We start from the raw sequence: 72,089 nt of genomic DNA, 5'->3' as shown, positions 1-72,089 counted from the left end.
CCTAGGCCCTAGTGAAGTCCTCGGGGACTGGGCGCGGGGGGTGAGTAAACTTCATCCCACGTTTCCTCCGGACGTTTGAAGAGGAGCCCAGTTTCCCAAGGGCGGTGATCTCGTCAAGGAGGCGGCGGCGCCGAGACGACGAGAATGTTACTGTCTTTTGTCTTGTCTAGTGTTTCGTGTGTCCCCCCAGGTGTACCCTCTTGTGTGCTCCCCCTTGTGTTTCCCTGTAGGTGGCGAAGTGAGGCATCGCAGTTTGACAAGAGGAGGCGGTCGGGAATCTGGTCCAGGGACATCTATCCGGAACAGATATCAGCAGCAAAGTCATCACATACTCTTAAATGAATAAGGAACTCAGGCTTGTATCACATAACATTAAGGGGTTTAACAGCCCGGCCAAACGTAGAATCGCCTTCCGAGACTATAAGCGTAAAGGGGCAGAAATTCTGTTCCTGCAAGAAACACACTTTTCCCAAGACAACTACCCCAAATTCCTAGATAGGGACTACCCGACGCACTTTTTGTCTTCCGCAAAAGTAAAAAAAAAGGGGGTGGCCATACTAATTCATAGAAGAATACCGTTCGTACCTGATAGGACTTTCAAAGATAAAGAGGGAAGATTCCTCATAGTAAGAGGGGCAATCCAAGGGTTTCCAATTACTCTAGCAACAATATATGCCCCTAACGAGACGGCCCCAGGTTTTTTCTCTACCTTCTTTGGCAAACTCAACAAAGTGGCCAGAGGCAATATCATTGTCGCCAAGGACCTGAACAGGGCTCTACGGGAGGACCTTGACAGATGTCCATCCACTAAAATTACACACAGATCCGACGTACTAACAATTAAACAAGGCCTACGCGACTGCCAACTACTCGACATCTGGAGGGAACAACACCAGAGACAGAGAGAATACACCTTCTACTCACACCCACATGACACATATAGCAGGATAGATTACTTCCCTATATCCAACAGAATGGTCCCTGGGGTCTCTCACACCGAGATCCATGATATTTCATGGTCAGACCATGCATCTATAGAGCTGCGGTGCACAATAATCCCACTAGACAGACCTAGAGCGAACTGGAAACTAAACGAAATCTTGCTGAAAATCCCAGCCCTACAGGTGGAAATTGGGGAAAAGCTCACACAATACTTCGAGGAGAACGAGGGGAGTGTGGTTACGCACTCCACACTGTGGGAGGCCCATAAGGCTACCCTCAGGGGGGTCATTACGAATCTGGCCGCTAAGCGAAAAAGAGAACGGGAGGGAAAAATTCTGAAGCTAGAAGAACAGCAAGCGGAGCTTTCCTCCCTTCACAAAAAAAACAAGAATGCCCACACGTTGACTCAAATGCTAGCCACTAAAACTAGTCTTAACCTCCTCCTCTCCGCCCAGGCTGAGAAGGAATTGACCTGGTCCAAGCGGAAATTTTATGAAAAAGCTAACAAGCCTGACACACTACTTGCCAATAAGCTAAAAAACAAGCTTCCAAACTATCACATTCACGCGATTCGAAACCAAGGTGGGGACCTTACCTCCATCCCAGCGAACATAGCAGGGGAATTCAAAAAATATTATGAAATATTATACAATGGAGATAAAGTAACCCATAACCCAAAAACAAAGGAAGATTTACAAAAGGCACTTAAAAGAGGCACATTTACCCATTTTGAAGAGATGCGACAGGGAGGCACTCCAGTCGGATTTCACGATGGAGGAACTCTCTGGGGTCATCAAAGCACTATAACCGGCTAAAGCCCCAGGGCCAGATGGCTTTTCAAACTTATATTACAAGAAATATTTAAAAATTCTAGCCCCCCACATGTTAAAGTTATTCAATGAAATCTTAGCAGGGGCCTCATTCCCAGCACAAATGCTCCAAGCCTCAATATCAGTGATCCATAAACCCGGAAAGGACCCGGCAGACTGTAAGAGCTACCGGCCCATTTCACTGATTAACTCGGACCTCAAAATATACTCTAAACTTATAGCCAACAGGGTGTGTAGTGTTCTTCCCGGGTTAATACACACGGATCAAGTAGGGTTTATCGGAGGTAGACAAGCGGCAGATAACACCAGGAGAATTATTGACCTAATTGGTCTGGCCCAAAAAGAAAAAATTCACTCCATGGTGTTAAGTCTGGGTGCTGAGAAAGCCTTCGATAGAATAGATTGGCCCTACCTATCGGAAACACTGAGAGCATTTGGCTTTGAGGGACGCCTCCTGCAGGCCATCCTGGCGTTGTATAAAAACCCCACAGCAAGAGTGAGATATCAAGGTTTCCCCTCAGAACAGTTTGAAATCAAAAGCGGAACACGTCAAGGATGCCCGCTGTCGCCATTACTGTTCGCCTTATGTATTGAGCCTTTGGCGGCACACATTAGAAACAGCCCAGATATCTCTGGTATCCCGGTGGGAGACCAAATGCACCAAGCCGCTCTATATGCGGACGATGTCATTCTCACATTAACCAAACCTCTCACATCTCTTCCAAATGTATTCAACATACTGGGTAAATTCAACCAAATTTCGGGATTTAAGATCAATCAGTCTAAATCAGAAGCCCTCAATATTAATCTACCAAAAGAAGTCGAAAAACTGATTGACCTCAATTTTCAGTTCAAATGGCAACCCTCCGCTATCAAATATTTAGGGGTGTATCTCACAAGGGAGTACAAAACACTATATAAAGCAAATTTCCCCATGATCATAAAGACGCTGGGGGAGGATCTCCGAACCTGGATGAAGGGGAGCATCTCATGGATTGGGAGGATACATAGCGTGAAAATGAATCTCCTCCCAAAGATGCTATATCATTTCCAGAGTCTCCCTATCCCTTTGGTGCAGGCGGACATCCTCTCCCTCCAGTCAAAAATTATGACATTTATCTGGAATGGGAAAAACCCAAGAATCAATAAGGGAATATTAAAACGACCCACAGCAGGCGGAGGGTTAGCGGTGCCTTGCTTGCAGGCCTACTATAAAGCAGCCCAATTAGGGCAGATTTTCCAATGGCACACAGACCCAAGCCTACGGAGATGGGTGCAGTTGGAGAAAAGATGCTGTGCACCAATTGAACTCCAAAATTTAATTTGGCTACCCAAAGCAGGGGTACGCAAGATGCACAACCCGATACAGACCATGGTCAATTCATTAAAAGTTTGGGAGGCCACGAAATTCAAATATAATTTGACCACCAAAACATCGCTAATGACACCAATAGTTGGCAACACAGACTTCGCTCCGGGCCTGAATAGCAAAAATTTCCTGATGTGGACACAGAAAGGATTCTCCCGACTACTAGATCTGGAGGGCATAACGACCATACAAACATTTGATCAAATTAAATCCGCTAAGAATATCCCAAACAGCGAATTTTTTAGGTACCTCCAGATCAGAGATTTCTACAATAAAACGCCAATTCGACCGGCACGAACAAATTTTGAGCAGCTGTGTTCTAGAGCTACGGACACAAGGGGACTCACGTCTAGAATGTACAGGGAAGTGATCTGCCAGAAGTCGCCCATTGACAATAGACTGAATTACATGAGACACTGGGAATCCGACCTAGGAGAGACTTTAGAGGACGACGAATGGGACAGAATTATTCAGGCGGCGACAAAAAGCTCAATATGTACCACATTAAAGGAGAACGCATATAAAGTCCTTATGAGGTGGTATTACACTCCGACGCACTTAGCGAAATTTGTAACAGGCTACTCCCCTCTCTGCCCTAAACAGTGTGGGGAAGCAGCAGACCTCCGACATATGCTGTGGTCTTGCACTAAGATGGCCCCTATTTGGGAACAAATCAGAGACTGGATTCAGCGGATTCTCGATTTGGAGATCCCCTATGACCCGTGGCTGTTCCTTTTGGGCAGGCGGATCCAGGGTCTGTCAAATGCGTCGCATAAATTAATCGCGCATTTCGCCACTGCCACAAGATGCGAGATCGCAGCACTATGGAAACAGCAGGAGATACCAAATATCCCAAAGATCAAAAACAGAATTTGGCATGTCTGCCGGATGGAACAATTAACGAGTTTAGTTAATGACACCGGCACAAATTTTCTAAAAGTCTGGGATCCATGGTTGACCCAGGTAGACATCCCCGGTGTGGACGCCACTTCGATCTTGCACTAATTAAACTAGGTGCGGTCTCCTTTAAGGTCAGATTAGACAAAACAACGTAGCGACACACAATTAGCAGACCTTCATGTAGTCATAGATTAGGGTAATCCCAATACTAGAAAGAAACCTCAGGAGGACCTGTCCCGGCCAAATTCCTTAGATATGGCCTATCAGGTGGGCCAAGAATTAGCGAGAAAGCTACACCTAAGCCTGGCAACCTCCCACCCCCCCCCCTCCCCCTCTTCCCTCCCCTCCTCCCCTCCCCCTACCCTCTTTCCCTGTCCCCCTGTCAAGTTCGTCTTGTCCTGTTTGTAAAGTATTAAATGGATGTGTTTCCGAAGCGTTATTATACTTGTTTAACAAAACCGGAAATGTGATAACGGGCTGTGGAACAATGGCTGTATTTGTACTTTCCAATAAAAATTTAAAGTTGAAAAAAAAAAAAGCTGCAGAGAGGTCAATCAATATGAGTGTAATGACCTTTGTCTTTGACCTGTTGCCCACCAATAAGTTAAAGGAATATGCGTGGTTTCCAGAAAAATAAAGACACTGTCCTATATTCATAGTTAATCGTTTATGTGTCATTACGATATCTGTAAGTCGATTTAGGTAATCCATTATTATACCTGCTCCTAGCACCACTCTTTATAATAGAGTTACTGTCTCTTATGTCTAGAGCTCAGCAGTCTTGTGAGTTGTAAGTGTATCCTCTGTTACTGGGGTTCCTCACCCCTACCACATGCAGCACTTATCAGCTGAGATCTTACTCCAAAATACTGTTCCTGGTTCCAAGGTTCAGCAAAGTATCCGGCCGCTCATCCTTGTCTTACCGTGCACCCCAAAACTGGAACAACCTACCGGAGACTCTCACAGCCACCACCAGTCTGTTCTTTCAAAACTAAAGCTGTCTCACATTTTAATCTGGTCTGTAACTGTTACATACGCCTATAATATATATTAACTTTAACTGTGTATGCAACCTCTTGTATATAATGTGTACCCTGTTCACGTATGCAACTATGTATTTGTAACCATGAATAAAATGGAAATAGCCGTGTTAGTCCAGTTGTGCAGAATAAAAGAGTTCTTCAGTATTAGGTGATACCTTTTTTATTCGGACTAACAGTTTATGTCCTAGGACAAGGTTTCCAGAGTTTTCCTCTCTTCCTCATGTCAAGCAATACTGATATACAAAGGTTTCTATGACTTAGACAGGAATTTCTAATCTCTGCCGAATAAAAAAGGTATCACCTAATACTGAGGAACTTATTTGTAACCATGTATTATTTGTCATCATAATTCTGTGCCCAGGACATACTTGAAAAAGAGGTAACTCTCAATGTATTCCTGGTAAAACATTTTATAAATAAATGAGTGACCAGTGGGGCCCTACTCCCTTATACAGCCACCGAGGAGAAGTCAGGATGCCCTGGCCCAAATTTAACTGGTGTGCCTGCCTCTGCTGATGATTGGCAGCCAGATGAGACTGCGACTTATTGCACACACAAGACTCTTGAGACCGAGTAGGGCTGGCTGGAACAGGAATCCTTAAGAGATGGGAAGATTAGTAAAGTAAAGGTCAACACAGCAAAGACTTTTATCAGACCCATCACTAGTACAGTTCTACTCATGTCTCACGAAGACAGAGACTTAGAAACAATATAGTCAAAGTTGACATTTAAGTTGTTTATACTGTTATGTTGTTTCACGTATCTTAAAAAAAGTGATATCGTACAGATACCAGACAGGGAGTGTCCGGTATTCACAGTTAATTGTTAATGTGTCATTGTGACTTTGATTTGTTGATTTAGGTAATAACTTAGATTCTATCATTTTACCTGCTCCTAGCACAAATCTTTATAATCTAGTTGCTGTTGCTTAGGCCTAGAGCTCAGCGGGCTTGTGAGTTGTGAGCTCAGATGTCACGGGTTCTCTGTGTATCCTCTGTTATTGGGGTTCTCTGTGTATCCTCTGTTATTGGGGTTCCCTCTGTGTACTTCGTTACTGAGGTTCCCTGTTTGTCCCATGTTACTGGGGTTCCCTGTGTATCCCGTTACTGGGGTTCCCTGTGTATCCCCCATTACTGGGGTTCCCTGTGTATCCTCCGTTACTGGGGTTCCCTGTGTATCCCCCATTACTGGGGTTCCCTGAGTATCCCCCGTTACTGGGATTCCCTGTGTATCCCCTGTTACTGGGATTCCCTGTGTAACCCGTTAGTGGGGTTCCCTGTGTATCCCCCGTTACTGGGGTTCCCTGCGTATCCTCCGTTACTGGGGCTCCCTGTGTATCCTCCGTTACTGGGGCTCCCTGTGTATCCTCCGTTACTGGGGCTCCCTGTGTATCCTCCGTTACTGGGGTTCCCTGTGTATCCCCCGTTACTGGGGTTCCCTGTGTATCCCCTGTTACTGGGGTTCCCTGTGTATCCCGTTACTGGGGTTCCCTGTGTAACCCGTTACTGGGGTTCCCTGTGTATCCCCCGTTACTGGGGTTCCCTGTGTATCCCCCGTTCGTGGAGTTCCCTGTGTATCCTCCGTTACTGGGGTTCCCTGTGTATCCCCCGTTACTGGGGTTCCCTGTGTATCCCCCGTTACTGGGGTTCCCTGTGTATCCCGTTACTGGGGTTCCCTGTGTAACCCATTACTGGGGTTCCCTGTGTATCCCCCGTTACTGGGGTTCCCTGTGTATCCCCCGTTACTGGGGTTCCCTGTGTAACACCTGTTACTGGGGTTCCCTGTGTATCCCCCGTTACTGGGGTTCCCTGTGTATCCCCCGTTACTGGGGTTCCCTGTGTATCCCGTTACTGGGGTTCCCTGTGTAACCCGTTACTGGGGTTCCCTGTGTAGCCCCCGTTACTGGGGTTCCCTGTGTATCCCCCGTTACTGGGGTTCCCTGTGTATCCCGTTACTGGGGTTCCCTGTGTATCCCCCGTTACTGGGGTTCCCTGTGTATCCCCCGTTACTGGGGTTCCCTGTGTATCCCGTTACTGGGGTTCCCTGTGTAACACCTGTTACTGGGGTTCCCTGTGTATCCCGTTACTTGGGTTCCCTGTGTATCCCCCATTACTGGGGTTTCCTGTGTATCCCCTGTTAGTGGGGTACTCTGTGTATCCCCCGTTACTGGGGTTCTCTGTGTGTCCCCCTTTACTAGAGTTCCCTGTGTGTCCCCCGTTACTGGAGCAGAATGTGAGTTTGTTTTGTATCTGATAGTAACTGTTCATGGCCCAGGAAGGCATTGTCTTTTCACCCTAACTTGATTATTACATATCAACATGGCCTGTGCTGTTAATCTATGCGCTAATAAATGTTTAGGAATTAGAAGAACACCCTTTCTTTATGCAAGACGTTGAAGAGGAGTTTAGCTATCTGTATTAGGCTGCGTCCAGGGTCAGCGCTTAGGCGCTGACCCATGCTGAGGCACACTGACGCTTCTCAGTGAGCCCCTGCAGCCGCAATGAGAGCGACTTTAGCAGGGGCTCGCGCACGCTTCCGCAAGCGTGCGAAGCGTAGGTCCTTTTCAAAAGATAGATTTTCGCTCTCACGGGAGCGCAGGGCCGGTCACCACGTGAGCGGTTCGCTCTGTGACGTCACAGCCCCCCCCCCCGACACGCCCCCACACGGCTGCAGTCCTATGGCCGCAGCCTTAGTCCGTAGGGCTGTTATACAGTGGCCACGTGCGCTACGCCGTGCGCGGCACTTATGATTGGCTGAGGTTAGTCAGCCCTTCCATACAAGGGCCGCGCACGGTAATGGGCGTGCACCCGGCCGACAGCGGGGAAGACGGGGAAAATAATGTTTTCGCGCCGCTACTGGCGCTGCAATGTATGTATGCAGCGCTACGTGTGATGGGGACGGACTAGAGTACACCGTACAGGATATAACTGCTCCCCGGAGAAATGTGCACATATAAGATGCTCTCAAGACTAATATGCACTATTTTATTTTATCAAGATTGCTTCTATAAAACTGTGGTCAACATCAACATCAACATATATCAATAAATGCAAAACCCCAGTCCAGGTACTTCAATATATACCAACATACCTATGCAAGGAGATAGAGCGGAAACGCTTTATTGAGCGCAGTCATGTGCTGTTCAGTTAATTCGTAACTGTTTGAACTTTTCATAAAGAATGTTTTTAGTCTTAATATTATCATCCTAAAAATGACTAATGGGACCCCCCCCTCCCCCACCCCCGTTTGCATGTCCTACACTAAATATTTACTGTGATGAAGCCGGACTTTTTCTTTTCTTTCTACGCTAAATATTTCCCAACGTCTGCTTGCTTCTCTCAGGTGAAACCTCTCCGAGCCTTTTGCTGAATTCTCCCCCCTGCTGATCTGCAATCCCTTGTTTTTCTATTGAAAAAAATGTGCCTGTGAAAGTTTCACTCAACGGTTTCCAAGAAAGTTAAATGTCTTCTTAGCCTGCATAGTAGCAGGTGAATTTCAAAAGAACCTTGCACACGTTTTGCACACAGAGGACACACGGTTCAGATCAAATCATTAACACAACGTAGCACTGCGGGGAAGAAAAAAAAACGTACAGAGGGGCATTTGCTTGGAACAATTGACCATTCATCAATCCTTCTGTTCCATTCCCAAATCAACAATGTCCCTTACCAGCCCAACTGGCACCAGATGTGCCGTCAGCCACCAATGCAAGTCCCCCGTCTTCCGAGTGGCAGGATAGCAAACCTCAGGTGACGTTCACCTGGACGCGCTTAACCCTCAACAGCTGCAGCCCCCTCGACTATTTCACCCTCCTCGACAGCTCCTGTACCATCACCGTATCAATTGCTTGTCAATTCCGCTTAGATGTGACTTTGACGGACGGGAGTCAGGGAAGAGGGAGTGGTGTGCCGGCGAATTGGTTAAAATTAATTGCTACATAAGAAGACAAAAAAAAAAAAATGGAAAGATAATTATTCCAGCTTCCCTGCCACTGCTCGAGGGTAGATGACCTCATTAACTTGCAGCTTGTACACAATTCAATTACTAGGAGATGGAAAATACATTTTTAATTACCTCGGTGGCCTGCGTCCCATTCATCTCTATTTGCATGACGTTTTTTTTTTTTTTTTTTTAGTGATGTGTTCTGAAGAATTAGCTCGATCTTTCTATGATTGCCGTAAAGCAAAAGCCACCGTGATCATTCCAGTTTGGGAATTTGTATACTAATATGTGTGTTAACCATGCAGATCGCTACATGTATGCTTGCTTCTGGCAACACGTGTGCACCAGCGGCAAATGTATGTGTTAACCCCTTCTCTCCCAGGCGGGTCTGCAATGCATTGCTCTGCCCTCTGGCTTGGCTTCAAGTCTAGATGTTATTTATATATTATTTACGGTTGCTCTGTCTCTGCTGGAGGAATTGTTGTCCAATAAGATCATATGAAAACAGATGACCACATACTGATTTAGGGGGGCCATGGGTTAACTGCCTAAGCTGGTCATTTTGGCTTTAGAATGGTTTTAAGAAAGGATACATGCACAATCATTTATTAACACGTAGATGCGGCTAGTATATGCAACCAGGATATATGGAGTTATAATAGGAGTTCATTGACACCTATGTCATTATGTATTAATTTCAGGGGTAATATATTAATATGTTTTTTGTTTGGACCAGATTGAACATTGTGTGTGTGTGTGTGTGTGTGTGTGTGTGTGTGTGTGTGTGTGTGTGTGTGTGTGTGTGTGTGTGTGTGTGTGTGTGTGTGTGTGTGTGTGTGTGTCAAATGGAATAATATGCTCACTTGCATGTCTTAGACAGGTCTGCAATCCCGCCTTTCACCATTATCACCCAGCACACAGCGCTTCCACTGCAGCAAGGGATTTTGGGAAATTACATGCAAATGAGCACACAGTGCCACCTTTTGCTTCAAAACCATTTAACATGGTCCCCTATAAGCTTAAGCTTGCTGCATTTCACAGCTTTTAGATTTTGCTGGGGGGGGGGGGAGGGGGGGCGCAGGCGCAGGCGATTACAGAGGCCCCGTGCTCTTCCCCACGGCATTTAAATGAAATGCCCGGGGGTGGCGTGAGGCCTCTGTAACTTACTTACCTGCTGCCAGCCGGGTCTTCGACGACGCGTCGCCGTGGCGTCAAATGCGCACGCCGGAAAGGAACGTAGGGGGGCGTGTGCACTGGGGGGGTGGAGTAGGCAGGAGGGGCGCAGCGCGAATAGTTTTCGCACCCCTGGTGTAGGGATTAAGAATGAGGGTGGGTTACTAACTGGAGGACCCTCTATGCTCTTTCTGACACATTTACTTGCGTAAAACTTGATCATTTCTACGGCTGTTTAGATTTCGATTCATTTTTCTTAAACCCTTTTTTGCTTAACATTCCTGCCGCCTTCCCCTCCCCCCACCCCCCCCACCCCCCACCCCCCACAAAAACCCCACTCTGGGCAAACATATTTGATTCCTGTCAAAATATAAACACAGCAGTTTATCTATAGAAAAACAAAAAGAACGATTCCTGCGCTCCTACCAATTGGGCTAAAATAAAATAGTAATCTCATGAATAAGGGGTATTTTGTTAAACCCTTTGGCCAAAGCATTTGTAAGCCTGCACGCCACGACAAGGCATAACCGTATGCAGGTACCTACACTGAATATATGTAATAGTTGTCCCATGGACTGGTGAAAAAATGGCTAAATAAATATTTAACCCCTTCAGGGCTTTCACACATTATTTAACAAAATAACCCTTTTTCGTGAGATTTTTTATTTTATCTTAGCCTAATTGGTAGAAGCGCAGGAACCGTTCTTTTTGTTTGTCTATATCAAGCGTGTCAAACTCGCGGGCCGCGGGCCGCATGCGGCCCACAACAAACATATTTGCGGCCCAGCTCGCCAATATGTAACTCGCGCTGAGCGCGCTTTCTTCAAAGGAAAAAAAAAAAAAAACCTCACCCCTCTCCCGATTGGCTGGCGCGTGTTGGAACGCTGCCAGAATTTTTTTTTGGCCCCGAGCTTGCATAGTGACGCCCGCCTCTTCCTGCTGCCCGCCTCTTCCTGCTGCATGGAGCAAGTCAGGTGACTACTGCTCCATGCCTGCCTTCAATTGCTTCCCCCTTGCCCTCCTGCTCCGATTTCCTCCCCCGTTCCGATTTCCCGTGTCTATGTGTCTGTGTTTGTATGTCTGTCTGTGTCTGTCTGTGTGTGTGTGTCTGTCTGTGTCTGTCTGTGTGTGTGTGTCTGTGTGTGTGTGTCTGTGTGTGTGTCTGTATCTGAGTGTGTCTCTGTGTGTGTCTGTCTGAGTGTGTGTGTGTGTGTGTCTGTGTGTGTGTGTGTCTGAGTGTGTGTCTGTGTGTGTGTCTGTGTGTGTGTCTGTGTGTCTGTGTGTCTATCTGTGTGTGTGTCTGTGTGTGTGTCTGTGTGTCTGTATCTGAGTGTGTCTCTGTGTGTGTCTGTCTGAGTGTGTGTGTGTGTGTCTGTGTGTGTGTGTGTGTGTCTGAGTGTGTGTCTGTGTGTGTGTCTGTGTGTGTGTCTGTGTGTCTGTGTGTCTATCTGTGTGTGTGTCTGAGTGTGTGTGTGTGTCTGAGTGTGTGTGTGTGTGTGTGTGTCTGAGTGTGTGTCTGAGTGTGTGTGTGTGTGTCTGAGTGTGTGTCTGAGAGTGTGTCAGAGAGAGAGAGAGAGTGTCTGAGAGAGAGAGAGAGAGTGTGTCTGAGAGAGTGTGTGTCTGAGAGAGAGAGAGTGTCTGAGAGAGAGAGAGAGAGTGTGTGTCAGAGAGAGAGAGTGTGTCAGAGAGGGAGAGTGTGTCAGAGAGAGAGAGAGAGAGAGAGAGAGAGTGTCTGAGAGAGAGAGAGTGTCTGAGAGAGAGAGAGTGTCTGAGAGAGTGAGTGTGTCTGAGAGAGTGAGTGTGTCTGAGAGAGAGCGTGTGTCTGAGAGAGAGAGAGTGTGTCTGAGAGAGAGAGTGTGTCTGAGAGAGAGAGTGTCTGAGAGAGTGTCTGTGAGAGAGATAGAGAGAGAGAGAGAGTGTGTGTTTGAGAGAGAGAGAGTGTGTGTGTCTGAGAGAGAGAGCATGTCTGAGAGAGAGAGAAAGAGAGTGTGTCTGAGAGAGAGAGAGTGTGTCTGAGAGAGAGTGTGTCTGAGAGAGAGAGTGTGTCTGAGAGTGTGTCTGAGAGAGAGAGTGTGTCTGAGAGAGAGAGAGAGAGAGAGAGTGTGTGTCTGAGAGAGAGTGTGTCTGAGAGAGAGTGTGTCTGAGAGAGAGAGTGTGTCTGAGAGAGAGAGTGTGTCTGAGAGAGAGAGTGTGTCTGAGAGAGAGAGAGATGGTGTCTGAGAGAGAGTGTGTCTGAGAGAGAGTGCGTCAGAGAGAGAGAGTGTCAGAGAGGGAGAGTGTGTCAGAGAGAGAGAGTGTGTCTGAGAGAGAGAGAGAGAGAGAGAGAGAGTGTCTGTGTGAGAGAGAGAGTGTGTGTTTGAGAGAGAGAGAGAGAGCGTGTGTGTGTCTGAGAGAGTGTGTGTCTGAGAGAGAGAGAGTGTGTGTCTGAGAGAGAGAGAGAGAGTGTGTCTGAGAGAGAGCGTGTCTGAGAGAGAGAGAAGAGAGAAAGAGAGAGTGTGTCTGAGAGAGAGAGTGTGTGTGTCAGAGAGACAGAGAGAGTCTGTCTGAGAGAGAGTGTGTCTGAGAGAGTGTGTCTGAAAGTGTGTCTGAGAGAGAGAGAGTGTGTCTGAGAGAGAGAGAGTGTGTCTGAGAGAGAGAGTGTGTCTGAGAGATAGTGTGTCTGAGAGAGTGTATCTGAGAGAGTGAGTGTGTCTGAGAGAGAGAGTGTGTCTGAGAGAGAGTGTGTCTCTGAGGGAGAGAGTGTGTGTCTGAGAGAGTGTGTGTCTGAGAGAGAGAGAGTGTCTGAGAGAGAGAGAGAGAGAGAGAGTGTGTCTGAGAGAGTGTGTGTCTGAGAGAGAGAGAGTGTCTGAGAGAGAGAGAGAGAGTGTGTCAGAGAGAGAGAGTGTGTCAGAGAGGGAGAGTGTGTCAGAGAGAGAGAGAGAGAGAGTGTCTGAGAGAGAGTGTCTGAGAGAGAGAGAGTGTCTGAGAGAGTGAGTGTGTCTGAGAGAGTGAGTGTGTCTGAGAGAGAGCGTGTGTCTGAGAGAGAGAGAGTGTGTCTGAGAGAGAGAGTGTGTCTGAGAGAGAGAGTGTGTCTGAGAGAGAGAGTGTCTGAGAGAGTGTCTGTGAGAGAGAGAGAGTGTGTGTTTGAGAGAGAGAGAGAGAGTGTGTGTGTGTCTGAGAGAGAGAGCCGGTCTGAGAGAGAGAGAAAGAGAGTGTGTCTGAGAGAGAGAGTGTGTGTCTGAGAGAGAGAGTGTGTCTGAGAGAGAGTGTGTCTGAGAGAGAGAGTGTGTCTGAGAGTGTGTCTGAGAGAGAGAGTGTGTCTGAGAGAGAGAGAGAGAGTGTGTCTGAGAGAGAGTGTGTCTGAGAGAGAGTGTGTCTGAGAGAGAGAGTGTGTCTGAGAGAGAGAGTGTGTCTGAGAGAGAGAGTGTGTCTGAGAGAGAGAGAGAGGGTGTCTGAGAGAGAGAGTGTGTCTGAGAGAGAGAGAGAGGGTGTCTGAGAGAGAGTGTGTCTGAGAGAGAGTGCGTCAGAGAGAGAGAGTGTCAGAGAGGGAGAGTGTGTCAGAGAGAGAGAGAGAGAGAGAGAGAGAGAGAGAGAGTGTCTGTGTGAGAGAGAGAGTGTGTGTGTTTGAGAGAGAGAGAGTGTGTGTGTCTGAGAGAGTGTGTGTCTGAGAGAGAGAGAGTGTGTGTCTGAGAGAGAGAGAGTGTGTCTGAGAGAGAGCGTGTCTGAGAGAGAGAGAAGAGAGAAAGAGAGAGTGTGTCTGAGAGAGAGAGTGTGTGTCAGAGAGACAGAGAGAGTGTGTCTGAGAGAGTGTGTCTGAAAGTGTGTCTGAGAGAGAGAGAGTGTGTCTGAGAGAGAGAGAGTGTGTCTGAGAGAGAGAGTGTGTCTGAGAGATAGTGTGTCTGAGAGAGTGTATCTGAGAGAGTGAGTGTGTCTGAGAGAGAGAGTGTGTCTGAGAGAGAGTGTGTCTCTGAGGGAGAGAGTGTGTGTCTGAGAGAGTGTGTGTGTCTGAGAGAGTGTGTGTGTCTGAGAGAGTGTGTGTGTCTGACAGAGAGAGTGTGTGTGTGTGTCTGAGAGAGAGTGAGAGAGTGTCTGAGAGAGAGTGAGAGAGTGTGTGTGTCAGAGAGAGAGTGTGTGTCTGAGAGGGAGAGTGTGTGTGTCTGAGAGGAGCGAGAGTCACAGAGAGGGAGAGTCACAGAGAGGGAGAGTCACAGAGAGGGAGAGTCACAGAGAGGGAGAGTCACAGAGAGGGAGTGTCAGGGAGAGGGAGAGAGGGAGTGTCAGGGAGAGGGAGTGTCAGGGAGAGGGAGTGTCAGGGAGAGGGAGAGAGTGAGTGTCAGGGAGAGGGAGAGAGTGAGTGTCAGGGAGAGGGAGAGAGTGAGTGTCAGGGAGAGCGAGAGAGTGAGTGTCAGGGAGAGTGTCAGAGAGAGAGAGAGAGAGTCAGAGAGAGAGAGAGTCAGAGAGAGGGAGAGTCAGAGAGAGGGAGAGTCAGAGAGAGGGAGAGTCAGAGAGAGGGAGAGTCAGAGAGCGGGAGAATCAGGGAGAGGGAGAGTGTCAGGGAGAGGGAGAGTGTCAGGGAGAGGGAGAGAGAGAGTGTCAGGGAGAGAGAGAGTGCCAGGGAGAGGGAGAGAGAGAGTGTCAGGGAGAGGGAGAGTGTCAGAGAGAGAGTGTCAGAGAGAGAGAGAGAGAGTCAGAGATGCCAAGTGTCAGGAAGAAAACATTAATTTTATCGTTCTTTTTTTATACTGTACTTTTCAAAATAAACCTACGTTTCTATGAAAATTGAAGGTTTTGTTTTTTTGCGGCCCACCTAAACTTAAACCTTGTTTATTTGGCCCGTGTTAGCCTTTGAGTTTGACATGCTTGGTCTATATGTAAGGCCTATCTTTTTACCAGCAGCAAACTTCTATAGGGAGGAGCGCGGTATTATGTACAGTTTCTCACAGCAGTTTATCTGATGCTAAGAAAGACATTGGGCAAACTGAGAGTCAATTGATCAATGCAGTTTCCCTCTCTTTTGCTAGTAAGTAGTGGTTAAATGGAGTAACAAGAAGCGGCCCATGTGTTATCTGCACTGTGTTCATGTTATAACGCAGAGCATCAAATAGGGTTGCCAGGTGGCTTCCCCAAAAATACTGAACACAGTGGTGAATGGTGCGACACGGATGCACGCCTCCCCGCTCCATGCGGTTTCCTCCTCTCCTTGGCCCCACCCCCAGGCTCTCCTTGGCCCCACCCCCAGGCTACCCATCAGCAGCCAATCCGGATAGAGGAAGCTGCCCAGCCCCCTTCTTTCCCTGCTCTGGGAAATCCCGCGGCCCCCCAAGCCGGTCAGGTCCCTATGTCCAGAGAGATAATACCGGACACACACATGTCCAGTATTACCTCTCATTTTTTACTGGACAGAGTGTCCAAATACAGGACAGTCCGGTTCAATACCGGACACCTGGCGACCGTAGCGTCAAATGATGTGTTGTTATTTTTATCCCTGTTTTGCTGCATCAGTAAAACTCTGCCAGGTCTATGCGGTATTGCAGGCGTGCGCAAACTGGGGGGTGCGAGATTTATCTGGAGGGGGGGTGGGCGGTTGCTGAGGCCTCGGGCTCTTCCCCAAGACATTATAATTAAATGCCGGGGGATCGCGTGAGGCCTCTGCAACATCAACTTACTGCGATTCAGCCGGCGTCTGGCGCGTCTCCATGGCAACGTGGCGTCAAATGACGGTCTAGGAAGGTAAGAGGGGGGCGCAAACACAGGAGGAATGCTGGCAGGGGGCGCAGCGCCCAAGGTTTGTGCACCCCTGCTGTATTGCACCGTTAACAGACCATCGACACATTTCATTTTTCTGACATTAGCCGCGCTGATGTGATATTTAGAGGATTATATTTGAATATCCCAGACTGGCTTTAATTTTGATTTAAGAGAGTTATTTACAAAATACCCTTTGTAATGTCACAGTAAGGACATTCTGATGCTCCTCGCGGCATTTATTTGGGGACTTAGAGAACGTACAACCCTATAATTGTACAAACAGTGTGTGCAAAGATACAAAACACGTGCCTACTCCTTTGCTGTATATGCCGCAGAGGTTAAAGCAAGGGTGCTCGAATCCAGTCCTCCAGCCTCCCCAACAAGTCAGGTTTTAGGGATATCCCGGCTTCAGCACAGGTGGCTCAGGATTGAGCCACCTGTGCTGAAGCCGGGATATCATGAAAACCCGACCTGTTGGGGGGAGCTGGAGGACTGGATTTAAGCACCCCTGGGTTACGGTATTATTCAGTACCAAGTCTGATAGGACCGTACAAGAAGCTTTTGAGAGAGTGTACCTTTGGCAGGTACAGCGTGCAAACATTTAACAACAAAGAAGAGATTAACTTTAGTATTATTCCGTCACTTAAACTGACTGAGACATAATTACATTTTCTAAGTATGAAAAGCAAATAAGTGTGTGCTCTACAGACAGCAGATAACAGAGAGCAGATAACAGAGAGCAGATAACAGGGAGCAGATAACAGAGAGCAGATAACAGAGAGCAGATAACAGAGAGCAGATAACAGGGAGCAGATAACAGAGAGCAGATAACAGGGAGCAGATAACAGAGAGCAGATAACAGAGAGCAGATAACAGAGAGGAGATAACAGAGAGCAGATAACAGAGAGCAGATAACAGGGAGCAGATAACAGAGAGCAGATAACAGGGAGCAGATAACAGAGAGCAGATAACAGGGAGCAGATAACAGAGAGCAGATAACAGAGAGCAGATAACAGAGAGCAGATAACAGGGAGCAGATAACGGAGCAGATAACAGAGAGCAGATAACAGAGAGCAGATAACAGAGAGCAGATAACAGAGAGCAGATAACCGAGAGCAGATAACAGGGAGCAGATAACGGAGCAGATAACAGAGAGCAGATAACAGAGAGCAGATAACAGGGAGCAGATAACAGAGAGCAGATAACAGAGAGCAGATAACAGAGAGCAGATAACAGGGAGCAGATAACAGGGAGCAGATAACAGAGAGCAGATAACAGAGAGCAGATAACAGAGAGCAGATAACAGAGAGCAGATAACAGAGAGCAGATAACAGAGAGCAGATAACAGAGAGCAGATAACAGGGAGCAGATAACAGGGAGCAGATAACAGAGAGCAGATAACAGAGAGCAGATAACAGAGAGCAGATAACACCAAGACAGTTTTGTTTCTGTTTTGTGACCCATTAAGTGACAATTATGGTACTTGTGTTTATTAACATCCTAGAAATGGGATGAACGTGCCAGAACCCTTCGCTTGTTCTGCATGAAAAGATTATAATAGAAGGCGCTCGCTGTTCCGCTTTGTTTTAGCAGCGCCTCCAAACAACATTTGCAGCTCAAAGAAAAGTACACAGAAGAATATCATAGCACCAACAATTTATTCCATCATCCGCGGCAAAAAAAAAAACCCCTCAACTCGCTGTTAATTTATAGCTTGTGCTGCCAGACATGTTTGCAGCTTTGGTGCCAAATTCCCATCAAGAAAGTGCACACCAAATAATTAAAAGAAAGAAAAGAAGATGTTTTTTTTTTTTGTGGCAGCGTTCTTTGTTATAACCAGTTCGGTGCCGCGGGTAACGTCCCTCCGGTGGTTAACCCCTTTGGCACTGGCCGGGAGCGCGAAGCAGTGCGCTGGACAGGTCAATGCGTGACCCAGGGGTGGGCAATGCCAGTTCTCAAGGGCCACCAAAAGGGGGAGGTTTTCAGAATATCCCTGCTTCAGGTGGCCGGAGCAGTGGCTCCCTGCTTCAGTGCAGGTGGCTCACTCGAAGACTGCCCCATCCCTTGGCCTAGTTAGTCTTCTAAGGCCCGTAATATAGTGGGCGCGCGCGCTGCACCGTGCGGGTGCGCGGCAGTTATAGTTGGCTGTGGTTAGCCAGCCATCGCATGCTAGGGTCGCGCGATAGGGGAGAAGACTGCAAAAAGTAAGTATTCGCGCCGCTACCTCAGTGTGTGTGTGTGTGTGTGTGTGTGTGTGTGGGTGTGTGTGTGTGGGTGTGTATGTGTGTGTGTGTGTGGGTGTGGGTGTGTATGTGTGTGTGTGTGTGTGTGTGTGTGTGTGTGTGTGTGTGTGTGTGTGTGTGTGTGTGTGTGTGTGTGTGTGTGTGTGTGTGTGTGTGTGTGTGTGTGTGTGTGTGTGTGTGTGTGTGTGCACAATATTAATAAATCATTTCTTCTCACAGCATGTCTTTTTTTTTTTACATTTTAATACACACACAGCTTCCCCAGTGACACACACACACAGTGACACACACACACACACACACAGTGACACACACACACACACACACATATATATATACACACACACAGCTTCCCCAGTGACACACACACACACTGTGACACACAGTGACACACACACACACACACACACACACACACACACACACACATATATATACACACACACACAGCTTCCCCAGTGACACACACACACACAGTGACACACACAGTGACACATACACACACAGTGACACACACAGTGATACACACAGTGACACACACACACACACAGTGACACACACATAGTAGCTTCCAAGCCTGTCGCTCACAGCAGCACGGACACAAAACGTGTGCGTCACGTGCACGAGCGTTCGCACAGGCGCGCCCACTATATTACTGGCCTAAGAAGGGGAGCTGGGCATACTTGGGATGACAATTCCATGGGGGATCGCAAAAGATGGACACATGCCCTGTCCTTTGTGCGGGTCCCTGCTGTCAATGAAAACAAAGGACACTGTTAAATAAAATGAAACTGCTACCCTTTAAAACCACTTTCACTGTCAGTTGGGCCAGCAAAACAATGCAATGCACACCCCTTGGACGTACAAAGGGTTAAGGCAGGGGTTCTCAACTCTAGTCCTCAAGAGCGCCCAACAGGTCAGGTTTTCAGGATATCCCTGCTTCAGCACAGTTGGCTCAATCAGTCCCAGTTTCAGCACAGGGGACTCAATTACCTGTGCTGAAGCAGGGATACCCTTAAAACCTGACCTGTTGGGGGGCCTTGAGGCCGGAAGTTGAACATCACCAGGATTTAACCCATTATGTCATGGCTACTAGTTTACGCTGGTACCTTTCGGAAACTGCTGCTTCCTGCCTCCGGATTCCTGTCTTGGGCGACATTTTCTATGACTGGGATATTAGGATTCGGATAACAGGGATGCAGTGAAATGGCCGTCTCAAAGAATATTAGTGACACCTTCATCTTTAGGAATTTGTGAACAAAAAGGGTAAGCTTGGGGGCAAAAGACTGTAATTCAAACTAAACCAAGCTCTTCAGGCTCAATCCCATTTGGGCTTCTCTGGTGTCCATGATGTGCAGATCTGGCTCTTTGTTGTGTCTGCGATGAAGACCGAGCTCCGTCGCTTCTACGGTTTGTGTAGAACAAACAACATCGAGCGTATTATATTATAGGGACAACGGTCTCATCTATGGCCTGTTTTGAAAGCAGAGGATTGTGGGTCACGCTTTCTGGGGACCATTTAGATGGGTTTCCTTTGAATTCTCTCTCTATTCCAAAGCTGCGTGTTACACAATCAGCCCGAGCCAGAATTCAGCCTCTCTTTCTGTGATTCTAAAAACCCATTAAATTATATTGTTAGGGGAAAACAATACTTGTGCTAATCACGCTCTGAGCATGTGAATCTTAATTTCCCTAGAGGTTTGCATATGAATTTTTACTAACATGTTAATTTTGTGTGTTAATCAGTCGCTGTAGGCTGAATGAATGGATTGACTATGTAAAATTGTTTGATATTGAAACAACTCCTTTTGACCCTCTCAAATTGGCTCAATTCCCCTAAAGACGGTTAAAGTTAATTAAGCACTCAATAGGTTTATGGTGTTTAAATTAAAATATATTACTCCTCATTGTTTAGTCATCAAGTGAGAGGATCATTCTCCTCCTGGCTGCATTGCTGGCTAATAGGCTTATCAAAATTCATGATGTAATAAGAAAGATTTGATGGTGGGGCAGACTGTTAGGGACACTATTTTCAATCACCCCTTGTGTACTGCACAAATAAACCACTAGGGGGCACATGCTTTCCATGAATAGATTCAAACAATGCTTTTCTACCTCAAAATAAAAGAGGGCTATGTTTTAAAAAGCATCCTTATTCTGTAGTTAGGTTGGTCCTCAAGTAATGCCAACATATTTAAGCCTATTTCAAGGCAAAGAAACTTTTCTAAGACTGTCACTATATGTCCCCTATAGTAATGTAGGTGCTCCTGCTTACCAGCAGTGTCTGGGCCGTGCTTTTTACTTATTTATTTATAAAAACGTGTTACCAGGAAGTAATACATTGAGAGTTACCGCTCGTTTTCAGGTATGTCCTGGGCACAGAGTTACATTAAGTGAGCAGGGTTATACATTATATACAAGACATTGCATGCACAGTAAGAGATAATATATATTATAGGCGTTATGAAACAGTTACAGACCAAGTTAGTTTGGAAAGAACTTAGACTGGTGGCAGTTGTGAGAGGCGGTTGGTAGGTAGGTAGGTGGCGGCTGTGAAAGGCAGTTGGTAAGTAGGTGGTGGCAGATGGAGGCGGTAGGTAGGTGGTGGCTGTGAGAGGTGGTGGCTATGTGAGGCGGTAGGTAGGTGGTAGTGGTTGTGAGAGGCGGTTGGTAGGTAGGTTTTGGCAGCTGTGAGAGGCGGTTGGTAGGTAGGTGGTTGCAGCTGTGAGAGGTAGTTGGTAAGTAGGTGGTGGCGGCTGTGAGAGGCGGTAGGTAGGTGGTGGCGGCTGTGAGAGGCAGTTGGTGGGTAGGTAGGTGGTGGCGGATGTGAGAGGCGGTTGGTAGGTAGGTGGTGGCGGCTGTGAGAGGTGGTAGGTAGATGATGGCGGCTGTGAGAGGCAGTTGGTGGGTAGGTATGTGGTGGCGGCGGATGTGAGAGGCGGTTGGTGGTAGGTGATGGCGGCTGTGAGAGGCGGTAGGTAGGTGGTGGCTTTGTGAGGCAGTAGGTAGGTGGTGGCAGATGTGAGAGGCGGTAGGTAGGTGGTGGCGGCTGTGAGAGGCGGTAGGTATGTGGTGGCTGTGTGAGGCAGTAAGTAGGTGGTGGCGGATGTGAGAGGCGGTAGGTAGATGGTGGCGGCTTTGCGAGGCGGTAGGTAGGTGGTGGCGGATGTTAGAGGCGGTTGGTAGGTAGGTGGTGGCCGTTGGTAGGTAGATGATGGCGGCTGTGAGAGGCAGTTGGTGGGTAGGTATGTGGTGGCGGCGGATGTGAGAGGCGGTTGGTGGTAGGTGGTGGTGGCTGTGAGAGGTGGTAGGTAGGTGGTGGGTGTGTGAGGCAGTAGGTAGGTGGTGGCGGATGTGAGAGGCGGTAGGTAGGTGGTGGCGGCTTTGCGAGGCGGTAGGTAGGTGGTGGCGGCTGTGAGAGGCGGTAGGTATGTGGTGGCTGTGTGAGGCAGTAAGTAGGTGGTGGCGGATGTGAGAGGCGGTAGGTAGATGGTGGCGGCTTTGCGAGGCGGTAGGTAGGTGGTGGCGGATGTTAGAGGCGGTTGGTAGGTAGGTGGTGGCCGTTGGTAGGTAGATGATGGCGGCTGTGAGAGGCGGTTGGTGGGTAGGTATGTGGTGGCGGCGGATGTGAGAGGCGGTTGGTGGTAGGTGGTGGTGGCTGTGAGAGGTGGTAGGTAGGTGGTGGGTGTGTGAGGCAGTAGGTAGGTGGTGGCGGATGTGAGAGGTGGTAGGTAGGTGGTGGCGGCTGTGAGAGGCGGTAGGTATGTGGTGGCTGTGTGAGGCAGTAAGTAGGTGGTGGCGGATGTGAGAGGCGGTAGGTAGGTGGTGGCGGCTTTGCGAGGCGGTAGGTAGGTGGTGGCGGATGTTAGAGGCGGTTGGTAGGTAGGTGGTGGCCGTTGGTAGGTAGATGATGGCGGCTGTGAGAGGCGGTTGGTGGGTAGGTATGTGGTGGCGGCGGATGTGAGAGGCGGTTGGTGGTAGGTGGTGGCGGCTGTGAGAGGTGGTAGGTAGGTGGTGGGTGTGTGAGGCAGTAGGTAGGTGGTGGCGGATGTGAGAGGCGGTAGGTAGGTGGTGGCGGCTGTGAGAGGCGGTAGGTATGTGGTGGCTGTGTGAGGCAGTAAGTAGGTGGTGGCGGATGTGAGAGGCGGTAGGTAGGTGGTGGCGGCTTTGCGAGGCGGTAGGTAGGTGGTGGCGGATGTTAGAGGCGGTTGGTAGGTAGGTGGTGGCCGTTGGTAGGTAGGTGGTGGCGGATGTTATTTAGTTGGCCACTAAAGTTTTCACTTAAATAGTCAACATACAAATACAGATTATGATCCTTTTCTCATTTCCATCCCGATCACGTGTGACATTGAAACACTGCCCATTCGTTTTCTATTTTCGAGAAATATTACATCGGCGAAATTTTTTTGTGAGGAGTTAAATCAATCTTTCTTTCTTATATCAAACTTGGGGAACAAAAATGGCGGGCAGCAAAGTGATTCCTGCGAGACACTTGAGAATAAGATGATATGTCTATGATACAAGACTTGCTCTCTATGATTGGCTCCTGTCTTTTGCGCTAGCACCAGCTGAATAAGAGGTTTATTAACCATAATGCAGTAATACTACACCCCCCCCCCCCATTTTTTTTTCTTATTTGTATACTAGCTGATATACCCGGCGTTGCCCGGGCGTGGAAGGGGAGGGGGGGGGGCAAAGGGCAGGGAGGCCCACACACACACACAACCCCCCCCCCCACACACACACACAATCCCCCCCCCACACAATCCCCACACTCAATCCCCCCCCCCACACACACACACACAATCCCCCGCCCACACACACACACAACCCCCCCACACACACAATCCCCCCCCACACACACAATCCCCCCCCACACAATCCCCCCCACACACACACTTCCCCCCCCCACACACACACACACTCAATCCCCCCCACACACACACACTCAATCCCCCCCACCCCCCACACAACAACACACTCAATCACTCCCCCCCCCCCCCCACCACCACCACCACCAACACCACCAACACCACCAACACACACACACACACTTAATCAGTCCACAATTTCATCTGGGGGGGCGACATGCTCCGATCCCCCAACCCCCCATGCTGCTGAAAACGGGAAGCAGACAGGAAGAGAAGGAGGGGCTTGTCTGTGTGCAGAGAGAAGCCCCGCCCCCTCTGCAAGACACAGACATAGAAGCAGCAGCACGGATCTTCTGGCCCCGCCCCCTCTGCAAGACACAGACATAGAAGCAGCAGCACGGATCTTCTGGCCCCGCCCCCTCTGCAGGCCCCGCCCCCTCTGCAAGACAGACATAGAAGCAGCAGCACGGAGCTTCTGGCCCCGCCCCCTCTGCAGGCCCCGCCCCCTCTGCAAGACAGACATAGAAGCAGCAGCACGGAGCTTCTGGCCCCGCCCCCTCTGCAAGACACAGACATAGAAGCAGCAGCACGGAGCTTCTGGCCCCGCCCCCTCTGCAGGCCCCGCCCCCTCTGCAAGACACAGACATAGAAGCAGCAGCACGGATCTTCTGGCCCCGCCCCCTCTGCAAGACACAGACATAGAAGCAGCAGCACGGATCTTCTGGCCCCGCCCCCTCTGCAAGACACAGACATAGAAGCAGCAGCACGGATCTTCTGGCCCCGCCCCCTCTGCAGGCCCCGCCCCCTCTGCAAGACACAGACATAGAAGCAGCACGGAGCACCCCCAGGTTTCCCTGCAAGCTGCTCGCGCCCCCCCTACATAATCGTGCGCCCCCCCAAGGGGGCGCCCCCCCTACCTTGTGTGTGTGTGTGTGTGTGTGTGTGTGTGGTGTGTGTGTGTGTTTGGCCCGTCACTCCGCCTCAGGCCAATGAGAGGTGTGCGGGGGCGGGCGGCCCAAGGGACCAATGAGATTTCCCCTAGGGACACCGAACATCCAGACAGGCATACAGTGCTTTCACTAATATAGTATAAGATGTACAGCATGTGTAATGTATAATTCTACATTGTTACCTACGCTGGCAATCGTTTAGTGCTCCTGTTATAACTCTGTAAAAGTCCTGATTGTGTGCCTAACAAAATGGCCACCTTCTGACGTTGTGCTGTAGTCTGTGAAATTCTGCCGCTGTGATATAACATTAGATTACTAAGTGTAACACATTATTGTTAAAGTTTCCAGAGTAATAGTCTGCTGTTTGGAACACAGCAACAGATCTGTTTTGTGATACTTTGTTGCCAAAGGGCAGAGCTCAAAAAGGTGTGTGTCAGAGCCTGCTTCAAAAGAGGAAGTGGATATGATTTTCTAAATGATTGCTGTAGCAACCAAAGGATGATCAGCATATTACAAAAAAATTATTGGAATGGAATTAGGACTTAAACTAAAATGCAGTATTATCTAATACTACAGAACTGATTTATTTAAAAATAACCATATAGGATTATTCACGTGTTGCTGCTTTAACAAAGGCTCAATCCTGCTTTATAAGGTCCCTCTGCTTTACTTATATATATTTATATATAGGGGTCAGGGGGTCCTTGCTCAGCATTATATTCACGTACTGGAGGAGGGCTATTCGGGCTGAATATCGGTAGGCAACCTGAGAGAGAGAGAAACCCTGATGATGCACTCGACTCCACTAATATTGAAAATAAATACATATTATTATTATTGTTATTATTATTATTATTATTGATACAAAGAAAACATATCCTAATAGTAAAACCTCTAAAGAAGTGCCTGTGTGTCTCGTGGACGGTGACAATTCTCACAGAAAGGGGTTAATGGTATATACCCTGATAGATAACATACGGTTAATCCATAGAACAGAGTCCTATATAGGAAAGTATATCCTGCTATTATCAAAGGGGGTGAGGGGGGGGGGGGGGGGGTGAGAACGCTATGTTCTGGGATATGGGAGAATCCGTTTAACAGCTCCACAGCAATGCCTAATATTACCGCATAGGGCAATATTAGTGGAGGAGAGTGCATCATCAGAGATTCTTTCTCCCACGTGTTGCCTACCCTCCGCCTTACTGCTTCCTTGCTGCTTAGTACCACATATAAAAGACATTCAGGTGTTGCTGCGTTATCAAACGTCCCACATTTAACGCGGCTGCACGCAGAACATTACTTTGTAATTGCGGGATGGGATAGCGCACATTTTTTGTCTACCTACAGTAAGTAGAATGATATTTTCCCCTGTGTAATATACAGAATACCATTGGTGGAGGTCACGCACACTACATGATGGGAACTGATAACGTCTTGGGCATAAAGGCATATCCTAGCAATATTTCGGAGGAGTCGGAAGCGAGGGCGGGAATATTAGGAATGAAGGAGAGGGCAGAGTCAGAGATGACCCGTAGGCAGCGGGCTTAGGGTGTTGATGAGATGTGTTATATTTTTTACATTGAGGAAGAGTTTAGATGTAGGAGTGTCAGTGGAAGGGGGAGAGAGTATTCTGTTTTGGACATGTTGAGCTTCAGGTAATGGCGGGATATTGTGGAGAGACAGTAGGTGACAAGATAGACGGGGAGAGGTCAGGTGAGGAGAGGTAAATGTGGTTATCATAAGCATAGAGATGATACTGAAAGATAAAAGATTGTATTAGTTCACCAAAAGAAGTGGTGTAGAGTGAGAAGAGCAGAGGGCCAAGGAGAAAGCATTGTGGGTCCACAACAGAAAGAGGGAGTGACGAGGAAGAGACACCAGAGAAGGAAACACTGAAGGAGCGGTTCGATAGGTAGGACATGAGCCAGGAGAAGGCTGCATCACGGAGGCCAATGGAGTGGAGAGTGTGCAGGAGAAGGGGGTGATCAACAGTGTCGAAGACAGTAGACAGATCCAGCATAATTAGTAAGGAGAAGACTTAGGCCTCGGTCCCGCTGCGCTCGTTGTCGCGGGCGGCCATGTCGCGAGTTCCCCACCAGCAGGGGAATCCTCGCGAGCCGGTCCCGGTCCCCCCTGGCGGCACAGAGCACTACACGCTGTGGCGCGTCAGCCGCTAGGGGACACAAGAAAATGGTGATGTTTAGCATTGACGCGTCACGTGGTGTGGCTGTGAGCCAATGGGGAGGGGAGGCTTCGGGAGGAGGAGAGGCTTCGGGGAGCGGGGAGGAGTGTGGAGTGAAAGCGTGAGTGCCTGTCTGTGTGTGTGTCTGAGTGCGTGCGTGCCTGTCTGTGTGTGTGTATGTGTGTGCCTGAGTGCGTGAGTGCCTGCCTGTGTGTGCGTGTGTGTGTGTGTGTGTATGAGTGCGTGAGTGCCTGCCTGCCTGTGTGTGTGTGTGTGTGTGTATGAGTGCCTGCGTGTGTGTGTGTTTAATACTTACCCTCAGCAGCTCCAGCCCGAGTCCGTGGAGGGGGGGGGGGGGGGGAGAGTAGCGGGTCCCTCCGCTCAAGCCACGCCCCCCTCCCTGTCAAACCTCCCACTCCCGCCCACCTCCCGCTCCCTACAGACCGCATATCGCGGTCTGTGTATGTCAGCGCACCGCCTGTCTGCAGTGCGGGTGCGCTGACTCTGGGAGCGGGGCCTTAGCCTTAGCTGTAAGGAGTAGACTTAGCTTTGATTAGGTCATCGTCCACTTTTGTAGTTCTATCTCGGCGGAAACCAGATTGCAAAGAGTCAAGCAAGGAGTTGGAGGAAAGTGAGTCAAGCGGTTGTATACAAGCCGATTAAGTAGCTTGGAACCTCTGATTGAGCCACCTGTGCTGAAGCAAAGATATCCTTAAAACCTGACGGTTGCTGGTCCTTGAGGACTGGAGATGGCCTCCCCTGCTGTAGGCGGTACCTTGTGGTATAGTAAAGGCATGTCTGGCCAGGGACCGCAGGCTCTTGTGACCCTGCGATGATCATGGACATCAGACCAGGAGGACAGCTGATGTACGTACACGTGCAAGCCATGGTGAGGAGAGTCATGGGCTCAATGGAAGGGAGCCTTCTGGTACGAATATGGGAACCTCCTGGCACATAAAGGGTTAATGCTTTGAATACAATGGCACAATATGCACAGATCAAAGAAGTAGATGTCTGTATACCTTAAGTTGTCACATTTCTTTCCACATTTGGTTCTGACACTGCTAAAGGCATACGGATTTCTCCCTATGTCTGTGTCTCTCTCTGTTCCTATCACTTTGCCTTTCCTTCCATGTGTCAGCTGTTTGTCTTCATTGTACATCTTAACTGACATCTCCTTTATTTTCCATTTATTTGTTTAGTTTTTTTGGTTCCCATGATTCTCTCTTCGGTTTCCCCCCCCCCTCCCCGTTTTTTTTGGCGGATGGTGGAAATACAGTAATAATATGTGCGCCTCATTTCAGGAGATCACGACTTCTGCTGCGTTTTGTACACTAAAGAAGGTCATGTCAATAAGGAACAGTCCAGCAAAAAGATCGCAGCTTTTCAAATCGGAGAAGGTAATGTGAATGCGTTCTCCCACTGACCTGTCCGCAGGGTCCATGTTTGGGCTGTAAGCTTCAGGCCCTACAACGTTCTGTGTCAGATTTCTTCACTAAATATTGTTCGGTGCACTTTATTCCATTCCCCATGTAGCGAGATCAAAAGTGCATTGCAAATATGCAGCTATGAAGCAACCCACGCCGATCTGCCTTATTTTAGCATTTTTATTTATTTTTTTACTTGAAGGGACGTCTCCCTGCCCTTTCCAACACTGTATTTTTGAAGTGAAACTTCTTTGCGCGCACCTACCACACGAGAAAATTTTCCTGGCAGTAAATGGACTTCATAGTGACGGAAGTGACGTCACTGCTGGCAGAAGGGGCCATCAGCGACATCAGTGTTGCCAGCTTGCAACAGCACCAGTCACTGGAGAGGAGCGGGATTCCGCAGAGGCCTGCACAGCAACAGCATAGGGGAACACACAGACAGACGCACACAGAGACACGCACACACATAGACGCACACACATAGACAGAGACACGCACAGACACGCACACACACACATACACATAGAGATACACACACAGAGATACACACACACACAGAGACACACACACAGAGACACACCCACAGTGACACACACAGACACACACACACAGACACACACACACACACAGAGACACACACACACAGAGACACACACACACAGAGACACACACATATAGAGACACACGCACACACAGAGACAAACACATACGCAGAGGGACACACACACAGTGATACACACATAGAGAGAGACACACACACACACACACAAGGAATTCCCAGTTACTATACATATAGAAGTGCAAAAAGGTCAAACAGGGGGGGGGGGGGGTGTACCGAGCACATGCGTTCTAAGTCAAACTTCTTTGTGTTATGTCACTGAAATTGTGTTTTGATTTTTCATTGAAAACATCCCCATCACAAATAGAATTTCTGTGACAAAACTGTCACAAAAGACAAAGACGTTTCGCTTAAAATGCGCATGCTCAACACACACCCTTTTAAAAAAACAATATGTTGCTCCCTCAGGAGATATGAAATATAAAGTGTCCGTGATTATTATAGCTTTCCATGGCTACCGCCGACGGTTAGGTCATGCTCAGTGGACAAGATACGAACAGTATGAGTTAAACTCAGATAGGCTTCGGCGGGGATTTGTAGTTTAACACAGACTGTATGTTATTTATTTCACTGTGTTTATTTACAGCAAAGAAGAACAATAAGTGAAGGTCGAGCGCTCCACTGGGAACATTCGCTTTTTTAATGTCATTTATGGCATGTTTGTGGAGGCTGGAGGCCTTCGGGAAGACGAGGACCTGGGTTCTGAAGACCGCAAACCCCGTGAGGTTTGTACTCTGCATCAGGCCCCGGTGTTCGTGTATCCACCGGCAAAACAGCTCAACACAGAGGAGAAGCATCACATGAGTGTGAAACACCCATATAAATATCTTCACCGTAATTGTGTGTCCTGCGTGACCCTGTCTCAAGTCAGCGGAGTCCTTGCAGTGTCACAGGCTTCGATGTATTACAGGTGTGCACTTTGCCGCCTGGACCAGGCGCTGATGCCACATTGAATGCAGAGTTCTTGTGCAGGGCGGAGAGCAGGGGGAACGATTTTCTTAAAAATAACATGGGCGCCGGGGACTTTTACTTATCCAAAAATAAAGTCCGTAAGATTTTACTTCGCCAGCCTCGGGCCACCTGATTTTCCTCAGTGACGGGGTCCTGTGAGGGGCTGGGTGATGCCAACCAAGGTGGAGACTTGAATTCAGACACGGTGTATCTTCTTTGGTCGCTCATATAGCCCACTTAACCTCTTGTTATATAGCTATCCCATATGGTTACTTGCCTTACAAGGTCCAATGAGGCTCCTCTACTTAGCTGCTCTGAGTCCCTGGAGCTCTTCTCTGGGTCTTTCTCCGTAGCCCTTGTTCTTACACTTCTCCCTCCAGTTGCAAATGTAAAACAGCAGCTAATCTCCGGTCTCCTCTTTGGCCGTAGATGTTGCAGGATTCTCTCTGAACAACGGTAACTGACTATTTACACACTTTAATATGGACAGTCCGCTCAGCTTTACTAACTACAGCTGGAGTAAAGGGGCCATTGTAGCAAGATTAACCCTTTGGGGACCACAAATGGATATTACATCCCCTGGGTAGCATCAACAGGAGCAGCCACGCGCCTCCTTCTTTTTACTGTAGGTGGGAAGCACATTCATTTCCAATCCGGTGACCCCCATGGGGAACGTTACTCCCTGGTATTTAAATCCATGTATCCCGCGGGCCAATAGAAAGCTGTGACGTATCAAACCCCATATCTCACACTCAATTCTCCTCCTCACTTTTAAAGCTTCACAACCTTCTGTCCCTCCTTACATCTCAGCCCTAATTTCTCGCTATGCACCATCCCGACTTGCGTTCTGCTCAAGGATGTCTTCTCTCTACCCCCTTTTGTGTCTAAAGCCCTCTCCCTCCTAAAACCTTTCTCACTGACTGCCCCACACCTCTGGAATGCCCTTCTCCTCAATACCCGACTAACACCCTCTCTATCCACCTTTAAGTCCCACCTTAAAACACACCTGCTTAACGAAGCACAATGAGTAGCACTGCGGCTAATACTATACACCTCATACATAAACCTTGGCCCCCTGCAGACGCACTTACCAGAACACCCTCCTACTCTCTCTGTACGTCCTTCCTACCGACCAATTAGATTGTAAGCTCTTAAGGGCAGGGACTCCTCTTCCTAAATTTTACTTTTATGTCTGAAGCGCTTCTCCCCATTATGTGTTATTTATATTATCTGTTATTTATTTGATTACCACGTGTATTACTGCTGTGAAGCGCTGTGTACATTAATGGCGCTATATAAATAAAGACATACATACATACATACATACATACATACATACATACATACATACATACGGATGATTTAAAGTAACAGGCCAGGTTGGATTGCTCGCTTCTTTCTTATTTGGGGGGTGGCTATCTCTGTGCAGTTTAAAGGTCCTGGTCACGTGAGCCAATAGGAAGCCGCAGAGGATGATGTCATGGCTTCCTATTGGCACCCGGGACATTTAATCTGCCCTTTTGTCAGCCACACAAATTCCCTGGCTGCAGAGATACCGGCACACCCTACGGAGGTCTGTACCTCTGGAAGCAGGGGGTCCCCGGAGCTGGAATGAAAGGGGTTCAGCTCCGGAGACCCCTTGCTTCAAGCCTATGTTTAAAAAAAATTGTCAAACAAAATCACCAGCTTGGGTTTCCACTTTAACTATACTATAATACAGAGCTGGGACCCACCTGTGGGGTTATACCCATGTCAAGATCGAGTATACAGTCTATATGTTACAAATGGTTCAATTGTCCTACTTTGAGTGAGACTGGGGTAGGTAATGTGTCTGAAGTAGGGGGTAACTTATCTTATGAGTTTTGTCACTGAAGCATTTCCCATTGGCAAAGGGCTTGTAAATAATATAAAATAGCATGAGGACGCATTGCAAGAATGAAGGGGTGTGTCAATGTTGTACTATATGGAGCACAGTTCCCCTATAGGCAACGAACGGTCAGACAACAGCAGCATTTTATACGCATGTGCCCATGTCTATCTTTGTGTTGGTGTTCATGTGCAAATCTGTGTATATCACTGAATATGTCAGCATGTCTATGTTTAGATTATACGTATCAGTGCGTTACTGTGTGTGGTATTTAGACACTATGGCACTCAGACGCAGATATGAATATGCGTTAATTAAGGTGCCACAGGGCGTTATCACAGGCTGCACGAGAAATGGGTGACAAACTACGAAGCCTGTTATACCAAATATATGTTTTTAAATAAATGTTTTCACTTTGAATGTTCAACTGGTGACCTGGCAATCAGGTTTTGACAATGTTTATGTTATCGCTTTAGTGATAAGACTGTGTGTTCAGCTTCTTTTTCCACAGGCAAAGAGACACCCCTTGCAGTTCCCCATGCTATCATACCCGAAAATAGTGTGAGGACAAAAGGGGATGGTTACAATACAGAATCCCAGTTGTGTTGAAGAACATTCATTTTTTCACTGGACCCAATGAAATGACATGTTCACGTTGGCAATGATCCCAATATAAGCACATTACATTGGTCCGTTATTTAAAATATGGGGTCTGTATGCACTTCGTGAAACATTTGTGGAAAAACTGTTTTTGCTGTGTTTGTATTTCCTTCAAACTCGTTAATCAAACAAAGTCACAAATCAGAAAATAAGAGATGTCCCCATGTTTTTTGATGCACAGGGACTTTTTTTTATCAGGTTACTCCTCCAGCACCTTTCCTCAAATCACGAGCTGAGTTACAACAGGCTTATAGCCTTAATGTATACAACAAAAAACAAAAATGCCCAAAGCTACTTCCATTGTGACAAAAATACACAGTGCAATACCTATATATCTCTTGTAAAAAGGGTAATTTAGTTTAACCCTTTGGCCAAAGCGTCTTAAGCCTGCTGCCACTTACAAGGCATGACCGTAGCAGGTCCTAACACTCACCTGGGGTAAAATTCTTATTTACCTGTATAATTACAGGAAGAATGGTCTACATTGGATCTGACATAACCTGGCAAAATGAAACTGACCTGCCAACTTGGAAAGTGGGGCGGGGCAAGCTTAAACTTTGGGGGGGAGGGGCCACTATCCTCCCATAAGCAGCTGAGACCAGCTGCACACAGTTAACAAAATACACAGATTCCCAACAAGCTCTGAGAAACCCCAACCATTACCACATAATATATATATATATATGCATATACAGTGGTTGACAAATCACCAAAAAATCTACTCGCCACACAAAAAAATCTACTCGCCACCTAGTACCAAACGTGTGCTGCTTGGGCCAATATTTACTCGCCCGGGGGTTAAATCCACTCGCCCGGGGCGAGCAAATCTTTAGGTTTGTCGAACACTGCATATAAGTGTCAAAAGGAGTGCTAGTGGGCGTGGCTAAACAACAAAAAACAAAAATGCCAAAAGCTACTTCCATTGTGACAAAAATACACACTGCAATACCTATATACCGTATCTCTTGTATCCAATATATCCAATGGTGGTCTTTCTCCCTCCTAATAGAGGTAAATGAGAATTTTAATCCTAATAGAGGTATATTAGTATTTTATCTGGTAGTGTACCCTGTGAACTGGGTCATGCCTTGCCGTGGCTCGCTAGCTTACAATGCTTTGGCCAAAGGGTTAAACTAAATGACCCTTTTTCAAGAGAATATATAAGTATTTTACTGTGTATTTTTGTCATATTGAATGTAGCATTGGGCTTCTCTGTCGCTTTTTGTATACATTTCACACGATCAATAGCTCTCCTTTTTGACACTTATATACATATATATTTTGTGGGGGCTCAGAGGTTCCTAAAATGAGCTTCCTGGGGTTCTGTGTGTTGTCTGTTAACTTATTTTCAGCTGTCTCAGCTGTTGGAGATTAGCGGCTCCTCCTTCCCAGGGTTTTAAGCTCGCCCCTCCCCACTTCCCAAGTCTGCAGGTCTTTTACTTTGTACTGGATATAGATCCAATGTTGGTCTTTCTCCCTCCTAATAGAGGTATATTAGTATTTTATCTGGTAGTGTTAGGACCTGTGAACTGGATCTGCCTTGTGGCTCACAGGCTTACAAGGATTTGACCAAAGGGTTAAACTAAATGACCCTTTTTCAAAAGAATATATACGTATTTCACTGTGTATTTTTGTCATATTGGATGTAGCATTGGGCTTCTCTGTCAGTAGTAATATGGAAGATGGATGAATTAGCTCCTCATCAGACATGTCAAACAAACTCACTTGAGCCCTATAAATTCTTCCCCTTCCTCTCCTGCATCTTGGGGTATTGTCCTGTAAAGTATTCTGTGCATCAGATGAGCAGCAAAAGCAACCATGGTTCATCAAATTCCGTGGTGAAATTCATATGTTCTTTTAGTGTAGTCTGATTTGCACTTTGTCCACATAGGCGCACAATTTAGAAGCCTTCTTAGGTTATGAACAGCCATCAAAATGAGTCTAAATTAGACGCACCAACACACCGCCTGTCACGTTGTAAATGTACTGACCCCCACACAAAATGCCTTGTTTTATTGAGATCTATTTTTTTAATCAGTCACAAACCTCCCAATTGCGCCCACGTAATAAATTAACCGCTATAACTCCACTGTCATTAGCCAACTCTAAATCAGCCTATCTGAGGCCAAGTTCAAAACGCCTCTAGCATTGAATTTAGGGGAATAAAGGGCAATTAGAATCTTAACCCTTTATATATTTTTGCCTTTGCTCTTTTCTTCAAAGGTTTCTAACTAGATGAAGTAAATCATTCCCTAATCACCTGCAACCAGAATTGGAGCTACTAATACTTAACAACTAGGAGTTGGTATCTTCTGCATGCTTCCCAAATCCACAAACCAGGAAACCCTGGCAGACCAGGTATGGATACACTCACTGATCAAATATCAGTTCTAGTGGATAATATCCTCAAACCACTAGTCACAAACACCAACAGATCCATACAAGATACCGCAGATTTTCTCAATAAACTAAACAACATCAAACAACTTCCATCCAACACACTGCTAGTTACCATGGATGTAGAATCCTTATACAGTAACATCCCCCACAAGGATGGCACTGAGGCATGCTTGTAACATCTCCACTGGATCAGAAATATAGTGCTGAAGTAATTACCAAACTGATAGAATACATCCTCACACACTACTACTTCGACTTCAACAAGGACATTTCTCTACAACTAATGGGGATTGCAATTGGTACCAGGATGGCACTACTATTTGCCAATCATTTTATGGAAAATCTTGAACAGAGATTCCTAACTACATGCCTCCACAAGCCCTACAAATATTACAGATACATTGATGATCTCTTTATAATATGGACAGAGGGTGAAGAAAATCTAAAACAATTTCATGAGACCTTGAATTAATTGCCCCTGTCAATTAAGCTCAAAATAGATTATTCGGCAAGCCTAGTGAACTTTCTAGATACAACAGTAGCACTGAAGAGTGGCAAACTATAAACATCTGTATACAAGTGTAGCATGGCTAGCCCAGACTGCCTCTCTACCCCCTGTCACGTAAGCCCTTAGTAGCTATAGGCTGTGACAGGCTATCCTGTGGGCATTGATCCCCCCCCCCCCTCATGCTGACTCTCTGACAGAAGTGGTGGTGACTCAGGGTCTGTGTACAGTAAATCATGGTACAGACCTTTTGGAGTCTCGGGGAGGAAGTGCTAAATTGGAGTTAGTCCAGGTCTTCCCCTCCTAGGTGTGAGACGTGTGAGTTCTGCTCTTCCCGGCAGGGAGTGAGCCAGGCTAGTCAGTCCCTCCTGGGCTTACTGAGCCAAGAGAGATCAAAGGCCTCAAAACTAACAGAGAGCCCAGCACCATCCAGAGGCCTGGGACCCTCTGTCATCAATCTGCATCTGCTGTATACCATCTGCAGTGACTGCCAAATAAAGCACCCCTTTCTCTATACCTGTGCCTGAGTCTACAGTCTATTGGGCAGGGGTGTGAAAGAAGTCTGCTTTGGTGGGGACAGTCTCTGGGAATACTGGAGCCCACTGAAGCTGGAGGCGCTGACACCCTGAGTTGAACATCAAGATCATCAAAAGCCTGTCCTGTTCCCCACAACATCGCGGACCACTCAGCTCTCCTGGACCCTCACAGGTATGCACGCACCACAAACACCTGCAGCAGAAGTACATCTTCCAGAGAGGGGGGGAAACTGTTGTAGTTATCTCCATAACTCCAGCTTCCATCCCACTCATACAAAATGAGCCATCATACACAGCCAGGTTATGAGATATCACCGCACATGCTCTGACACCGAAGACAGAAACAGACACCTCACAACCCTGACCGAATCATTCAGACAGACGGGACACAAGCCAATGACTATTACCACAGCGTTCACAACCGCACTTAAAGCCCCACAAGAATGCCTGCTCCAATACAAAAAGAAATAAAAAAACACACACATACCACTAGTGGCCACATTCAGCCCTGCCCTAGAGGGAGTGCGAAAAATAATGAAAGATCTGCCACCCTTCCTGGCCGAGAATGAAATATTAAAAGAAATCTTCTCCAAACCACCCATCCTTGCATTTCAGCAACCACCAAACCTCAGACAGAATTTAGTCCACAGAAAACTTCATAACGAAACTCAATGATGCTGAGAATTACACAAGACCGTGCAACAACGCACACTGCAAACTTTGTAAACATATATGCCAAGATCTCACAGCTAGTCACAAACAGAGAACATTCAGTGTTACAGGGCTGTACAGCGGCACATCCAGCAATGTGGTGTATATGATTCAATGCAGCAAATGTGACCAAGGATGCTAGATTGGTGAAACCAGTCCAAAACTTAAAATGAGAATGAACCCACACAGACACACAATAACACACCATGAAGAAGGAAGGTACTGTGCTCCAGTGGGACCCCTCTTCTCACTGCCGGATCATTCCATAAATGATCAAACTCCTCAAAGGAATGTTTAAAAGCATCAAGAACGGAAAACATTTGAACTCTAAATGAAGCCCATGGAGGGCTTTCAAGGTTACCACGGAGCTTGGCTCCGCCCCTCCACTTGTGCAACACGTCCTCCATGAGCGGCGTGCACACGGGACGCGCGTGCACCGCTCCCCAGCAGCACGTTAACTCTAATTCTCCCTCACCTGTCTCCTGCTTCTCACAGCCTATCCCTGCCTCTGCAGAGTCCACTCCACCCTCCACCCCCTTTTCTCATTGGACTTCTGTTGCTATATATGCTCAGCTCTGTCACTTCCTCTTTGGCTGAGCCCAGTTATTGGTAGCCTTGTGTTCCCACATCTCTATTCCTGCCTCGTTCCTGTCTGCGTACTAATTTTGTTGCTGCTTGCCTCCCTGTGTACTGACCCGGCTAGACTTTGGACCATTCTCTGAATTACAGATCCCGCCTTGCCTCTGACCTTCCACTCTTCTCCATCCCTGACCATGGCAAATGGACTATCTACTTCTCTACTGGCTCCAACCCTAGACCACGGCACTTCAGACTCTGATCACTCTCCTGGCACCGACCTACGACCTCGGCAAGTATCAAGGTTAACCCACTCTCTCCAACCCAAACCCGGCAATCTTGACTATCCACCCACATTCGTGCCTCCGCTGCTGTGGGTGTGCAGTTCTATACTTTCCCACCTCAGTACCGGGTCCCGCCTTGTTCGTGGTGAGCGCAAGCGTTACACGTATCACACAGCAGATGCTAATGCCAATTATCGACTATGGGGACATAGTATACTCCAAAGCCACCTTAGCAAACTTGACACCCTCTACAATTCAATATGCCTTTTTGTTCTCCAATGCAAATACAACACACATCACTGCGAAATGCTCAAAGAACAAGATTGGTCATCACTTGAGTCTAGGCGCAAAGTTCATCTCTCCTGTCTTGCCTTCAAATACTTTCTGGGCAAGCTACCCGTCTATCTGAACAAGCTCATCACCCCTACCACATGCAGCAATTATCATCTGAGGTCTGACTCCAAAAGACTGTTCATGGTCCCAAGGTTCAGCAAAGTATCCGGCCGCTCCTCCTTTTCTTACCGTGCACCCCAAAACTGGAACAATCTACCGGACACTCTCACAGCCACCACCAGTCTACGTTCTTTCAAATCTAAAGCTGTCTCACATTATAATCTGGTCTGTAACTGTTACATACGCCTATAATATATATTATCTTTAACTGTGCATGCAATGTCTTGTATATAATGTATACCCTGTTCACTTATGCAACTTTGTATTTGTAACCATGTATTAACTGTCATCATAACTCTATGCCCATGACATACTTGAAAACGAGAGGAAACTCTCAATGTATTACTTCCTGGTAAAACATTTTATAAATAAATAAATATGTCATAGGTCCCAGAGAGGTCACTGGAGTAGAAGATGAAAATTCACGTGTCTGATCTCAAACCGTGTGGAATTCTGATTTTCTATTCCAACATCCCAACCTTTATGTCCAGACCTTCTGCATTGAAACACACATAAAACCAACGCCTGTTCTCAAATCAGCACGGGCTGCCAGTTTTATGACGTAGAAGAAAACATGTCTTGTGACATTTAAATTCGGACTGAATATACAAACACTCATAACTTAATTTCCCGAATACTTAGACAGATGCCATCTTCACCGTTGCGTCTGTGCTCTCCACATACAAGCCTGCATCTTATTTCACAGCCAAATGTCTATTTTCGCAGGAGAAACAGTTATCTGTCTTATGCACCTCTTACCCATGCAGTGTGTGGTATGATTTGATTTGTCTAATCGCAACGGTGAAAGATATCCATTTGTGACTCTTATGAATTACTGTCAGGCCCATCATTGCTTGTATTTAATATAGCCCTCCAACTAAGTGGTGGCCTGTCTGTCACCTCTCTCTGTGATGCACAGGGTGTGATGCTAGGGGTAGATTTGGCTGCTTTTAATAAAGGTTATGCCTACCCCTACCTGTCAATAACACATCTGCATTATATAAACATCTATGTGTTGCATAGCTGGTTCCAGCACTTCAGGGACCAGGGGCTAATTCAGTTGGAAATCTTGCAAGTTGCCAGTGATCTTTTCCATGTTACTCTTTTTTATGTAACTCTTTGCATGTTACATGTTAACTAACCAATCAGGGGCTGGGTCATATTGAAGGCACCTGGCCTTAACCCTCCCTTAATGCATACATAATGTCCGCATGGGGTATAAAGGTAGGGAGGGAGGTCCCTGTTAGTTGGTTCTAGCAGGAGTTCCAGAGTTCTGGGTTCCTGGAGTACCGGTTGGGTTCTCTTTAGCAGTGCCTGCTGAACACTGCGTGGGAGCAGAACAGGAAACATCTCTTCCCAGAGATCCCTGCGCCTAGGCCTGCAGGGTGTTCCCCAGTTACGTGTGTATGTTGTATGTTCCGAACAGTTGTGGTTATTATTTTTCCAATAAATTCATTTGTATCAACTCTAGTTCTGTCTGGCGAGTTAATCTCTGGTGTAATAGTCCTAGTCTCCCATGGCACAGGGGATATTTCAAGAATGTAAGGATTTCTTTGAGGCTTACAGCCCAGGATCTGGCCATCGTCCACAGCCTTGTAAACTATACATATTTCACATATTTCCCTGCCATTTTTATTACACACACTATCAGAATTTTTTATAATATTTCTCCCTACCTCTTTAATTTTTATTCCAAAGCCTTCTCCCCCGCTGTACACCCACAATCACCCACACTGCTGATGGATATATGGTCCTACATGCCCTCCAAATATCTCAGTAACCCTTTCATCCATTCATTGCCCAGTCTGTTTATTTCCCTTCTGGGGTGGGCGGGGGGTTGTTTGTATTTGGGGGGGTGGGTTTTTTGTTGTTTGTGTTTGGGGGTGGGGGGTTGTATTTGGCAAATGGAGGGGTTAGTATGTATTTGTGTATTTGGGGGGGGGTTGTATGTATTTTTTGGAGGGGTTGTGTGTGTGTGTGGGGGGGGGGGAATGGAATGAGTGTGAGGAGGGGGGATTGAGTGAGATTGGGGTAATAGATGGAGAGAGGGGGTGTAAGAGAGGGGGTGAGGCGCTAAGAGTGAGACAGGGGGAAATAGAAGGGGCGCGAGAGGTTCAAAATGGGGGGGCTTGCAAGACCGCTGACACAGCGTTTGGCGGGAGCCCAGTCATAACGCTTGCCCTGGGCCCTGGGAAACCTGTCTGCGGCCCTGTGTCTGATGCAAGCTATAGAGGCTGGATATTTTACACATAGCATCAGCAAATTAAAATACCACTTGTGAGCACATTCACGTTTCAGACAGGCCTGCAGCCCTGCCCTTCCCCATTATCTCTTAGCATACTGCAGCCAGGAATTCTGGGTAATAACATGCAAATGAGCACAGTGTGTCACTTCTGGCTTCTTATTCATTTTAACACGGATCCCCTACAAGCGTTATGCCTGCTTGTTCAGCACAGCCTGGGTTAAAGAACTGCATAGCCACTAACGCTACATATAGCTTTACAAAGAAGTGTGCCTCTGCAGTTGGCTAACTGCTGTAACATCATTTCCCCCCCCGTGGGATTCACTCTCCCCACAGGGTAATTCTAACCCTGATATAAGTGTCACCGAGAGGACTCGTGTAATTTACTGATATATCAAAAACAGCATTAAGGTAATTACATTTGGTGCTTGTAATATTTCACGGGCCATAATACAGTCGAAAATGGACCTTTTTTTCCCAACCTGGTCATCTTTTTTCACAGCGGCAGTGAAGCGTACTTACTCAATGGGTTTTTAACATGTATTCAATTTATAAACGTGTTCATTAAGTCAGCCCTTTGCCCGAGGTTAAATACTGTGCAAGCTTGTAAATATTCCGGCGTTTCCATCAGCCCCAGCCAGATTTTATTATGTTATTGCTAGGGGGACACAACCCTTTTAGGCAGTCAGTGCCTCTCCGTTTCATCCTTTTATTTCTCTCTGATCTGTCTCCTCAGCACCGAAATGCAAAATATACAAACGTAAAGCTGTCATCCTTCAAAGCATTTTAAACATGTTAGTAATTATAAAAAAATCCATGTCGTTCGCACACTTTGCGGCACAGCCTTGTGAAATGGAACTGTGACACCTCTTATAAACATCGGAAAATATAGGCACCGAGGGTGCCACTAGGTTAATAAAATACGCGTAGGAAAGAGAAAATAAATTTACAGGTGATGTTTTGCCCCGAGGGCCTTCATCATATTCTGCAAAAAATTTAAAAAAAAAAATGAACAGCTATTTGGCATATGAAAGATGTTTTCAGAGCAGACCTCAGATTTTACCTTTAAACTCACTTTAAATATCCCATATTAAAAGCTGAAAGTTAGCTAATTTTATGCTCAGCTCTGTTTTCTAAAAAGTAGCCGGAAGCTTCCTTTTTATTAGTTATATCCAGTTGTTATTTTTTTTTTGTAGATGAGTGAAGCATAGTACAGTGCATTTTGCATGTTTTTGTTTCATTTTTATGTATTAGAATACTTATACAGTCATTAGTTTGCGTCATTAAATAATAGTGATGCCGTTCCTGATTACACAAGACAATCACTAAATACTAATCACAATTAAAGACGGAGTCCAAGCTGCCGTTTAAAAAAAAAAAAAAAATACACATAATTATAAGTAATTAGTTAAGTTGACGATCGATCGTTGAAGATTCGGCTCAGGGGTTCACTAAATGGATGTCAGTGCAGCAGAAGAGGACCAAAGATACAAAGTTCTGTGGGGAAGATATTGTGACCAGGCAGTCACTAGATACAATTGGTACACTGCTAGAGAGGGGGGCGGGTTCAAAAAGGGGTGTGCCAGAGTGTTTCAGAAGAGGAAGGAGATGTGACTTTGTAAATGGTTGCTATAAAAACAAAAATGCTAGTTACATTACAATTTATTAAAAATGTCATTTAGAGTTGTTTAATAAAAATGCTACAAGTATTTTCTCATAGTACAGAACTGATTTATTCATAAAAACACATGTAGGATATTGCTTGGTCTGCCGCTTTAAGGCAATTTCATTATCTAATCTGCCAAACAATTCTGCTTCCAATATGGCTGCCTATTGTAAAAGAGGAAGTCATGTGGCTTCCTAAATGGTTCCTACTGCAACCCAAGGAAGCTTAATACAGTAACAAACATGAAAAACAGAATGACGAGTGGGGGATGTAGGGGATAAAAGAAATCTGGTACTATCTAATAATTCTCAGATTATCCATACGTTATCTCTAGTTCAATAATAATACAGGCAGGACTTTAATGTCAAACTAATATTCTCTATGCAAACAGACACAGACATTGTTGGGCCTAATATTCTATGCTAGAAAAGTAGCCTCAAGTAAAACTTTTTTATATCGTTTCATGATTCCACCTCCTCCCCCCCCCCCCTCCCCTCCCCTCCCAATCGCATTGTAAAGCAAAGTGGGATAGAAATATAGACATGGCTAGGAGGCTTCAGCAACACTATAAAAAAGTATAAGGAGATTTAATTAGAATCAGGGGTTTTCACCCCCAGTCTTCAAGACCCTCCCCCCTCCAGTTCAGGTTTTATAGATATCCCTGCTTCAGTACAGATGGCTCAATCATATTGAGCCAACTGTGCTGAAGCAGGGATATCCTGAACACCTGACCTGTTAAGGGGTCTTGAGGACTGGAGTTGAGAACCCCTGGCTTATATTGTATACAAAAATGCATACATCCTGCTACAAGCAGTGGTATATTTAGTTACTGATACATCTTCATGAAACATTTATAGCTTCAAAATTCGCAGTCACATTCAATTAGTGCCACACCATTTAACATTTGCTCTCGCAATATTCAAAATTCTAAAAACAAGCGAGCAGTAAAATATGCAGATACTGCGTCGGCAATGCTTATTGTAACAGCACGAAAGAGCGAAAATGTATGGCTGCGTTATAGTTTTTACACTGGTAATACAATGCGCTAAACCACCTAAATAAAACCTGATTTTCTGTATCAATAATCCTCCAAGTATATTATTGCTTTGTGCAATGTCTCAAACATCCATTGAAAATAGTACTTTTTCGTTTACCTTTTTACTGTGCAATCTCCTATTTGTACCCTGGACAGTCCATTGTTTGCTATTTATGTGCCACGAATAAATAATCCAGAAGAATGAAATACTTATGTGTTTTGATTTTTGTCTCAACTTTAAAATGTATGTCCTACTCCAGTGTTTCCCAACTCCAGTCCTCAGGAACCCCAACAGATCAGGTCTTGAGGATATCCCTGCCCCAGCACAGGTGGGTCAATCAGCGGCTCAGTCCTTTTGACTGAGCCACCTGTGCTGGAGCAGGGATATCCTTAAGACCTGACCTGTTGGGGTTCCCTGAGGACTGGAGTTGGGAAACGCTGTCCTACTCTACCTCCCTGCTCTGACTCGCACAGGGCAAGCAGTAACTTACTCCCAAGCCATTTGCCTTTTTAACCTCCCACAACCTGCAGAGGAATCTAAAGAGAAAAACCTAATACATGCTCCGCTAATGATTAGCAGAGATGCTGGAAGAATATCAATATCCCGCTCCTAGTTATTATACCCATAGCGTCGGCAGTCTTTAGTGGCAATACGGTCTTTGATTGCAAGAACAGCCACCTAAATGAAGTTAATTAAAATGAGAACATTGATCACTGCATTAACACTTTCCCCAATTATTCTTACTTTATCTTTCTTTTCAGACCGACTTCACTTTTATGTATGCAATTATGAATGATTTACAGAGACATAAATTCTGCAACAGACACATCATCATTAAATTCCCAGTGGGTGAATGGCTCTATATTTACCTGCAAGGAACAAAACCAGCATTTTATCACAAATGTTTTATTACAGTCTCAGTTGCGTGGAAAATCAGGTTTAATAATTACACTGAAAAGAACATTGAATATCTTCATTAAGAAATAATTGTCCACAGTGCCTCTGCAGTAGCTCAAAACTAGGCAAGCGATGGGCTTTCAGAGTATTCCATTCATGAGAAATAGTTCCATTCCCATGTAGCAACTTAGCTGTTAATCAGAGGATAAATTAAATAGGGTCGTGCCCATATTGGTCAGTTGACAATGATGCTATTTAATGCGTTTACGTGCCAACATAAATGAAGACAAGCCTATGCAACATCTTTCCAAACATATATTCTGAATACTGACGTGGTTTTCTGTAATACACCTTGTCATTCTAGTACAGGAATAAGCTGTACAGTATAAAAGGTATCCACAATATATAGTTAAAAAACAAAACAAATGCTGTTTTCAAAGTATCAAAGAAATAACAACCTTTATAAAGATTTATATGTACAAAGTGAGAAGGTTTAAAACAATTATAAAAATAACCAACAATTAGTTTACAAAATGGGCTGCCATTTTTGCTTGAAATTGCCTACACATACATATACATACATATATTTTTTTACATCTACAAAAACAGACCTAGCTTCCATAATCACATTAAAATCTGTTTGTAGACAAAAACTAAAAACTAGGGTACTCATACCCAATTTGAGGTAATGAAAATAGTATAGTTTTTTGTTGTTGGTGCAAATACTATGAATTGTAGTAAAAGTCACGTGAATAGAAAAGATATAACAGTCTTTGCAATGGATCACAGCTCATCGTGATTCCTTGTAAGGTCTTCTCCATAATTTGTAGCTTGGCTTCCAACAAACATGTTCCAATTCTGTAATATTTCATCTTTGGTCAACAGTTTGTCCTGGAGAATGAATGCAAAAGCAATGAGAATGAGATACATTTAATGGATAGCTTAATACAAACATAGTTTTCCCTCCCAAAGCATCTCATGGGACATTTGGCTCTCTCTCTATTATCTATTTTATTAGGCTAATGCGTTATAGCAACAATTCATAAAACAGTCATTTTTTTATATAATATATGTGTGACGATATGGGCAATGTGGCTCTTCTAATAACCAGAAAGTCCAGTAATTGCCCCATCATCTGGATGAATATAGAGGGTAGCCCTGTATATGCATCCTATTGTGGCTTATCGAGCTAAGTATGTATGTGTAAAATGATTGTACCATTTATTATTGCTGACCTATTGGTGTTGGTGTAGAACTGCGTTCTGGATACCCTGGGCAGGCTAGACTGGTAATACACTTACTCAGCCTACATGCCCAGGGATCCGGATGTAGAAGGTTCCACAAGGAGGTGGTGGACAATGGAAGGTGGGGATTGGCAGTCCTCTGGTCTGGGAGCCGTTGGTCTGATAAGCAGGACCATTGTCTGCTCAGAAAGAGAGGTGCCTATCTCATCAAGAGATAGCGAGTCGGCCATGGAAACAGGAGGAGGTAGGCGTTGTTCCCATTGGCTGGTTCGTAACTCCCACCACCCTTGCTTCTGCCTCTCCATCACGCCCCGTCCCAATTGGCCAACACAGACAAGCCCTCGTCCTGTGATTGGCCCACCACCTAGCATCCAAGTGGTGATTGATCGCTGTCCCGTTCGCCATGTGTGGCTATGGAGACAGGATAGCTATAAGAATTACAGCGAATTCCAGTACCGGTGCGGTTGCTGACCCTGTCTTACAGATCGACCAAGCGAGGTTCTCTTGAGGTTGACCCAGAGCGGCCCGAAAGCAAGTCTGTGCGCTCCAGTACAGCAGGAAATGTAAACTTGCTGCTCCAGGAATTGCAGTCAGCTATACCTACAGACGTGAAGCTGATACAAGAGTGGAAACTGCACCAGGAAAGGCATTTCTGTGTCGCTGGGCACCTAGACTGTTTAGGATTCTCCTTGTATGGACCAGAGACTGTGAGTAAAGCTCTTTTGTTATTTGTGTTGGGTCTGCTGGCTCTCGCCAGACTAAAAATACTTTTATTTAACTTCGGTGTCATGTCTGGTGCTTGATCCAGTGAGAGAGTCCAGGTCTCCCGTGACAATATGTAATACAATATACAGCTGAACCCCGTTATAGCGCGATCTGCTACAATGCGGATCCGCTTATAACGCGGTCTGAGAATGGCTCCCGATTTAAAAACACCTCCAAGGTTTTTTTTTTTACTATAACATTCAATGCTTTATTGCTAATGGACACACATACACATACACACACACCCCTCCCCCTACACCAATAATTTTACCACACCATGCAGGAATCAAACCTATGACCCTTCATACACTGGTAGCAATTCTCTAGCTGCTACACCATAGGATTGATGTGGTGTCATTAACTCTATAAACAAACTTAACTTCTACTGCACCGTATTGCCTTTCTAATATATGAATGGTCATGGCTTCGATTCCTGCATGGTATGGCAAAATTATTAGTGTAGGGGGAGGTGTGTGTATGTGTGTCCGTTAGCAATAAAGCATTGAATGTTATAATAAAAATTTTTTAAAAAACCTTGGAGATGTGCGCCGTGCACGTGGATACAGCCTGATGAAGCAGGGAGAGGAGAGAGCTGCAGATGCCGGGTAAGTCCTCGCGCGGCGGCCATTTCGCATTCTCGGTTATAACGCGGTCTCATTGTGTGGACCCAGAGCACCGCATTATAACAGGGTTCAGCTGTACATTCTTCTCTTTTCTCCCTCCCTCAGTTGAAACCTGACTCAATAAGCATTTGTGGTAGACTTCTAGCAACACGTCTGCATTGCCACACCAACCTGTAAAGATCATGGGCTGCACTGTAGCTCCTAAGTGGACACTTGGAAGAAGGAAGGGGAGGATTGTGTAAATAGTTGCAGCTGGAATTAAGCATTTTGTTGCAAATTCCAATCGTAGTCTTTAGTGATAAAATATAGGAACAGGAATATGAGTACTTAGAATAACATGTTCCAAACATTGCACCTCCACGTTAATGCCATATAGAAGGTTCATACCTTGTCTTGGTCAGATTCATAGATTAGATGTCTGGCTTCAGCCTGTGCATGATCATAATCTTGAGGAAGAATCCAGTGTCGTATTTCCTCTTTATCCATCTTTCCGTCCTTATTAAGGTCCCGAAAATCTGCAAACTGCTCCCGTTCAGTAGCGACCCAGTCCGGTTCTGGGCCCCCTTCTTCATGTGCAAACATATCCACTGCAGAGAGAAAGAACGGGCGGCTTTTTATGTCATCGTTTAACAGTCGCAAGTGTTGAAATTCTAACGTAGACGCCAATACTCATATGGACTCGTCTTAAAGGAAACACTTCGGATTTGAACTTCAGCAGAATTTAGTAACCTCCTGCTCTTCGCCATTGGATGCAGTTTAATGTGTCCAAGTATTATTTTTTTACATTTTCTTAATTTTTGTTCCGTCTGTTGTAATAAAACTTCTACAAGGTCTCATAAAAAAGAAAAGTAAATTGGTGCATTTAAGGGCAGTTTGACCTCCCTGTAATAAAAACCCTTAAATTAACATATGTTTCTTTTATACAAACGATTCATTTTGGGAGAAAAAGGGGAAGAAAGATGCATGTACAAATCTGAAATCTGCTGTTTGTTTCCCTTTGTATACATAATGATAGTAACCCCTAAAGGAATGAGATGTTACCGCGCAACACTTTGAAAAAAGTAATATGGTAGCTACTCCTATTCTCAGTGTGAAGTGATGAATTATGGATATTCTGAAGGGGAGATCATGTTTTCCATAGGAATAAGCATTGTCACTGGTGGCATATTTAGTATGTTATGCATTATACCCGATACATTTATGGCACTGTAAGAGAAATTCAGAGTGGTTCTCTTGAATTAGTCATAGACGGTCGTCTCAGTGTGTGGGAAGAGGAAATGAAAAATATAGCTCACTCTAAGGGGCTGTCTCTAAAATTAGAGCTCGCAGTTGGAATTTCGATATTACTACCCACTGAGCCCAGCGGATACAGCATCTTGAAACGTTGTTACTGGGTATTTCTTCCCAGTAAAGACTGGCAGGCAACACCAGAGACTTCAACAAGCAAATGAATAGAATTTTTCATAGAAGTCCATCTTAGTACCAATCTATCCTGTTTGAACTACATGGGGTGTTCTAATCTGTGCAGTGGGAATAGGATATTCTTGAGGAGCAAGGACGCATCTAAATTTTGCTCTGAACATATTTTGGGATTATTGGTTCATGGCTTAAAAACTTCTGTAATTTGTCAAATATACTGCTCCTCCGAGTCACGCCAGGTAAAAAGGTGTGTATGACGTTGTGCTTCCCTGGCCTACAGATAAAGAGATACCAACTACTGTAATGGTATATGGCTTGATCTGCCTGCCTGGAATATGTAGTAAGAAATATATATTCGCACACCTAAGAGCAGAAAGAGCCAACTACAAAACATTTGTTGGATGCAAAGTAAAAACTCACCACCGCTGACCAAACAGAATACATCCAATGTCCAAAAAGAGTATGGCAACCTTGACAAAAAGCCATTATGGGACCGAAATGTTGGAAGATTGAGTAATAAAACAACTTTGTTTATAGCAATCCTGATGTGCATACTCTTTTTGGACATTTGCATTGAATATGTTACATTTATCCGATTTACAGATATACTTGCTAATGAAAACGCGATCCTCAACTTTTACCACAGACCCCCCTTTTGGATAAACAGCAGAGTGGCAGCCAAAGGGTGCTAGTGGTTTGCTGCCATTCACCGATATTCCTGCTGCCCCGATAATAGATTTGGTCAAATCTTATGGCTGTAAAATGAAGCCTTGCCACCTTCATACCCCAATTACTTTACTCTCACTTATCCATAACCACTTCCTCATATTCACTTCTCCTCGCCAGCATCCCAGCTGATTCACAGCCAGCAGCTCACAAACACACCAAACCACCCCATCTGTACCTTATTCTTCCACTATCCCTTCCTTATAGATTGTAAGCTCTTTGGAGCACAGCCCATCTTACCTACTCAACATTAAGGGTTCTTGTTATTGTTTTAAAGAGGCAATCCAAGCATCTTAAATAAAAAATAAATGTAAACAAAATGTTGTTTTAATATATGCAGCCTTTATTACCTTTATTGAAAACGAATTACCCAAGATGACGATCGATTCCCAGGGTTCATTAAATGGCTGCCTTTCCATTTCAAATCAATCCTTCAGTCAGTGTAACTCGGCAGCTACAATGTATTCTTGTATTACTAAAAGGTAACATTCTCTATTGTTACAGTTTGCAGCTCAAACTGATGGGAACATTGGCAACAAATGATCACAAACAGGAAAGTGTTACAAAGATCTTGCACTGCTGGGGAGGTGTACTAAAACCGGCTATAGAAATCAAAGGATGCTGATAAACCTCATTAAAAAATGGCGTTAAGAGTTGATTTTCTTTTTTAACTGTAGCAAGTACTACCTAATAATACAGAACCGATTTATTTAAAAAGCCCCTCGTCGGATATTGCCTGGATTGCTCCTGGAACGCAGAGCCGTGTGCTATACTGCAAAATATGTTGGTGCGTTATGAATAAATTATGATAATACTAATACGAACTTGGCCTTTCTTTCCAGAATATGAAAATGTCACAAACGTCTGAACAGAGCTGTCACATGTAACAAAGCATACACCGCAGTTGATATTAGATACATTCCAGTCGCATACATTCTGTATTACCATCTGTAAGGGTAAGGTTCAAGAAGCATACTTTTTAATCAAAAGCATTACATTGTTTATCTGAATAAGTCAGCATGTTCTGTCAATTTGATGTTATTATAGATGTCAATGTAATGTAGTCGATGATGGAACATTATATTCTGCACATCCTGCATTTACACAATAATAAATGTTGACAACTACCTTGTAATTACACATAGGTAGTGTCACTGACTGAACTTTAATTATTGAGAAAATTGTAATTCTCTATTATCATTACCATACATGAAAAGCATTCAAACTTTGAGACTAAGTGGAATTTACAATGAAAAAAAAAAAAAAATAAGGTCTGTGTCATTTAAGCAAAGTGGGTGCTTTGATGGTGGGTACATGTGACTGGAAAATTGAACAGCAGACAGGGAAGAAAGAGGTGTCATTATGTCAATTTTGAATTATAAAAACGTGTAAACCTCAAATAACAGAATGTCAATTCCCCCCACTCCCCCGGCCCTCCCCCCACCCCCCGGCCCTCCCCCCACCCCCCGGCCCTCCCCCCACAACTGCTGTGAAATGAACATTCTAGATCAACACCTAAATTAAATTACTTTATCTCTCTTCATTACTGAACCCACTCAGGGAACACAAAAACCTATCATTACAGAGTGAGACGCTGACTGTGTACAATGTCACATTGCTACAGGAAACAATATACACATTTGCCACCACTTTACCCTTGTGGAGCGAACAGCAAGGCAGTGCATGAGCACCTACCGCGAGAGACGTTTCACCAAAGAAACATTTTAATTGCCAAAAGCCGATTAAACATCTTGGGAGAACGTTTTACCTTCTCTTATATTCACATTTATTTCTGCCTCATTTCCCCATGCACAAAAGGGCACAGTTATGGCTCTATTTTAGGCACACCTGTATTATTTCAAATCAGAGAATATATATATAACTACTGCTCCTAAACTTTTTTTCTATTGTTACATTGTTCGGTGGCTGCAGAACATAAGAAGTTCACATCCAGGACAATTATACAGGTCTGCAATGTCTAGGCATGGTTTTGATCCACTTGCAAGTTTGGAGTTCATGCAAAATCTGAACAAGAAGCTGCAGGGAAACAAAGAGAAGAATATGCAACAGGAGAGGTCTTACCGATATATTCATCCTCATCGACAAATCCATCTCCATTCTTGTCTATGTCCTCCAGTGTCTCCTGTAAAAGAAGGCAAGTTGGTATGCAGAGAGAGATATAATATAAATACACACACACACACACACACACACACACACACACACACACACACACACACACACACACACACACACACACACACACACACACACACACACACACACACACACACACATTATATATATAAAAATCACAAACAAGACAAAAAAAGTCTCAATGATGGGCACTCCAAAAAATCCCCAGAAAATATAACAAACTTTAATGTCATCAATAATAACATGTCAAAACATATTTAAAACCAAGAAGGGGCGGGACCCTAAATAGACAAAGAATGCACACATTCCACAAAGACAGGAAAAGCTTGCCACATCTGCACACTAAATGAAAGCTAACGCAAATAAAGGGTGTAAGGTGCAAACCTAAGGAAAAGATCATTTCCTAGGTCAGCTAGACCGGCCGGTCATATATATATGTGATCAGAGACCTGAGGGGTACATGAATCAAACAATACTAATTACACACCACATATGCGTCACACATGCAACAGAGGGATAGAATAGGAGCAAGGTAGCCCACAAGACAGAATAAGTGAGTTTATCAGGCGGATATGAAGAAAGATATGCTGCACTATATACAGAATAATCCCTGGTAATTTATGAAACTGCAGGTAAAATGGAATAATGTCCAAATAAGTCCAAAATCAAGGCAGATCTTCATTAAAAACAAATGTAGCATATCCATCCTATCTCAAGGATTGTAGTGAGAGAGATAGAGAGCACTGCTCCTCCCCAAACAGAAAGTCCTTAGTATAAAAGGACGAGTTGTAGTATATATTCTCCCCGTATACTTATCCACAGTATTGCATGACCAGCCATAGTAAGAGTCCTCAGGTCAGCAGGGGAATGCAGCTTTGCATAATATGTCAGGGTCGCCGCCGTTAGCTCCCACTGCATTGCTTTTTCTCTCTCTCACTACAATCCTTGAGATAGGATGGGTTACAGAGGTAATAATCTCGGGAAGCAGGGGGTCCCCCGGACATTAAATTCATGTGCTTCAGCGCCAGAGACCCCCAGCTTCAAAATTATAAACATTTTTTACAAAAACACACACAGAAGTAAAAAAAAAAAAAAACTGTTGCCAGGAGTGCCTTTAACACCACAAATAAATCTTAAAATCTTTCTAAAATAGTCATAAAAGCTTTATTTGCCAGTGTCAAAAGTACTCCTACTTGGTCCGACAGCCACCAGACGCATCCATCCAGACCGTAGTAGCTTCTCTACTAGCATTTGGTTGGGGTTAACCTCTCCGTTTCCAGAGGGGCCAGCACAAAGCAGCCAACAACTGCCTACCTTCCAACTGCGCGTATTTAGTGGGTACGTGACACGTCGTGGCTGCGAGAAGACCAGCGGTACCTATTACACAGAAAGTGGCTGTGCGGGGCAAGCAGCAGGTTATGGGATTTCCATAGATTGCCTCGGCCCAGCACGAGTAGAGGAACAACAGTGGTACCTATTTTTATGTGCAAAAACTTTGGCGGGTCTGCTGCTGCTGATCTTTGGCGGGGGGTCAAGGTGTCCCTCCCAAATAGGAGTGTTCCACACCTGCATTTCAAGAAATTCTTAACCTGATCAACACCGAAAACCCCGGTGGGCAGACTAATAGAAATGTTAATACAGTTTTTGTGCTCCAAAGACACAATCTTTTTAAATTTATGGAACATTTCTATACAAAAATAGAATGATCACCAATATATATTATTTGTTTTAAAGATGCATATTCGGCCAGTTGAATTCCTTAGGGGACTCAGGATGGGGAAGTGTTTGTCAGTAGAGTGCTTTCTTTCCCCCTTATCTTTCTTTCTTATCCCCCCTATCCTCATCAGAGAACCAATAAAGATAAGGCCAGGTGAGGAGGTGGGGTCTCTAGGTGTACAAGCACTCGCTGATCCCACACAGGGGAGCAGTCTGAGGAAATCAAACCGCTCCCAAGCCTAACTTTAAAACATTAATTACAAATACTTATAAAAAGGGGCAGATTTGGGTTAAAATCATTTTAGCAATTACCCAGATAAGACCCCCACCCCAAACACGTCACAGGAATGAGCTCCTTTTGGTCCTAAGGCTGCGTCCATAGATGGACCAGCCGTGCTGAGGCGTGCGGGCGCTCCGCGCTGAGCCCCTGCATCCTCAATGAGGATGCCTTGAGAGGGGGCTCACGCGAGCGTCCGCAGGCGTGCTCAGGCTTTGGAGTTTTCAGCCGAGCGCCAAGCTGTTTTTCAGCGCGCTGTCAGCTGAAAACCTCCAATCACTGCACAGCAGCGTCAACGTCACGGCGCCGTGACGTCGGCGCCGTGACATTGACGTCAGTGCGTCGCGGGCGATTGGCCCAGCGACGTCACTGCCCCGCCTCCAACCACCTCCCCCCCGGCTCCCTTCGCGCACGCTGGCTCGCCTGCAAGTCCGTGCAATCGCGCTGACTGAAGCAGGCGAGCCTCAGCGTTAGCGCGCCTCCGCTCTCCCCACACCTCTATGGCCCGGGCCTAAGAGGGATTGGCCCTTTAACAACCATTGCCGCTCCTGATTTGACCAAATGTTTGGATAATGGTTCTGCGGAGCCCGGTTGCTTGGCATGCTGTGGGGCGAGTGTCGTTTTAATGCATTTTCTCACCAATATGACAATGTCCTTCATGTGCTCAAACTCCTCCGGGTGAAGGAAAGAGGTGAACTCTTCCCGAGTTGCCTGCGAGTCTCCGTCGAGATCAGCTTTTTTAAACCTTCTCTCGTCCCGCGGAAGCATTTTCTTGAAGCTGAACAGCTCGGTTGCATCTTGAAATTCTTCAGGGTTTGCTGCACTCGAACAGAAGAGAGAAAGTAAAGGGGAAGGGGGCCTGCTCATGGGATGATCGGGGAACATTATTTGGGCAGCCAAAACAGTAATCCCCCGTAATCTATATACATAAAACAGAGATAGAGAATGGCAGCACACACTGCAAAAAAGCCACAGCAGGGGCAGGTTTGGTGCATGGTAAAGGGTAAATAGTTACCGTCTGTGAGGATCCCTCGAAATCCAATATACCGGCACAGAATGAGGGGTTATCACATAAATGTGGTTTATTGGGTCCAAAATGTACACATATGCCGTTTTGGTCCTTGAAGAATGAAACATCGGGCATATGTGTGCATTTGGGACCCAATGAACCACTTTTATGTAATTATCTCTCGTGTGGTGTCGGTATATTGGATCTCTGGGGTCTTCACAGAGATATATAGGCTATGCATCTTAACCCAGGCATAAGCTTATAGGGGTCCATGTCATGTGGATTTGAAGCAAAAGGTGGCACTGTGTGCTCATTTGCATGTCATTTCCCAGAATCCCTTGCTGCAGTGGAACCACTGTATGCTGGGTGATAATGGTGAAAGGCGGGGTTGCAGACCTGTCTAAGACATGCAAATGAGCATGCAGTAATATTTCCATTTAAAAAATAATAATAATAAATAAATATATATATATATATATACTGTATATATAACTTAACTAAGTACAGTGTATATATATATATCTGGGGGGTTCTTTGGGGTTGAAATGCACTATGCTCCAGTTGGGCATGACATAAGGAGATATTTAACGTAAATGAAGAATATCTGTCGCACACGATTCAATAAACTTTGCTGTTTACTTTTACATTCTCACGTTGACTTTATTGTACTGAAGCAGTGATAGCACAATGTTTCAGGAAGCATTCACAGAGCACTTAAAAATGATATTACAACCATTCTCCCACTGATGAGACCTAAAAGGTCGAAACAGCTGTCTGTGCGCAGGTTTACTAGCTCTGCACTTCTTTTACCCCGGTTGTGCTGAAGCAAGAAGCAAAAATTGATACACTGTGAGAGCTCATTTGCATGTCATTACCCAGAATCCCTGTATGCAGTGGAAGCGCTGTATGCTAACAGATAATGGGGAAACCATGTTGAATGGTTTTGAAGCAAAAAGTGGCACTGTGTGCTTGTTTGCAAGTCATTTCCCAGAATCCCTTGCTGCAGTGGAAGTGCTGTGTGCTGGGTGATAATGGTGAAAAGCGGGGATGCAGACCTGTCTAAGACATGCAAATGAGCATACAGTAATATATCCATTTGAGATATATATATATATATATATAAATATATAAATATATATATATATATATATATATATATATATATATATACACATATACAGTGGTCGACAAATCACCAAAAAATTTACTCGCCGAACAAAAAAATCTACTCGCCACCTAATACCACACGTGTGCTGCTTGGGCCAATATTAGCTCGCCACGATGTTAAATCCACTCGCCCGGGGCGTGCAAATGTATAGGTTTGTCGAACACTGCACATATACATACATACACACACACACACACACACACGTATGGTGAAATGTAAAAAGAATAATAAAATAAAGCCACATAGGTCAACTAGTATTTGGATACGAGAATACCGCCAAGAAATGATCTGAACAGCGATTCGAAGAAACACCAAAGGACACCATGGGAAATGTATACACACAGACACACAGACACACAGACACGAGATCAAATGGCATCATCCATTTATCACAAAATACACGGAGTGAGTATAATCCAGGCATTAGGAAGTGGCCAACAAAACACGCGATAGAAAAAATATTGCAAAATGAAAAACAAGGTTTTCTACTAATGCAGAGAGCAAATAGATCAGGGGCGGCCGACTCCAGTCCTCAAGGGCCACCAACAGGTCAGGTTTTAAGGATATCCCTGCTTCAGCACAGGTGGCTTAATCAGTGGCTTAGTCGGAGACTGCACCACCTGTGCTGAAGCAGGGGTGTCCTGAAAACATGACCAGTCGGTGGCCCTTGAGGACTGGAGTTGGCCGCTCCTGACATAGATGTATCGGCACCAAAAGATTATTTGCACAAGGGAAAATGAGCCTGGGAACAGGGAGCACAAGGAACTGATAAAATGATGATGTGCTTGAAGAGTGAAGTACAAAGAGGGGACCAAGGATAATAGAGAGAACAAAATGTGAGCTAATGACAGGAAAAAGAACAATCTCATTGTGAGGCGACATCTAGGGAGGGAGGATCAAACCTCAAAGTGTTATCTGGGAGACATATGCTGAGACATCCTAAAGAAATAGTACGAAGGACCCTGGCAGTCCCAATACACTGGAATATGTAGAAGCACATGCACACCGCTGGTAGGTGCTGGAGGGGGGTACTTATCTGCCGGTGCGCTGTGTCCAGGGAGGTCCAGACATCCCAGAGGTACTCGAGCAAAGGAATGGAAGCAGGCACACAGTCTTTCTAAAGGTGCAGTTTATTGTGCCACCAAAGGTCCAACGTTTCGGCAATCTATTTTGTCGAAACGTTGGACCTTTGGTGGCACAATAAACTGCACCTTTAGAAAGACCGTGTGCCTTCTTCCATTCCTTTGCCCCAATACACTGGAAGCCTGGTAAACCAGTCATACTTCTGCATCCTGTACGGTCACCATGCAAAGTAATGGACAGTACTAAATATACGGCTAGAGAGAGCATGCAATCAGTACCGTCCTATGGTCCAGAAACCCGAATGGGCCTTCTCTCGGTGTGATACCCTGTAGCAAAGAACACCATTCTTGATGATTGTTATATGTTTTGTATTCTTGTAGGATGCCCGATTGCAGTATGATACGGATTTGGAAACGTTTGTTATATCTATGTAATATGTACATTCGGTGATGTCATATTATGTAATATGTACTTTCGGTGATGTCATATTATGTATTATGTACATTATGTAAATTGCTGTTGATGTCACTGTATTCTTTGGCGCACATTTTGAGGTGGGTGGACCCTAGCCGAGCATCCATCTTATTTCATTGAGGTTTATATAGATATAGAGGTGCCGTTGTATTATGTACACCTGATGAAGGGGCTGCAACCCCCGAAACATTGTGCTATCATGGTTTCCCCATAATAAAGTCAACGTGAGAATTTAAAAGCTTGAACAGCAAAGTTTATTGAATCGTGTGCGACACATATTCATCGCTCAAGTTAAATGGCATTGTGCATCGAGGATCCTAGCACAAGTCCAGTCAGCGCTGAGCAACATTGTATATCTGAAAGAAACTAATACACACTCAAAATAGACCGTGATTTAATCTGTTGAGAAATCAACATGGCCACCAGGTCAGCCTCACTCCTGTGGGCCAATAGGAAGCTGTGATGTCATCTAGCCATGACATTCCAACTTCCTATTGGATGATCCAGCATCTCTCCATTTATTTCTCAGGAACTGGGAGGTCACCAGAGCCAGGAACCCGTGGTTCAGCACCCGAGAACACCTTGCCCCCCCCCCCACCAGTTCATATGATGGTGGGATTGGCACTTTAAGTGTGAATATTGGCCTTGTCCTCTCCCAAAGCAATCTGAGGCTTAGAGGACACAGGAGTACAGAGGGCTGGTTCGCACCAAGACGTGGTATTTTTACGGCAGGTTGTGACCAGGCATTACAAAAGTTATGTTGGGTAAAAAGAAGTGACAAAAATCCGGTAAATAAAAATACCACTTGTGATGCATTTGCATGTCTCATTCAGATCTGCAACACTGTCTCTCCCCATTATCATTTAGCAACCCGGGTCAAAACGACGGTCTGTGTTAGGTTTCCTGGCTCTGCACTTCTGTAACGCAGGCGGTGCTAAAAAGCTGTGTAATACTGCAGGCAGAAGCTTATAGGAGTCCATGTTAAAATGGATAAGAAGTGACGTTGTGTGCTCATTTGCATGTCATTACCCAGAATCCCTGGCTGCAGTGGAAGCATTGCTTGCTAAGTGATAATGGGGAACGTCAGGGTTGCAGATCTGTGCGAGGCGTGCAAATGCACCACAAGTGGTATTTTTATTTACTGTACTACAGGCTAGGCAGCTACAGCAAAAACACACTTACCCAAGTAATACCCATAAGTGGCTTCTTTGTATTCTTCCCAGGAAATCTGATTGTCCTTGTTGATGTCATAGTCTCTCCAGACTCTTGCCACATTTTCGTAAATGTATCTCTTCTGCACTCTTTTAATCCAAGTTTTCAGCTCATCGGTGTTAATTAATCCATCGTTATCACCATCTATTCTGTCAACTATTTTCCTGTAAAATAACATAAGAACCTGATGAACTGTGGAGAAAATGGTCAATATTACAATGTAGGGACAGCCAAAGAAAGACAGCACGCAATCCCAGCGTTAAGCATATACTATTCCTCACAATTCGTAGCTACCTTTCCTCGGGGACTGACTTCTGCCTTTCTTTGACTGTCCCTATAAGTTTATCAGTGTGGTCACACTCTAAAAGGTGAAGATTTTTAACTCCGTGCTCTGGTATTTTGGGGCACTGATCCCTTACTGTGTATACAATATTACAATGTGTAATAACAAAGGGTGACTGTATACATTTTTTTTAATCTAAACGCCTCCAGCACAGATGTGATTAGACTCAGGGACAGAGAACAATTTTCGGCTCTTCCTCATGAATAAAGAAGTAAAATAGAATTTATGAATGCAGCACAAGATTTGTAGTTTTTTTTTTTATAAAAGTCTGCTCTATCCATTTTGTCCTTGTTAGAAACTTCATTTGGCTTTAGTACCGATTTAAAAATAGCTGCTTTACAAATCAGCCCTGAAAACAGATGTTATGTTGGGTATTATTTATTCCCGAGCTCTATGCAGCTCTCTAAAACAATACAACTGTTGTTACAAATGTTAGAGAAGAGGTCAGATTACTGGGAATTACAAATGGTATGTCTAAGTGAGACAGCAACTTTAAAATTAACAACGTCTTGTTAAACTATGTTTTGTATATCAAAACCTGTATAGTAAGAATGTGCTCCAAAGTACTGTATGTGAGTAATAATAATAACAGCATGTTCTTGTATAGCACTGCTAGTTTTACGTAGCGCTTTACAGAGACATTTTGCAGGCACAGGTCCCTGCCCCGTGGAGCTTGCCTATGTTTTTTGTGCCTGAGGCACAGGGAGATAAAGTGACTTGCCCAAGGTCACAAGAAGCCGACACCGGGATGGAACCAGGTTCCCCCGCGTCACACTCAGTGCCTTCTCCCTAGTAATAAATTAAGTAGAAATAGCCGTGTATAGTGCAGAATGCAATTGGAGAGAGAAATGGCACAGCACAAGCGGAATCATCCAACAAAAAAGGAGAAAATAAGGAGGAAAATGCGTTATCCATAAAAGGGTTTAATTGTCATGGAAGGAAAATGGCAAGGCATTACCCTACCAACATGTTTCGTGCTACGCAGAGCAAGGCCTTGATAAAGTGCTCTGCGTAGCACGAAACATGTTGGTAGGGTAATGCCTTGCCTTTTTCCTTCCATGACTATTAAACCCTTTTATGGATAACGCACTTTCCTCCTAAATTCTCTTTTTTGGATGATTCCGGTTGTGCTCTGCCATTTCCCTCCTATTGCATCTATCTCCACGGACGGAGGCGCACGTTGAAGGTCTGATGGGATCAACATGGACGCCGCAGCAGATTTGTGAGTTTTTCCTGCCTGCTACATGGTTATATCATTCTGCTAAGGGATTAGGGTATTATGTATTGGGGTGATTATTAGCTCTTGGGTTCCTGGACAACCTGAGTGTCATCTATACTGGTTTACCAACTAGGATACCACACCCACCCTACAATCAAGATGCATCCCACACCTCTTTCAGGATTTACCATCATTATTTCAGCATTACCACGACTGTATACGGTTCTTAGCACCACCCATTATATTCCCGTGTATAGCGCAGAGTAAGGCTGCGCTTATAGTGCCGGCGACGGTGACATCAGGCTGCGGTCGCTGGAAAAATCAAATAGAGATGACTTCCAGCGATCGCGACCAAGCCGTTGCTCCGCGCTTACCATAATCGCACGCGACAGCGGCAATGCATTTGTTTTCATGCAACGTCGCGTCGCTTTCGCCGGCATTATAAGCGCAGCCTAAATGAGTACTTCAGTATTAGGCGATACCTTATTTATTTGGACTAACAGTAGATATGATAAGACAAGCTTCAGAGAGTTCTCCGCTCTGCCTCAGGTCAGCCATGCGGATTTGTAAAACAGTGAGTAATAAATTAACTCTCATACTGTTTCTACCATTAGAGAAAATTTGAGGCTTACTCTCCAATAAATGATTTGCTACAATGTTTAAAACAGGGGGACAATGAATGGCTGCTAGTGATACTTTGTCATGCAGACGCCCGCCCAGGTCCTTTTCAGTTCATCCTTTGACGTGAGTTTATTGATACACAGATTGCCAGCACTCACATCTCTGTGCCACGTTCTCATGGTATGGGGAACTCCTCTGTCATGTGACCATTATGACGCCTCACTCAGGTCAAACTAACACACACACACACACACACACACACGATTTGCTATATATATATATATATATATATATATATATATATAACGGAAATAGCCGTGTTAGACCAGTTGCGATAGTGCAGAATAAATGAGTTCTTCAGTATTAGGTGATACTTTTTTTATTTGGACTAACAATTTATGTCATAGGACAAGCTTTCGAGAGTTTTCCTCTCTTCCTCAGGTCAGGCAATGAGGAAGAGAGGAAATAAATTGTTAGTTCAAATAAAAAAGGTATCACCTAATACTGAAGAACTCATTTATTCTGAAATATATATATATATATATATATATCTCACAGTATATATTCTGTCCTAAGCATGAAACTGTAACAATTATGAATCTAGCTTGTAAACACCACTCTGCTTCGTCCTTTCCCGGAGATCCACAATGGCTCAGTGGTGTGATGTCAGTGCGGTGTGATGTCAGTGCGGTGTGATGTCAGTGTCTCACCCCAGCCTGTCTTTGCTCTCCTCTGGGGTGAGCTGATCGAAGCTCCTGGCCTCATCCTTCCCCAGGAAAGCCTCATGGTCTGACTGGAAGCTTTGCGTCTCCTCATGGTTCTGGTTGTTGAGCTCAGGGTCCAGGCGGATCCGCTCCTTGCGGAAGGTGGGTTTGCCGAGCACCCCTCCAGCACACAGCAGCACCAAGTACAGCACCCTGTGTGGGGCCATGATCCTCTCTCATGCAAAGCAGCACAGGTCCTGCACTGGGAAAAGTGCACAGTGAGCTGCAGGCAGGAAGAACCCACACAGGCTCTGCACTCACACACAGGCTCTGCCCTCTCACACTCACTCTGCACTCACTCTGACCTCTCACGCTCACTCTGCCCTCTCACACAGGCTCTGCACTCACACACAGGCTCTACACTCACACACAGGCTCTGCACTCACACACAGGCTCTGCACTCACACACAGGCTCTGCACTCACACACAGGCTCTGCACTCACACACAGGCTCTGCACTCACACAGACTCTGCACTCAGTCTGCCCTCTCACACAGGGTGTGCACTCACTCTGCCCTCCAACACTCACTCTGACCTCTCATACTCACTCTGCCCTCTCACACAGGCTATGCACTCATTCTGCCCTCTCACACTCACTCTGCACTCACTCTTCCTTCCCACACAGGCTATGGACTCACTCTGCCGTGTCATACACACTCTGCACTCACTCTGTCCTCTCACACTCACTCTGCACTCACTCTGTCCTCTCACACACTCTGAGCCCTCACACTCGCTGTCCTCTCACACTCACTCTGAGCCCTCACACTCCCTCTGCCCTCTCACACTCAGTCTGCCCTCTCACTCACTCTGCACTCCCTCTGTCCTCTCACACTCACTCTGAGCCCTCACACTCCCTCTGCCCTCTCACACTCACCCTGCACTCAGTCTGCCCTCTCACACTCACTCTGCCCTCTCACAGATGTCCCGGGTGCACAGGTCACCCCCACGCTGCGCAGTTAAAGCTCAGCAGCCCCCTGGTCCCGCTGCTGATACAATGAGGGGCTGGGAGGCCAGGCTGGGCCAGTCCTACGTGAGGGTACAGCCGGGACCCCCGGGGTGTTTCCGCTGTAACGCAGGTTCCCATTGGCAGAGGTGGGCTGGGGGGCTGGCAGGGGTGGAGACAGGGGAGGGGGCAGGGGCTGGCAGGGGTGGGCTTCGGGGCTGGGAGGGGTAAGGACGCCACGTGGCACAGCACCCAGATTTAGCTGGACTAGTCCTGCTGGGTGAGAGCCGGCAGCACGTGGGTTAACGTGGCCCACCCAACGGGAGACGGTCACCCACTTTTATTATAGGAAGCCTTCAGCGGAGTCAGGACGCTTACTAATAAGGAAACATGGAGGGGGTCAAACCCCACCCCCATAGTCCTCTCTGCGCTTTAACCCTTTGTAGCCATGGTCAGCAATATATAATATAATAAATATTAATTCCTATTTGTTTTAGAAATAAGTCAGTAAATCAAAAGAACACGACGTCTTCTCATAATGTGCAAAGGTTGGGAAAAGCAGTGTCAGGGTCTCCTGCCCAGGCCCACACTAAGCTGAATCATTCGTTATAGGACAGTCCATGTTCTGGGGTCTCATGGTGTAGGACCGGGGAGGCCAACGCCAATCCTTAAGGGCCACCAAGAGGGCAGGTATCCAGGATATCCCTGCTTCAGTCCAAGTCTGAGCCAATGATTGAGCCACCCTGAAAACCTGACCAGTTGGTGACCTCTTGACTGGGGTTGGACACCCCTGGTGTAAGATCTTGGCATACCTATGATTTTTCAGTCTTAGGCCCAGGCCATAAAAGCGTGAGGCGATCCGAGCCGCGCTAACGCTGAGGCTCGCCTGCTGAAATCTGGCCGATTTCATGCCCATACAGGCGAGCCAGCGGGCGCGATCTGAGCCGGGGGGAGGGGGTTGGAGGCGGGGCAGTGACGTCGCTGGTCCAGTCGCCCGCGACGCACTGACGGCGCTGTGACGTTGACATTGCTGTGCTGTGATTGGAGGTTTTCAGCCGACAGCGCGCTGAAAAACAGCTTGGCGCTCGGCTGAAACCCCCAACTCGTCAGCACGCCTGCGGACGCTCGCGTGAGCCCCCTCTCAAGGCATCCTCATTGAGGATGCAGGGGCTCAGCGCGGAGCGTCCGCACGCCTCAGCACGGCCTGTCCGTCTATGGACTCGGCCTTATGAATGGAAGGAAAATGGGTGAATTCCACCCAATTCTAGTATATTTTCTGCTTTAAGGATACAACCAGACAGAGAAAAAAGGGCTTTATGGGGAATTTGCAGAGGGACAGATAATATTGATTTATTGTTTTGCTATTGAAATCATTTATATATATATATATATATATATATATACAACTGTGTGGCTGAAATGCTTGTGGGTGCACTCGTGCACTCAGGAGTCAGAACCCCATAATTCCTAATCAGAGCGGCTTTAGATGGCGCTTCCGCAGTTGTGCGGAGTCGTGTGGAATTGCAGCCGACACCAAAATGTAATTTTTCCCGCTGAGGGAAGCGGGGAGCCGGTCATGTGACCGCCAAAAGCCAATGGCAGTCCCGCCTCCCGCCTCCGACCCGGCTCACAAGCGCGCTCGCTCACGCTCATGCAGGGACACAAAAAAGCTCCTGCTTGAGCATGAGAGCATGAGCGTCAGCGCTGAGAGGCCTGGGACATAGTGCCCAAAACAGTGCGGAGGCGCGCTGAAGCTCAGGGAAAGCGGTGCTTTCCCTGGCCTTACACAGCGTACCGTCCGGGGGCGTGTCGGGGGCGGGCCAGTGATGTCACGGAGCTGGTTCGCCCTCATTGGGCGAACCGCTCACATAACCGGCCCTGCGCTCCGGCGAGCGCCAAATTTGAAAACTGTGTGAGACACGCTTCCCCAAGCGTGCGGACACGTGCGCGAGCCCCTGCTAAAGCCGCTCTCATTGCGGCTGCAGGGGCTCAGTGCCGAGCAGCAGTACGGTGCGCTGACCATGTCCGAGGCCTAAGGATTACCATGTTTGAGGCCTTAGGCAATCGATGCTTTGGAACGTGAGGCCATGTTTTTTCAGAACCGTTTACGATGCTTAGTACATTGGCCCCATTAAATAAGCCCAAAAGTGTCGTTATTTTTCACTTTACTTTCATACCATACGGTTTATGTCCAAGTGGATGCTCTCAGATCCTCATTGCAGGACACAAGCATAATGGCTGAAGGGGTTCATATTAACAGGGGTTCATATTAAGTGTACCCAAAAAAATATCAACAGGCCCTGATATATACTTGTGAATGACCGATCTATTGAGTGACTTTGAGTAAAGAGAACGTGTGCGGGCAGTAAAGGGTTAATCTCGATGTGGTTGCAGGCTTATAATGCTTTGGCCAAAGGATGGACTAATGACCCCTCACTTATCAGAAGAATAACAGCTAGTATTAAACTTAATAATCTGCCATGTCGGATGTAGCATTGGGGCTGGTTTGCCTTTTGTTGTATACATAAAAATACACCATTGTCCCAAATATATAACATGCCATGTTTTATGGTGTACCGGAATAATGACAAACTACAGCAGTGGCCGATCGTTCACATGCTCAATGACAGATCTAAGACATTAACATCTCGTAAGGTTTGGCACTTTACCTAAAGCTGTAGTTTTGTGCAACAATTAGTACAGAAATGTCCTCACTTCAGCAATTTTTGGTGTCATCCCTTCTTAGCCTCTTCAGTCTCGCCCTCGTTGATGCGTTTTCTGGCACCACTGGTGGGGACAGAGCATTAAACAAAGTGTAAGAATGGAGATAATGAGAAGGCTTATCCGTGACCACATGCCTCCTTCAATAAGAGACAAGGCGTCATGAGCACAGAACAGAGCCTTATATTGCACGTGATACTTTGCTGTAAGACACGTCTGACATTGTAACTACATGAGAAAGTATATAACACATCATTTAAAAAAAAGCAGTACAGGCATACCCCACATTAACGTACGCAATGGGACCGGAGCATGTATGTAAAGTGAAAATGTACTTAAAGTGAAGCACTCCCCTTTTCCCACTTATCGATGCATGTACTGTACTGCAATCGTCATATACGTGCATAACTGATGTAAATAACGCATTTGTAGCAGGCTCTATAGTCTCCCCACTTGCGCACAGCTTCAGTACAGGTAGGGAGCCGGTATTGCTGTTCAGGACGTGCTGACAGGCGCATGCGTGAGCTGCTGTTTGCCTATTGGGCGATATGTACTTACTCGCGAGTGTACTTAAAGTGAGTGTCCTTAAAGCGGGGTATGCCTGTATGTATGTATACCTGTTTGGCATCGGTTTATTTGAGTAAGGGTTTCTGAAGACCCTGTCTTAGCCTATTGTTTTGCAAACTGGTGCAGGCTTACGTGGAAGTGAAGGCTCCATAATAATGAATATCTTAATACCTGGTCTTTATATCATAGAAAGGGTGCAACTTAGTACGCGTGTGTTGTTGTATATGTGAATGATTTATATACTATGGAGCAGTGACACACGTATACACACACACACACACGTATACACACACACATATACATACACATCATGTATACACACACATGTATACACACACATACGTATACACACACACACATGTATACACACACACATGTATACACACACACATGTATACACACACATGTATACACACACACATGTATACACACACACATGTATACACACACACAAATGTATACACACACACACATGTATACACACACATGTATACACACACGTACACACACACGTACACGTACACGTACACATACACGTACACGTACACACACACGTACACACTTATACACACACATACAATGTATACACACACACACACACAAACATGTATACACACACACACACACGTGTATACACACACACGTGTGTATACACACACACACACTATCCCCAGCACCACCACATCAGCACACCGGTATCCCATGCCCCCCCAGCACACTGCCATTCTCGGCTCCCCACCATTCCCAGCCCCCATCAACACCATCAGCACCCACACATTGGCACCTTCGCACCTCCCCCATCGGCACACCCACATCCGCACCCCCACATCAGCAACAAACCCTCCCAAATCAGCACACCGATACAATCACCATCAGTACAGCCACAGCAGCAGTACCACCGCACACCGCCATGGGCCGCGTGGACCACTCCCCACCCAAATGCCACCCCCACACCACAAACATCCCGGGCAACGCCGGGGCTCTCAGCTAGTGATTTATATACTATGGAGCAGTGGAACCCTAAAATTATATTGTGAAATTTTGAGGAATCCCAACCCTCTCTAATAGCGCGTCTGAGATCAGATGCATTGTATGGAACCCCAACCCTCTCTAATAGCACGTCTGAGATCAGATACAATGTAAGGAACCCCAACCCTCTCTAATAGCGCGTCAGAGATCAGATGCATTGTAAGGAACCTCAACCCTCTCTAATAGCACGTTGGAGATCAGATACATTGTAAGGAACCCCAACCCTCTCTAATAGCACGCCTGAGATCAGATACATTGTAAGGAACCCCAACCCTCTCTAATAGCACGCCTGAGATCAGATACATTGTAAGGAACCCCAACCCTCTCTAATAGCATGTCTGAGATCAGATACATTGTAAGGAACCCCAACCTGAATGACCTGAAAATTGAACGGAACCCGTCATAGTCCTAGTAACCCTGGTTGAAAAACACTGGTATAGAGCAATGTAAAGAGTTACTTAATGTACGTACAATAGTATATACTGTATGCACGTTAGATAGTTTTACTGCATCTTGGGCACTTTCTTTACAAAATATAATTTTTTAAGACACATCCAGGTTAATAACTTGACCGGATGAAAGTACTCAGTAAATATTTTTTCAATGTGGGAAGCCTGCACATTTAAACCTTTTCTAGCAATATGGGGGGCAGCATACAGTATACGCTCTTAATGACGTGTTGGCTGTCGTCCTGGGGTTGAACTTTATGTCCTGTAGAACAGTACAAATCAAAAAGCTTTTTGGTTAATGTTTTACAAAAACATGTTGATGCGTGTTAATGAAGCTCCACAACTGAATACTATGAACATTAAAAAAACAATATATAGTTACCCTGTGCATGCCTTAATATCAGTCTGACATGGTATTTCACATGGGTTATCAGCTTTTGTCTTGCGTACATTGTAATAATATGTACAGTACTATATATGTATAATAATATCATTATATAACAATGACTACGTAGATCAGGACTGGCCCACTACAGTCCTCAAGGGCCACCAACAGGTCAGGTTTTAATGATATCTCTGCTTCAGCACAGGTGGCTTAATCAGTGGCTAAGTCATTGACTGAGCCAGCTGTGTTGAAGCAGGATTATCCTTAAAACCTGACCTGTTGGTGGCCCTTGAGGACTGGAGTTGGCCAATCCTGATGTAGATCAATAGGAAGTGTTAGGTTAAGAGATACTTGACGCCCATATCGTAATGGTAATCGTAATTGTGGTTGGATTTATATGTGAATTGGCCTCTTGTACAGCTTGGCATAGAACAATAGAACAATTTTATGCAAGGTTCAACATTTCCATTAAACATAGAATAGCGGCGTAGAAGAGAGGACATGCAGCTATGGGGATTTTGGGCAGGACTTGTGTAGTTCCAGTTGAGAAGGTACAAGGCTGAGCAGAATGTGTATTAAGTTTTTTTTCGATGCAGAGATACAAAAGATGTGATTATACCCCAAAATCTGTTCTCTTTAAATGAAAATAAAGTACTCATCCCTAACTGAACCATCAAACACGCTAAAAAATGTGTACACTGGAAGCATGTCAATTCCAACCCTAAAGATAAATTAGGTCTCTTTAGCTAATATCATTGCATTTCAGTGTATTTTTAATTGATGGTCACAAGTGTTTGTAAAATAAAATAAACAGCTCAATTCAAAATGTAACCAATTGACAATGTTCAATTGTTAGGATTTTGAAATGAATAGGACATTATGCAGGAAAAATAATATCGCTGTAACTTTAAGTGGTGTTCAAATAGTTACTTATTCTATGTCAAGACAACAATGCCGTTGTGTAAGTAGTTTATTCTTTCAAGTAAGTGCTTGGTATATCAAATGAAGTTTAAATTGGGAATAAAAATAATTTAGAGGGCCTTTCAAACCAGGGAACCACTGAAGTCAAGCAGAGCCTGGTCAATAAGGGCGAAGGACTATATTCTGGCACGTATCTTCCTACCAGAAATAAATATTTAAGTAACAAGGCTAGCCCCAAAATGTATTAGTTTTTATGTTGAAATTAACATAAAGTGATCTGCAGACATCTGCTAAGCAAGCTAAACGTACGATACATTCTGTCTGCTCTGCATCACTGCCTTAAAATAACAAGCGACATTTACATTTGCACCGCACTTTTCCTTGTTAAGAGATAAACTAAAGCATTTGCACTAGTTAGACTGAGTGGGGTTTGGCCATTAGGTAGACTAATAGATAGAGTTGGAAGTACCGTTTTCTGGAACCTAGATGTACTGTTTAGTTTATACATAAATGTGAGGTCTATTAATTAGCAAATAGTAGTTCTGCCGTCCAGGAGGAATAGTTGCAGTTCCGTACCTATGTACCAAGATTCTATTTATTTATACTATTACACTATTTATAAGAACGATGCTGGACTGTAGCCCCTAAAAGACTCCTACGGTCTTAAAAGTTTGCATGCCACACATTTTATAAAGGTGTAATGCCCCATTAAAAGGTAGCACATTAATAAACAGAATTATTTTTTTACAACAAATATAATCAATGTAGTTGTTCCATAGGATGAGGGACGGGGTTGGGGAAATAATAGATTGGGGAGGGAAGGGAGTAGGAAACTTGCGGGATAACAGCTTCAAAGCACAAGACAAACAAGATACGATTAAGCTAAAGTAAAAGATGCATCTTAAGCTTGTGTACACAGGATAAGTATAAATGATCAAAACCGCACAGTAATGGAAAACGTTTTGGAGATCTAAAGCAGGGGTGCGCAAACTTTTTGTGCTGCACCCCCCCTGCCTGCTCTCCTCTGTTGTTGCTCCCCCCCGTACCTCACGCGGCATCATTTGACGTCACAGCGTCATTTGATGCCGCGTTGCAATGGTCATGCGTCCTGAAGCCGGCTGAATCTCGGTAAGTACAGGTTGCAGGGGCCTCACGCGGTCCCCCGGCATTTAATTTAAATGCCTTGGGGAAGAGCGCGGGACATCTGCAACCGCCTGCGCCCCCCACCCAAAAAAAAAAATCTTGCACCCCACAGTTTGCGCACCGCTGATCTAAAGGCCAATCGATACTGTGCAACATTATATTATTATTCTTGGAGTGAGGAAGGAATTTATTTATCCCCTTATGAGATATCATTAGATGATATTCCACTGGGGTTTCTTGTTTGCCTTCGTCTGGGTCAATATACTGTAAGTATGGATATTGAATAAAGTATCTGTCGTCTAAATTTAGTATGGGTTGAACTTGATGGACGTACGTCTTTTTTTTCAACCTCATCTACTATGTAACTAGGTAACTATGTAATATTACGATGTAACTATGTAATATTACTATGTAACTATGTAACCCTTGAAAAAGAAACCACTAATTTATGGTTAGTAGGCTACAGTGTTTCTGAAGGGAAGTGTGAGTTGGTTCTATATTATATTGTTCTGTATACTGTATGTTGGTCACTCTCAGTTGTAATCCAGGGGGAGCATGGAGGGAAATAGAACAAAAGACAAAAAAACAATCTAAGTGCAGACAGTTTTAAAATTGGTGTATAAATTCTGTGTTCTGTCTTGGCTCGTATGTGTTGCCTACTTACAAGATGTAAGTCAAAATCAAGCGGTTTTGACACACAATGGTCTCTGCTAGAAGGATTTCTCCACCAGGTGATGGGGTCTCCACCTCTCAGCTCCGCAGCAATGTGTATGCAAAAGAAATGATAACCATAGTGCAGACCAGTACAATATAAAAAACTCGACTTTATAGGGTTAAAAAATGAACCCTTACAATAAAAACAAATGGTTTAAGCATATGTCACAATCAATGTGATCAAGGAGAGAAAGTTGTTTATTTCAGGCTCACCCGCCTCCTGGTTTCGCCAAAAAAGGGTGCGTGGCTTCCTCAGGAGTGATGACACTCCTGAGGAAGCCACGCACCCTTTTTTGGCGAAACGCGTAGAGTGGTAGCCGCCCTGAGACGAAAGAGGAGAGATTTGCAAGCAGACACTCACACAACCGCGACTGGAAGTGACGTATCGGGACGAAGCGGAAGTGACGCATCGGAGTGAGAGTGAGGCGGGACCATCCACCCGAGAGGGAGCTCCAAGCAGAGACTTTTGCAGTGCCGGCAAACATCTATACATGGGAGCTGAACAACCCACATAAGAGGGAGCCCACGAGGGGAAAAGACCTGGAAGACGGCGTTCACCGCCGGAGGTGCAGAGTCCCAGAGAGTGGTGGTCCACATAAAGTCACACCGGAGGAGGCGGGTGAGCCTGAAATAAACAACTTTCTCTCCTTGATCACATTGATTGTGACATATGCTTAAACCATTTGTTTTTATTGTAAGTGTTCATTTTTTAACCCTATAAAGTCGAGTTTTTTATATTGTACTGGTCTGCACTATGGTTATCATTTCTTTTGCATACACATTGCTGCGGAGCTGAGAGTTGGAGACCCCATCACCTGGTGGAGAAATCCTTCTAGCAGAGACCATTGTGTGTCAAAACCGCTTGATTTTGACTTACATCTTGTAAGTAGGCAACACATACGAGCCAAGACAGAACACAGAATTTATACACCAATTTTAAAACTGTCTGCACTTAGATTATTTTTTTGTCTTTTGTTCTATTTCCCTCCATGCTCCCCCTGGATTACAACTGGAGAGTGACGATTTGTGGGACTAGTGAAATCAGTCCCCACCAGCTGGGTTTGAGCAGGGGTTTGAACTTCATAACATTATTTGCACGTTATTTGATCACGTCACTATTGTTTAATAATCAATTGATTTTACTAAATATTCACTGTATAACACAAATGTACACTAATAGAGAGCGCCGTTTTCTGCACCTTCACTTAGTACTGTATGTTGGTCTACATTGTATGTCTCAGTACAGTAAATATCATTTTCCTGGACTTTAAAGATCATGGCGGATATGAATGAAAGTCTCCGGCTTGCAAAGCGGAGGAAAAGTACTACAGCAGATTTATCAGAAGAAAAATAAGAGCATAGGAAGCAAAGAGGTTTTTTACTTTGATAAATATTGTGCCGGGGTTTTTTTTTTTTTTTTAAATATTTTTATTGGGTAAACAAAAGATAAATAACATCTCACGACATTGATATAAAACATGATACAGTTAAAGTTTCAGTAAATATAGGGATACAAAGAAAACATCGTATAATGCTTAATAACACCTTATCAATATTGAACAATCCACTGTGTGTATCGATTTCCTACTAGCTGACGATAAAGTCAAGCTAGCGCTGTCCAGTGGATGTCCTATAGGAAAGTCAAAGTGAAAAGGAAAAAGAAAAGAGAAAGATGAAGAGGAGAAGGGGGTGGGAGGGGGGAGGAGTAGTGAACCCCCTCGTTCCTCAGCGAAAGCCAGGGATAACCTCTTCTAACTTAAAGCAAGATCCTCCTATTTCTCCAGTTGTGGGGAAGCCCTTTATTTCTACAAATACAGCTCCATTACTCCAATTATTCCATTTCAGTGCGGTCGCAACTCAATGTTAGCTACACATTTTATCTTCTGTGAATTGATATCACAGACCTTGACTGTCATAATTAGTGCATTTGTTTTAGACCAGTTCACTGTCTCAACCATGGGTCCCACGTTCTATAAAATTCATCCGTCGACTTCTTCAAAAAAGTCATTTTCTCCATCAGCATCACCTCGTTGATCATTTTCTCAACAGTTTGTCTGGGGGGGTGGGGGGTGGTGGGAGGGGGGCTATTTTCTTCCACCAGGCCGCCACGGCGCATCTCGCTGCCCTCAGAATAAATGAGATCAGCCTTCTCATTGGGCGACCAATATCTTCAACTGGCTTTGACAACAACAAGATCAGCGGGTCAATGGGGATGGATGAGTCCGTTATTTCTCTAATAATAGTTTGAATAGTGATCCAGTATTTCTGTATCGCTGGGCATGTCCACCAGATATGAACCATATCACCCCTTTGCCTGCAACCCCTCCAAAATAGATCAGACACCAGAGGGTAGATTTGTTTCAATCGGGTTGGAGTGGAGGTACCAAGAAAATAGGACTTTATATATATTTTCTTTAATAGTCGTACATATGGAGGTTTTCGCAGCAAACTCCCAAATATCCCCCCAATCATCTCTGTTGATTTCTATGTTTAAGTCAGCCACCCATTTGAGCATATAGTCATGATCAGGAGAATCAACCGAGGCCTCCATTCCCGCATATATTCTAGTAATCAAACCTTTTTAATAATTATCTCTCCTACACAGTGCCTCAAAACCGGCAAGAGAAGGGACATATCGAGTAGATCAACAATGACTCTAATACCCTTTGCTTTAAATTGGTCAAATTGTTTGTAGTCACATCCTGGGGGGAAGTTAGGATTATCGGAAAACGAGGTGAGTTGTGAAGCGGTCTTTTAGTTTAACATTTTGGCCAAATTGTTGTAAGCCCTTGAGCCAACTGCACGGCAGACCACGTTTCAAGGGTCCTACACTAATATAGATTCTTAATAACCTGTGCATTGCCAGGAAGAATGATTTATAATAAATCTGTCAATTTTAGTTGCAAAAGTTCTAAGTCTGATTGAAGCTTTTATTAACCTGTACATTACCAGGAAAAGCACTCTGTATTAGATTTGTCACTGAGCTTTGTCTGTGTTTTATGTTATGTGTCTGGTTTTAAATATATATATATATTGCCATGCTCAGTAGCACTCCTCTGTGAAATTTATATGCTTATATATATGTTGTGGGTATTTTGGGGGTTTCATATGAGCTTGTAGGTGTTCTGTATGTTTTATGATTCTATGGACAATTTTGAGTTGGGTCTGCGTTCCATATTACAACCTGCCGTAATTGGGTGGCCTCATAGTATTTTGAGATATCTGGGACACCCATACCCCCTCTTATCTTTAAGGTCTTCATAACCGATTTAGCTGTTCTGGGTCTTTTGCCCTGCCAAATAAAATGAAATATTGTATTTGGTAGATTTTTCAATTCGGATCCAGGGATACGAACCGGGAGAGTCTGAAAATGATATAGTAATCTAGGGAGT

At 45.3% G+C, this 72,089-nt stretch overlaps 1 protein-coding gene across 3 annotated transcripts; it reads right to left on the bottom strand.

The window, feature by feature from the left end:
• Positions 1-42,999: 42,999 nt before the first annotated feature.
• On the bottom strand, positions 43,000-60,887 carry RCN1 (reticulocalbin 1). 3 transcript variants are annotated; one of them, XM_075567340.1, is made up of 7 exons: positions 60,730-60,887; positions 59,773-60,028; positions 56,850-57,043; positions 52,573-52,751; positions 49,866-49,926; positions 46,026-46,225; positions 43,000-43,897 (listed from the first exon to the last, which is right to left on the bottom strand). In XM_075567340.1, exons 2-7 carry the CDS (start codon positions 59,991-59,993, stop codon positions 43,790-43,792), a joined length of 963 nt encoding a protein of 320 aa, XP_075423455.1. In that variant the 5' UTR covers positions 59,994-60,028; positions 60,730-60,887; the 3' UTR covers positions 43,000-43,789. The 3 variants fall into 3 exon arrangements, with proteins under 3 accessions (XP_075423455.1, XP_075423454.1, XP_075423456.1); XM_075567339.1 differs by having other exon boundaries at positions 59,773-60,023; positions 60,730-60,881; XM_075567341.1 differs by lacking the exon at positions 60,730-60,887 and adding an exon at positions 60,096-60,110 and having other exon boundaries at positions 59,773-60,023.
• Positions 60,888-72,089: the final 11,202 nt, after the last annotated feature.

This window comes from Ascaphus truei, chromosome 12, assembly GCF_040206685.1.
Source record: "Ascaphus truei isolate aAscTru1 chromosome 12, aAscTru1.hap1, whole genome shotgun sequence".
Lineage (NCBI taxonomy): Eukaryota > Metazoa > Chordata > Amphibia > Anura > Ascaphidae > Ascaphus > Ascaphus truei.
The sequence above is the reverse complement of the archived record's forward strand: the minus strand, read 5'-3'. Positions and strand labels throughout refer to the sequence as shown.

What these genes read in the sequence shown, in the direction of transcription:
- RCN1 (XM_075567340.1), bottom strand. Translation starts at nt 59,993, where the DNA reads ATGGCCCCACACAGGGTGCTGTACTTGGTGCTGCTGTGTGCTGGAGGG. An exon ending in TGAAGGACATTGTCATATTG is followed by an intron (nt 49,927 to 52,572) that starts GTGAGAAAATGC and finishes CTTCTTTTACAG; the next exon opens with GAGACACTGGAGGACATAGA. An exon ending in CGATGAGGATGAATATATCG is followed by an intron (nt 46,226 to 49,865) that starts GTAAGACCTCTC and finishes TTCTCTCTGCAG; the next exon opens with TGGATATGTTTGCACATGAA.